This window comes from Lathyrus oleraceus, chromosome 7 (genome assembly GCF_024323335.1).
Source record: "Lathyrus oleraceus cultivar Zhongwan6 chromosome 7, CAAS_Psat_ZW6_1.0, whole genome shotgun sequence".
NCBI classification, from domain to species: Eukaryota; Viridiplantae; Streptophyta; class Magnoliopsida; order Fabales; family Fabaceae; genus Lathyrus; species Lathyrus oleraceus.
Window position 1 is genome coordinate 347652292 of NC_066585.1, and position 72089 is coordinate 347724380.

Here is a 72089-nt window from a genome sequence, read left to right on the forward strand (position 1 = left end):
AGCCACACTTTTTCAATCAATAAAATGCATATTCAGTCAAATAATTGTGTTTTTGTTTTCATTACCGCTTTGATTGAAAAAACATCCGTTTATTTTGATAAAGAATCTTTGCATTTCGAAACATGGAGATCCCTTCCAATGCATGTTTATAAGATTGAAAGCTTGAAATCTTATTCAGAAGGTTGAGTGGCCCAAGTGTTGAAATCTTGGCATACCTGGGGCATGTTTTTATCTAACGATCTCTTTTGCAGGTGCTGTTAGATTATTTTCACTCACTTGCAGGTTATGATGTGAAGCTTTGACAAAGGATCCCCGCGGATTCCGATCAGGGACAAGAGATTGAAGAATGGTGAAAAGACGGCGAAAGACGTACGACAATCCTTGAGGACTAATCAAGAAGACTCTTCAAAGTCTGAGATTGGAAAGTCTGTATGAATCCCAAGAGTTCAATCTCCGTCGGGTACGGAGGAGGTGAGAATACAAGGTGATGAATCAGAAAAGTCCAGACGAGTCTGGGAGCTCTCAAAAGTGGAAAGCTGACATTGGATTTGGATGTTGGATACCAGGGTTCGACGAGTCGACGGGTGTTCTGCGCCAGAATTTCCTGGTTTCCCCAAGCAGAGTTGGGATTGTTACTTCCCCGGCATGTTCAAGGTCCGAGTCTTCCCAAGCAGGGTCGGGATGGTTATCTCCCCAGCAGGTTTGAGATCGGTGTTCCTCAGCAGCCAGGCCTGAAGGATGCTATTTCCCAGCGGAGGTGTCTGTGGGTAGTTGTTTCCCCTAGCATGGCGGAGCTTGTTAATTCCCCAGTAAGTCAAAGACCGTTGTTTCCCCCACAGAGTGCGTTGATGGTTTTTTTCCCAGCGAAGTCCCCAAGTGGGTCGGGTGCAGAGGAGGTTATCCCTGGTAAGGGTGGTCTATTTCCCAGCAACAGTGTTATTCCGTAGCAAGGTGGAGATTGGAGTGTTGTCGAGTTCCTCAGCAGGGTGCCTCGAGCTCCCCAGAAGAGTCCCTTGAGGGGGATACTTTTTATGCATGCATCATTTAAGAGATCATACCATATTGCATAATAAATTGCGTAGCATTTCCATGGTTATGGAGCATTACGCTAAAAAATCATCATGCATCATCCTTGCAAGCATAAGCTAGTCTCAAGTCGTGGTTACTGTTTGAGAAGTGGTTTCGCTAGTTGGAAAATCAGTATCAGCATTGCAAGCATCAGTTACTCAAGTCGTGGTTACCGCTTGAGATCTGGTTTCGCCGGATGGTGAAGATGTTACTCTGAGGAGTTTAGCATCATGACGTCGGAGTAACAATGTTCCCCAGTAGTGCGATATTGGAGTAAATTTTTCTATCGGACGGAGATGGAAATAAAATCAAAGAACGTTACGCGATCAGCGCGAAAATACATTTCAGTTGGAGAAAGGGAAATGTTGCGGCATTTTCTGGAGAACGGGGTTCAAACGAAAATTGGAGTTGAAGATTATATTCGGGATGAGGTCCTCAGGATTGTCTTCTGATCATGTGTCACCTAAGACTTTGGCTGAGGCCGACAGAGGTCGTTATGGGTGTCTTCTGAGGAAGGGATGCACATGTTACCTTCCTTTCGTGAAGGTGTACCCTCTGATATGTCGCCATCGGAGTGGTGTTTTGGTGTTATTTCCGACGTTGCCAGCGAAATTATCACAAGAAAGCAGAGAACGGGGTTCAAATGGAGAGAAGGAGATGCTGGGCATTTTCTGGAGAGCGGGGTTCAAATGGAGAAAGGAAGACACGAGGTGTTTTCTGGAGAACGGGGTTCACAATGGCGATCGCGAGTTATCGTCAGGCGACTGGGGTCCAAATGGAGAAAGGAAGACACGGGGTGTTTTATGGAGAACGGGGTTCACAATGGTGATCACAAGTTATCGTCAGGCGACTGGGGTTCAATTGGAGAGCGGGGTTCATTGTTTGGCAAACAAGACTACTATGAAGATGTCGGGGTTCAACTGCGGTGATCCGGGATCATTCGCGCGAAAGAAAATTATTTGTTCGGGGTTCAAGAAAAGCAAAAAAGAGGAAATTAATTAGAAAGTTTCGGGGTTCAAGAAAAAGTAAAAGAAATGATAATAATAATCCCCAGCGGATGCGGTGTTCAGGCCATGGTTATTCCTGTGTCACCATTTATTTTGGTATCGAGGTCAATGATTCTTTTCGGTATTCAGGCCGACTTTCTCCGTACCAGACGGGTTCTTCTTTTCAAGATTTCCTCTTTGCCGATTCTGACAGGCATTGTTAATTATTTTCCCATCAGAGTGCAAATTGTTCGTCTGTTCTTGGTATTCAATCACTCTTCACCCTGATCATCTGAAAGCCGAGGCTATTCATATCGACAGGTTCACAGTGGATTGAATAGGGGCAGCTGTAACACCTTAAAATTTGCCCTCCTCTCTTGGGACTAGCTTAGCATATTGCATTTTCATTTTTTAGGACATTAGGCATTACATCTTTGCATATCATGTGGAAGCAATAAGCAAGTCATCCTCCTAGGTCTTTCTCAGAAGATGGAGAGGGTAAGAGATGCAAGCCTGAGGGTCTTATTGAATTGATCACCAATCATCTGAGGTGTGTGCTTCAATTAGGATTTCTTGGTTTCTCAAGGAGATTGGGTATTATCTTGGTTGAAATGGTACATCATCATCATCATGGTTGCATCATTATCCTCAAGGTTCATTATTCCTGATCAGATTCCTTGAGATTAGGGTTTTGACCTCTGGTCAACCCTAATCAGTTGCATTATACCAATCAGGGTTTTTCAAGGAGATGAGGTCTTTATTGAGATGGAGATCATCATGTGATTTTATTGAGCTTGTATAAGCTAGGGTTTCATTTTGGAGCCATTTCATCAGGAGATTGAGGCTCAAAGTCATCTGTGCATGGCCAAGTCATCTATCAACTGCAAAAGTCAACTGCAAGGTCAACTGTTGGATTTGGAGATGGGAAGAGGTTAGAAATACTTCATTCATGTTCAAACAAGTCTCATTTGACATTTCAAACATCAACATTGAAGAAAATTAAGTCAGGTCAAAACTTTCCGAAAATAGAAAGTGACCTATAATTTGAATTTGCCAAAAATGGAAAGGTTTTCAACTCAAGATTACATCACTAATAAAGCTTAAAATGAAATTTTGTTGAACATGAAAGTTGTAGATCTTTCTCTCCCATTTCCAAAAAGTCCAAGATCATCAATTTCTCATGTGTGGTTAAGGAGATATGGTTCAATCTTGACAAAGTGAACATGGAACTTCAAATGGGCATAACTTCTCAACCAAAACTCCAATTCAAGTGGCTCTTTTTGCATTATTCTCCTTTTAACCTCTAGTTTCCAAAACATACATTGCATTACATCATATGTCATTACATAATCATTTGCCAATTCTTGCATTTTTGGAGGGAAAAATTGGAGTTTAAAATTTGTGCATCATTTGAACATGTGACCATCACCATTAGCTCCAAAACAGCATTTTAAGTGAAATCCAATCCAAATTCGTGCACTATTCACCATGCATTTCATGCATAGGGTGAAAAACTCATTTTTGCCAAAACACCTCATAATTCACTAATTCCATTAGCATTTGGTTTAAAGATTAATTAAACATGATTAACATTGCATATATAAGCCTAATCTCTAACTGTTTTTCACAATTCCTAATTTTAGATCTAGAATCACAAAAGTTCATCAAAATTTTCTCTCACTTTTTTCTTTCAAATTCTTCAAACACACTCCATTTTTCTTGATCAATTCATCATCTGGTAGCATTTGTGAGCAAGTTTGAAGGAGGATCCAAAGGAAATCGTGCAGCATTGAAGCATATGAAGCTTGGAAGCAACAATGGCAAATTGAAATTCTGATGGAATCAAGCACAATTAAGCTTCAATCCTCTTCCCAAACACTTGTACAAGCATCATAGAAGGACTGTTTGAGCATCGCAAGGCAAGAAACACACGGATTCCAATTTTGCACATCAAGAGGTCACAAATTCGATCTCTTTATTTCTTGAAATTGTTATGCTATTATTGTAGATCTTTGTGAGCTGATTAAATTGAGCTTTGAATCACTAAAATCCATGCATAATTGAGTGAGATTCGATTGTTTAAAGTTTGATGATGAATTTTGATTTGCTCGATTTGATCTTGTCTTGATGTTATATGCTTAACCAATAGTTGATTCGTGACCTACAATGTTTATGCTACATGTACATATGCTTGTTTTCAAAATCTGGAAAATTTGTTCTTCATGTTCTTGAGTGGTCACTGTTCATGGCGTGCGTGTTGGAGAAGACTGCGTTTCATGCAGCTTGGCGCACCTGGAAATTTTGAATCCTCACCCTGTTCGATCCCGGCTACATCAATATTTCAAATGCAATGCCATTTTTTCCACTTCCCTCCATTATTTCCAATGCATGGCTTCATGTTGATTTTTATTTTTTCTTCAACTTCACAAATTCACAACAAATTAAATAATCATCCAAAAAATTGTGAAATTTTTTGCATGATGATCCTGATTCTCTCTAGTTTTTTATCATCATTTTTCCATAAATTGTGCATGGCTGGATTGAATTTGGTGCTAGGGTTTGTGTATACATGTACATTTTGTACATTGCCTTACCATATCGTTTGTGAAATGCTCAATTTTAATCCAATGCTTATGAAATTTTACATGTTGAAAGTTTACATTGCCTTACCATATCATTTGGTGTCACACATGTGCTTGTTTGTGCTTGCCTTGACTTATGCAATTTGATTACCATGCCTAATGTTGTCCAAATGCTCTAATTTTTTGTGTGATGATCATGTTTTATGTTCTATTTACCCATGAATTTTGCCAAGATTATTTGAAGCATTTTTGAATTATTGTGCATTTGTTCATTCTGATGTCACAATGTGGTCACAATTTGCATACCTTGCCATATTTGGTTGATGAAATGGATTTGGTAATTGATATTGATATGAGACTTTTTGGATTGTGTTCTTGATTGAATGAAGTTGATTCATGTTAAATTTCATGTTCTGTTTTGAATTTTTTTCTCCATCTTTGACCCTAGGCCTTGACCTAGTGGTTGGTTGCTTATGTTTAAGCTTTGATTTCAGGTGGAGCATTCAAGTTCCTTAGTTGTTGGTGCTCTATCACTTGAGCCTTTGATGTTTACTTTTGACTACTAACCTTGTGTGTTTTGTAGGGTTGTTAACTCATTTGAGTTTGACTTGTTGGCTTGTGCCTTTGCTCATTGGGTTTGACTGTTTGATATTCATGTTGTCTGTTTGTCTGTACAGTTGAACTGATTTGTGTGATGTTTCCACAGGTACATAAGTTGCTTAAGTTCAATTTGAACTTGCTTTTGCTTGGTTGCTTAACCAGTGAGGTATAACTCTTTGACTTCATGTAGTCTGGAAGACCTGTCCTGTTATGTGGGCAGGCACCTGTCTGAAGCCCTCCTTAAGAGGCAATGCTTGTGTTTGTTTATCTTTGTGCCAAGCAGGAAAAGACCTCTTATGAGGCAATTGGCAGATAAAAGAGATGTGTAGTCCATCTCCTGTTATTCAGTGTGTCATTCACTTTGCTCACACACCTTGTGTTGATGCATTGTGGATATTAACCCAAGATCTTTGTTGTGTCAGTCATATGTGGAGAAGAGTTCCAACTTTCTGAACTCCCACTTTCATTTGTTTGGAGCTCTCCCAGGCCAGGGATAAGAGCTGTGAGGTCTTACCCTCACTTCCCATTTCATCTGCTTCACCCTAACTCTCAATGTTAGGGTTAAGAGCTAGCTACACCCGATTCCAGTTGGCTTGTGTCTCATAGCCTAACCTTGTATGAGCCCAATTGTGTGCATATAGTGTGTGTGCTTGCTTTTTGTGCTTGTATAATATTGCCTGTGCTGTTTAGGATAGCTTGCTGCCCGTGCAAGTTAGATAGAAACCTAAACCAGGACCATTGTGGATTACATGATAACTATTAGGCTCGAGTCAGTCTCCCTTTTAGTTTGTCATTTCCTAGTCTCTGGTTAGGAGAAAGTTTCTCTCCTGTTTAGGGGAACTACGTTGCCCTGATCCTCATACCAGATGAGGTACGTAGGCAGGAGATCGTACGAGATCTCTCCGGGCACCCTTTTTCTTTTTTGTGTGTGTTTGCTTGACAGTTATTAGGCTCGAGTTCCCGACTCCCTATTAACTTGTTTGTTTGTTATCCTTCTCGTGTGTGTTAGGAGATGGATGTAAGACCAGCGATTGGCAGTCCGTATCCTATTGGTGTTTGTTTGTGTGGAGTCTGACTGTCATACCCCAAAATTTGCCCATTAATATTTCAAGACATTTTTTCAGGGCACTCCGACTCATTTTTATGACACTGATCTTAAAGGAACGAAGACCCAGCTCACGAATGACCCAAACTGGCCTGTTCGCTACACGCCCGCCTAGTGATAACATGAAATTATATCATATTTTAGGACTTAATTCAATTAAATTGTATCATTATTTGTTTCAGTTCACTTTATGTTGTTAGATATTACGCGGTATTTTCTTCCTATTTGTCTCAGGTGGCTTATTTGGAAGCACAAGTAAAAATGGAGGAAAAGAGGTGCAAAAAGGAGAGAAAACGAACCAAATAGCAAAGCCCAGCCCAAAGTACAAGAACACAGGTGTTGCACCTGTGACGAGCGTCACAGAGGCTGTGACGAGCGTCACGCCTTGCACACCCCTGTGACGGACGTCACACATGGTGTGACGAACGTCACACCATCCCCCTACTTTTTGGGCGCAAGTAACGCCTCAGAGACTTGAAGAGACGTTGAGGAGTGTTGGGCCCCATATCCACGCCATGCAATTAGCCACGTTGAAGACCTTTTGGCAGCAGGCCGTTACTTAATGACACCAATATAAATAGCCACTTTGAAAACCTAAAGGGGGGGGAAGCTTTTCCATATTTTTTCCTTTGCCGTTTTCGCTTTTGCATATTTTCTTTTCCATCAGCTTAGGCATTGTTTTTCCTACGAGTTCTACACTATTTCCCTTGCAATTTCCTATTTCCTTTTTAGCATTTAGTTAATTCTTTTCGCACAATAGTTTCTACAACGGAAACTATTGTGTACCTTTTTACCGGATCTAACCTTACGTTAGGATCTAGTTTATTTCTTTCGTTTTAATTTGTTGTTTAGTTGAAGAATCCAAGAGCAAATCCTACCGGCTTGTGGTGGAGTGTTCAGGACTACTGTTTAACTTATTCCGAGTAACCCTAAAGGAAACCCTGAAGGAAAAGCCGGTGGCACCGCTCAATTCGATCCGATCGGCTAATTCAAGGTTGCAATTCAATTGCAAACAGGTTTGCGTTACTATCGCCGCTTTATGTTCCGAATTCACATGTGATACCATAATTGAATTCATAAATATATTTGAGGTTTTGCATGTGGACTTAAGTATGCCTGGATACCTTGAATTGTTGTAATGGATGCCGTTGTTTTTTCGCTCTGTTTTGATCTTTGCCCATCTGACCTGTTTTATCATAACCATGCTCTGTTTACCTGATACTATTACTGCTTTGGCGCAACTCTTGATTGCATCCTGATTAGTATTCTAACCCGTTTGCTGAATTTTGTAAAGGCTCACATATCCCAGGAAAAGAGTGCTGTTTAGGCCTTCCACTTTATTTGTGGGATACCCTTATGAAGATCCACCCTAAATTGCTTAATTAATTTTAATGTATTAATTTTAATGTATTGATTTTAATGTGGAGATTCATCCTAATCACCTAATTGACTTTAAAATATGGCCTTTAAATATGTGATCTTGGACCTCTCTTGTGCCTTACGATATTACGGTATTACGGTCATGTCCCGCGAATGCAGGGATACACTTAGCAATGGCCCCTTCGATTAAATCATCATGTCCCTTTAAAATAAATCATAGTCCCTCGGATGTTGCCTTCGAATATATGATTTTGCCCCTCGATGACCCTTCGGTGTAGCCTACGGTTAAATGATGATCGTCCCTTCGAATGCTAAGGTATCCTTACAACTGTTGCCTTCAATGACCTATCGATGACCCTACGATGACCCTTTTACATCCAAAGGATAAAACTACTTACTTCTCAATAGTAAGGACAGTTTTACCCTCATAAGGATAGGAAACGTTCATAATGACCTTAGGAAGGTATAACTCTCAATTGCTGGATCATAACCTAAAACATTTTCCACCCCTCACACTTTGCAAGTCCTAGAAAATCACCACTTGGTATACATTCATACTAGAATCATTACCAAGTTATATTTTTCTAAACTGTTTTTCAAAATCAAACGAGATAAATACTTTGTATACATTCATACGAGAATCATTACAAAGTTAAACTCTCTTTTCGAAACATTTTTAAACAATTCACCAACACTTTTCAGACAAAAATATAAGTGATCCAGCAATTAAGAGCCCATGGATAACCATGGATACAAAGGGTGCTAACACCTTCCCTTTGTATAATGTACCTCCCGAACCCAAAATCTATTGAGGTCTTTCCTGTTCTTTTCCACCTTTCCTTATTGGATAAAAGAAAAGTCGGTGGCGACTCTTGCTAACCGCGACATTGCGATTAAAAACACAAAAAGTCAGTTCATCGTATGACAGAACTGGCGACTCTGCTGGGGACGCTTTAAAAAGAGAGGTTACCTTAAAAAACAAGATCACTTATTTAAAATTGTCTGATTTACTTTTAAGGGATTGCTTGGGTATTCTTGAGTGAAAGATCCTACACCCGGATCTAGTGTACCTTAGGTAAGTAGCAATAGATCATCGCGACTATCCGGCGTATACTGGAATGGTTAAAATGATGGCTACGGTTAATGTGACACTTTGGATGTCCTGATGTTCCTCATGTTCACTTGAGGAAAAATTTGGCTTCCGCGTGGTGTCATTAAAGCATTAACCAGACCTTTAGAACCCTAATTGACTCATCCTGGCCATTAGAAAGTAGTGAGATAACTGACTTCGGTTCCGACTGGGGTTGGTTGAGACTCGATACTACACTCCTTGAGATTGGACTTTAGGGAAGCTTCGGTCAACCACTTGGTGTTGCACTGAAGTGGACTTGAGGGAAGGTCAATGATTGGAGATCCTTTTAGAACCCGGTTACTATTCTAGGACAGGTTGAACCAACTAAACTTCAGTGGGGAGGGTACTTACCTATGGAACTCATGCAAGCCTTAAAACCTAGGAATGATGGTTGTGTGACTTGCTTGTGCTTGTTATTTATTTAACCTCATAACATCATAACATCATAACATCATGACATCATAACATTGTACTAACCATTTCAAGGACTTAGGGATTTAACTTTGCTCTGTTTTGTAAAGCTATGGCTCCCAGGAAGACCATCCGGATTAATCTTGTAGCAATCTCTCCTCAACTCAAGAACTTAGTGTCAGAACTTTCCGATCATGCGCAGTTCATCAAGAGACATGGTTCTCTTCTCAATTTAGTTACCACTGGTTTCAAAGAAGATATGATGAGAGTTTTATTCCAGTTCTTCGACCCTAAACATCATTGCTTCACATTCCCAGATTATCAGTTGGTACCTACACTGGAAGAATTCTCCATTCTGCTTGGGATACCCATCCTTGATCAAATACCTTTCAGTGGTTTAGAAAAGGTTCCGAAGTCTGAAGAAGTTGCCGCAACTTTACACATGACGAAGTCCGACATTGAAGCTAATTGGGTAACAAGGAGTGGAGTCAAGGGTTTACTTGCCAAATTCCTGACAAATAAGGCCCAAGAATTCTTAAAAGTTATGAATGTCCGTGCTTTCGAAGACATCCTGGCATCGCTAATCTATGGCTTTGTGTTATTCCCTAATCCAGACCAATTCATAGACATGAATGCTATTAAGATATTTCTCACTCATAACCCGGTGCCTACCTTGCTGGGAGACATTTTGCATTCCCTCCACACTCGTACCATGAAGAAGCAAGGGACTCTCATGTGCTGCATACCTTTGTTGTCTAGGTGGTTTATTTCGCACCTTCCTCAATCAGTCTTGAAGAACGAGCAGAATTTGAAATGGTCTCAAAGGATAATGTCGCTCTCCCACCCAGACATCTGTTGGTGTCCTCAGTTCAAGGAAAATGTTACCATCATGGACCGTTGTGGCGAGTTCCCTAATGTACCACTCCTAGGAATAAGAGGAGGTATTACTTATAATCCTGCTTTAGCTCTGCGACAGTTTGGTTGTGCTCGAAGAGATGGTCCACATGAAATGATCATCGAAGGCATCATGTTCGACTATGACAACGATTCCCAAGGCCTCCGTCAAAGATTTGTACGAGCTTGGGGCATGGTGAAGAGAGGTACGTTAGGACAGAAAAATTCTATTCCTATGGAACCTTATCTCAGATGGGTACGCGCCAGAGCTCGTGAACTTGTCATGCCATATCTTGTAATCGGACCTCAGATTGCCGAACCTGAAGCTGAAGGAGGTGCTCCTCAGATCATTCCTTATCCAGATATGCCTACCAATGTTGAGGAACTAAAGAGATCCTGGATCCAGTTGAGAGAAGAAAGGGATACTTTCGAGACTCAGTTCGTCGCAGAAAGGAAGAAAGTGTTAGAACTTACCAGTCAGCTTAATGAGGAACGAAGACTCAATGCGTATCTTCGCCCAAAAAGAAGCCGCCCCTGGGAGGCTTGAGCTTTCATTGTATTTTATTATTATTCCTTTTGTAATGAACATTGGTCAAAGAAATTAGCAATAAACATTTCTCTCTTGTTGGTGATTTACGCAAAGTTAAATTCCAAAAGTCCTTGAAAACATTTCATGCATTGCATAACATAACATAACACTGCATAACAGGTATTCTACAAGTTCAATGTTCTCACGGTCTTCATTACAAACAGAAAAATGGATCTCGAACAAACTGTCAAAGATCTCCAGACTCAGAATGCTCAATTCAAGGAGATGATGCTAAGCTTATCCAAGGGGCAGGAGGAACTGAAGGCTCTTTTGCTCGAAAAGAAGAAAGACAAGAAAGCTGTGAGTTTCATTAACCCGGGGAGAAGGCGTAAAGGACAGGCCGCAGGAGTCAAGTTTGGAATCCCGAATGGTCCAGAAGAGGGGGCCGAGAATGATTCAGAGGAAGAGAATGCTGATTTCTCCAACCCTGAGGATGACGATGAAGATTATGAAAATGAACAGTACTCTCCAAGAGACGATAAGTACAAGTTGTTGGAAGAACGTATGCTAGCTATGGAGGGTCAGAAGGCGCCCGGCCTGGATTTCGAAAGTTTGGGTCTGGTCTCCGATGTGACCATTCCTCGCAAATTCAAAATCCCCACTTTCACTAAGTACGATGGTGCGTCTTGTCCTCAGATGCATCTGAGAGCTTATGTGAGAAAGATTCAGCCGCATACCACTGACAGGAAGCTATGGATCCATTTCTTCCAAGAGAGCTTATCTGGCACACAGATGGAATGGTATTATCAGCTCGAGAGCTCTGACATCCGCACCTGGACTGATTTAGCAACAACTTTCTATAAACAGTACCAGTATAACTCTGAACTAGCACCTACCCGGCTACAGTTGCAGAATATGACTATGGGATCTAAAGAAAGCTTTAAAGAATATGCTCAAAAGTGGAGAGATTTGGCTGGCAGAGTCAAACCCCCTATGACTGACAGAGAATTGGTGGACATGTTCATGGGTACACTGACTGGCCCATTCTACAGCCATCTATTGGGAAGTTCCTCATCGGGTTTCACTGAACTTATATTAACAGGTGAACGTGTTGAAAGCGGCATCCGAAGTGGAAAGATACAGGCAGCTACCTCTGCAAGCACCAAAAGGTCCTATCAGGGGAGGAACGAATCAAATGTTGTGTATGGTCAAAAGGGTCGTAACAAGAAAAACCGCGACCATGACATCGGGGCAGTTACGATTGCAGCACCACCATCTCAAAACTTCCAACCCAAACAAGACAGGCCAAGAAGGCAGTTTACCAGGATCAATATGACCTTGGCACAGGCACTGCAGGGAATGCTAAAGGCAAATTTGATCACCCTCAGAGATCCTCCTACGAATCCCAACACTACTTCTTCTCGTTATAACCCTAATGCCAGGTGTGCATATCACTCCGATAGCCCCGGGCATGATACAAACGATTGCTGGTCATTGAAGAATAAGATTCAGGATATGATCGAAGCTGGAGAAATTGAGTTTGAGCCTCCGGAGACTCCTAATGTCATCACTGCTCCTATGCCTAACCATGACAAGACTGTTAATGCTATGGATGACGATTCTCACATTTCCAATGTGGCGGACTTAACATCTCCTCTCCCGATCATAAAGAGGAATTTATTGCAAGCTGGTTTATTTCCAGGTTGTGCTGAAGATTTCAATCTCTGCATATTCCGGCCCGAGGATTGTTTGAAATTGAAGAATGGTATTCAACGGCTGATGGATGATCGTACAGTTCTCTTCGAAAGGATACCTAAGGCGGAAAATCCCATTGAAGAAATATCTGTGATTGCTAGGTCCAAAATGCCAGTGAAGATTACCGCTACCAGGGCGCCTGTGAAGATTACTGCTGAGCCCAGGGTTGCTCCCCTCATCATCACTGCACCTGGCCCGATCCCGTATTCCTCAAGCAAAGCTATTCCGTGGAATTATGGCGGTGATGTTTACGTCCATGGCGTGAAGCAAGTGGATAATGCTGCTAATACTAGTGGCATTGTTGGGACTAGTAAAATTACTCGAAGCGGAAGGATATTCTCTCCAGAAATCTCACCTCCTGTCCTTGAAACTCGAGGAAAGGAACCAGTCAATCCTTCTCAGTCAGAGACACCGGTCGAAGTTACTCCCGAAGATGTTGCCAAACAGGAAATGGAAGAAGTGTTGAAAATCATCCGCAAGAGTGATTTCGATGTGGTAGAACAGTTGGGGCATACCCCGTCTAAGATCTCGATGTTATCCTTGCTGTTATCTTCTGAATCTCATGCCAATGCATTGATAAAATTCTTGAAGACTGCTCATGTGCCTCAGGAAACATTTGTCGATCAGTTCGAAAATTATGTTGCTCACTTGGCTGTTGACAATGGCCTAGGCTTTTCCGATGCTGACCTGACACCAGCAGGAAAGAATCACAATAAAGCCCTGCATATCTCCATTGAGTGTAGAGGAATCACTTTGTCTCATGTGTTGATCGATAATGGCTCTTCCTTGAATATGCTGCCAACATCTGTGCTGGATAAGCTGGACTGTAAAAGCATCGAACTGAAACCTAGTGACATTGTGGTACGTGCTTACGACGGTGCGAAGAGTGTTGTCCATGGCGAAGTAGTCCTTCCTATCAAGATAGGACCTCAAGTCTTCAACACTACCTTCAATGTAATGAACATTCGTCCTGCCTATTCCTGCTTACTGGGACGTCCTTGGATTCATGGGGCAGGCGCTGTAGCCTCGTCTCTCCATCAAAAGTTGAGGTATCCCACAGAGGGCAAAATTGTCACCGTGTGTGGAGAAGAAGAGTACATTGTCAGTAGTGTGCATACCTTCAGATACGTCGAGATGGATGGTGAATTCATTGAGACTCCTTATCAGTCATTTGAAGTAGTTCCTCCGACCAATCCTGTCCTTAAGCCAACTTCCTGTGTACCCAAGGTTATTCGTGCTCCTCCTGCTATGATTTCTCTGAAGGACGCTCAAGCCGTGGTTGAAGATGGTGGTCGTACTGGCTGGGGTCAATTGATCGACGTACCGTACAAGTCTGACAAATTTGGCCTGGGGTTCAGCTCTGACAAGAGTCAAATTAATGTTGTAGAAGATGTTGACAGCGATTGCGACCTGCATAGCTGGATTTTCCCAACAATTGGTGACGGACTCAATAATTGGAAGGCTGAAGACACTATCCCGATTTCCTTTAGTCAGGAGTAATTGTTATTGTCTATTTTAGTGTTGCAAATTTTTGTTTTTTTTACAATTGAACTTCTCCAAGCATTGTGTCTATGCCCGGGGCACAATAGCTAATTTGTTAAGGGTTTTGTCATCTTCATAAGCATATTCATATTCAATAAATCAATGGACTTTTTGCATTCAAATATTGCGCTCTTTATCTTTTCTGTCATCTTCCAAACGAGCTATGTTTTCTTACACACACTCACGTAACGAATTGCAGATCCATACCCACTCTGGATCCTGTTGACAATAGTTCTACTACTGTTCATTATGACTTTGAAAATCCGATCTACCAAGCCGAGGATGGAAGTGAGGAAGATTGTGAAGTACCTGGAGAACTTGCCAGACTGTTACTGCAGGAAGAAAGGACTATACAGCCACACGAGGAGTCAGTTGAGACTGTAAATCTGGGTACTGAGGTAAACAAGAAAGAAGTAAAAATAGGAGCAGGCTTGGAAAACAGTGTCAAGAGAAGGTTGATTCAGATGTTGCATGACTATGTAGAGATTTTTGCTTGGTCTTATGAAGACATGCCAGGACTGGATACCGATATAGTAGTGCATCGACTGCCAACGAGGGAAGATTGTCGTCCTGTTAAGCAAAAGGTTCGTCGCATGCGTCCTGAAATGTCTGAGAAAATCAAAGCCGAGGTGATGAAACAATTTGATGCAGGTTTTCTGGCTGTCACTTCTTATCCTCAATGGGTTGCTAATGTGGTACCAGTGCCAAAGAAGGATGGTAAGGTGCGAATGTGTGTAGATTACCGAGACCTGAATAAAGCGAGTCCCAAGGATGACTTTCCACTCCCGCACATTGATGTTCTGGTAGATAACACCGCTTAACACAAGGTGTTCTCATTCATGGATGGATTCTCAGGTTACAACCAGATTAAGATGGCGCCTGAGGACATGGAGAAAACTACGTTTGTGACGCAATGGGGCACGTTCTGTTATAAGGTAATGCCATTTGGTTTAAAGAATGCAGGGGCAACGTACCAGCGTGCTATGGTGGTTTTGTTCCATGATATGATCCATCATGAAATAGAAGTGTATGTGGATGACATGATAGCCAGATCTCATACTGAGGGAGAGCATCTCGATCATTTATACAAACTGTTCGAGAGGTTGAAGAAATACAAGTTGAGGTTGAACCCGAACAAATGCACCTTTGGAGTAAGATCCGGCAAACTCTTGGGCTTTGTTGTCAGTGGTAAAGGGATTGAGGTTGACCCGGCCAAGGTGAGAGTTATTCAAGAAATGCCAGTTCCCAGTACGGATAAAGAAGTCAGAGGTTTCTTGGGACGCTTGAATTACATTGCCCGATTTATCTCCCATTTGACCGCCACCTGCAAACCCCTCTTCAAGCTACTGAGGAAAAATCAAGAGATGATATGGAATGAGGAATGTCAAGAAGCTTTTGACAAAATCAAGAAGTATCTCCAGGAACCTCCGATCCTGATGCCACCGGTTGAAGGAAGACCTCTAATCATGTATTTGACCGTGTTAGAAAATTCAATGGGGTGTGTGTTGGGGCAACATGACGAGTCTGGTCGAAAAGAGCATGCCATATACTACCTTAGCAAAAAGTTTACCGACTGTGAAACAAGATACTCACTGCTCGAGAGAACTTGCTGTGCTTTGGCCTGGGCTGCTCGCCGACTAAGACAGTATATGTTGAATCACACCACTTTATTGATTTCTAAGATGGATCCTATCAAATACATATTTGAGAAACCCGCTCTCTCCGGAAGAATAGCAAGATGGCAGATGATTCTAACAGAGTACGACATCCAGTATACTACCCAGAAAGCAATCAAAGGAAGCGTGCTAGCCGATCATTTGGCTCATCAAGCAGTGGATGATTACCAATCTATGAATTTTGAGTTCCCAGATGAGGATGTCATGCTTGTTACTGATTATGAAGAACCTGGACCGGATGAAGGACCCGAACTAGGATCCCGATGGACTATGGTTTTCGATGGGTCTTCTAACGCATTGGGCAATGGTGTTGGTGTGGTAATCATTTCTCCCGAGGGTTACCATACGCCTTTCACTGCTAGACTATGTTTTCATTGTACCAATAATATGGCTGAGTATGAAGCCTGTATTTTGGGACTCAAGGCTGCTATAGACCGGCGGGTCAAGTTTTTGAGTGTGTACGGAGACTCAGCATTAGTAATCAGTCAGATCAAAGGAGAATGGGACACTAAACATCCGAATCTCATCCCTTATCGAGAGAAGGTGTTGTCACTAATCCCATACTTTGGAGAGATTACATTCGAGCATATCCCACGAGAAGAGAATCAGTTGGCAGACGCATTAGCTACCATGTCATCTATGTTCAGAGTCAGATGGGACAATGAAGCTCCCAGGATCACCATTGAGCGACTAGATGAACCGGCATACTGTTATGAACTTAACACTGAGGGAGTACGGGAAAAACCTTGGTTCCACGAAGTAAAAAGATATTTAGAAGCTCAGGAATACCCTGAAGGGGCATCCATCAATGACAAAAAATTCCTGAGGAAGTTCTCCGCTAAATTCTTTTTGAGCAATGGATTATTATACAAACGTAATCATGATTCGACTTTGCTTCGCTGTGTGGATAAAAAGGAAGCAGAGAAGATTATGGAAGACATGCACGACGGTATTTTTGGGACTCATTCTAGTGGACATACGATGGCCAAGAAGATTCTGAGATCAGGGTATTATTGGTCTACCATGGAAGCTGATTGCCACCATCACTCCAGAACCTGTCACAAGTGTCAGATCTATGCGGACAAAGTACATGCACCTCCTGCTCCATTGAACGTGTTGACCGCACCTTGGCCCTTTGCAATGTGGGGCATTGACATGATTGGAGAGATTAAACCTACTGCTTCTAACGGGCATCGTTTCATCCTTGTTGCTATTGATTACTTTACAAAGTGGGTAGAGGCCGCCTCATTCGCTTCTGTCACCAAGAATGTGGTGGCACGATTCATCAAGAATAATCTCATTTGTCGATATGGCATACCTGAAAGAATTATCACAGACAATGGTACTAATTTGAACAACAAGATGATTACTGAACTCTGCACGCAGTTCCACGTAAAGCACCATAACTCTTCTCCGTACCGACCAAAGATGAATGGCGCTGTAGAAGCTGCTAATAAGAATATCAAGAAGATCATACAAAAGATGACGGTGACGTACAAAGACTGGCATGAGATGTTACCGTTTGCTCTTCACGGCTATCGCACTTCAGTACGCACTTCGACAGGAGCAACTCCTTTCTCTTTAGTCTACGGAATGGAAGCCGTTTTACCAGTGGAAGTTCAGATTCCCTCTCTACGAATCATGAAAGAGGCGGGCTTAGATGAAGATGAATGGATTCAGACTCGACTCGACCAGATGAACTTGATCGATGAGAAGAGACTTGCGGCTGTGTGTCATGGACAGATATATAAGAAGCGCATGACCCAGGCATTTAACAAAAGAGTCAAGAGACAGGTGTATCAAATCGGCGACTTGGTGGTCAAGCGTATCATTCTACCCCAAGGTGATCCCAGAGGCAAGTGGACTCCCACATACGAAGGGCCATTTGTGGTTAAGAAAGTATTCTCTGGTGGAGCCATGATACTTACTACGATGGATGGCGAAGACTTCCCGCATCCCGTGAACGCAGACATAGTCAAAAAATACTACGCATAAAAGAGACCTGCTAGGTCGACATACCTAGGCAAAAGTAAAGGCATCCCGGCAAACCAAAAAGGTTCGGGCAAAAATTAGGGATAAACATAAAAAATGTGCACCCGGCAAGTCGAAAACCTGAAAAGGCGGCTTGGGCAAAAAAAGGGGTATCCTGGTGGATTGAAAACCTGAAAAGGCGATCCAGGCAAAAATTAGGGATTAAAGCGTATGACTATGTTCCGTTCTCAGACAGCTTCATCCAAGTTCAAAGGACTGAACAAGCTAATCACTTCCATCCGACAGCGGGAGATGAGATGCTTGAAGACATAATGACAGTAATGGAGCTAATATCAATAGGACTTTTTCTGCATAGCTTTCTCTCTGTTTTCTTGACAATTTCCTCTTACTAGGATTTCTGTCTCCTTGTACACAAATTGCCTGTTTATAGGCCCTCTTTCAAAATCAATATAATTTCATTTCCAAAAAGATGCTTTTGCTTTACTTTCTCTGTTTTGTTTGCGTAAACGTCCATTGATTTAATTCGAATTAATATATGCATTTGGATATGATCGATGTTTACCAAAAATGCATGCATAAAATAGAAATAGCGATTACTACTAGGCTTCAGGATCAAGGAGAAGGTCTAATCATGCTTTCCAATGAATCCGTTGCTAATCCTATCCCCCAGCAAAGCCAGTCATTCCCAGAAGAGAGTGGCATTACTAGACAAATGGGTCATCTCTTCCACCCCCAGCCAGGCTTCTGCTGAACATTTCTACCATCAGACAGAAATCAAGTATCCCTAGCTAGGAAAGGGTCATCAATACAAATATCTCCGACCCGAAGACTGAGATTTATTTCCCCAGTAGAGTCCCCTGGAAGAACGTTTCAGACACATGGTGCCTTCATTACATTATTTCACATCACATACCTGCATACAATTTTCATTCTGCATCATATACATTACATCATTTCATAACATATACATGTGTACAATGCTCTCATTTATTCCAGACGCATAATTCACTCATTACATCATTTCACAGCATACGCATGCATACATCATTTGCAGTTATTTTCGAAAGCATAAAACATCTCATGCATCATGACATGGCATGAAGCTAACTTTATTTTTCAGGTTAATTATCTTCCTGATACAGTCAAAATAGAGAGCCATTCAGACGGACATCTTCATCGATTACGTTCAGATTCAAATACATCTTTCAGATACACTCCATGTCAATATTCATTCTGACATCCTCCTAACGATGGCATCTATAAGCCCATCCCAGACATTTATTGCAAATACAACATATACAAATACTATCAGATATAGCCTAGCGTACGGTTCATTCTGATTCAGCTCAACATATGACTCTTTCAACTCAGATATGATCTAGCGTACGATCCATTTTGATCTTCAACCACTCAAATACAGTCTAATGTACGACCAAGTTAGACCTTCAAGTCCTCTGATTCTGCTCAAATACAGTCTAATGTACGACCAAGTTAGACCTTCATCTCCTCAGATGCTACCTAGTGTACGGTACATTTCTGAAGTATAGTCTAGCGTACGACTACCCCCCTTTTATCATCGGATTCAGCCTAACGGACGGCTCATTCTGCTCAGATACGGTTTAATGTACGACCCAGTTAGACCTTCATCTCCTCAGATGCTACCTAGCGTACGGTACATTCTGAAGTGTAGTCTGGCGTATGACTACCCCCTTCATTATCAGGTACAGCCTAACGAACGGCTCAGTCTACAACTCAGATACGATCTAGCATACGATCCATTCTGATCCTTCACCCCCAGTAACGATACAGCCTAACGGACGGCTCGTTCCGCAACTCAGATACGATCTAGCGTACGATCCATTCTGATCCTTTATCCCCAGCGGTGTATGACCCATTCTAAATCCCCAGGGAAGTCGACGGCCTAATGAATGACCCACTATACGGTCTAGCGTATGACCCAGTGACACCCGTGACTTCAGATATCTTCTAACGTACGACACACTCTAAAGCTCTCCTCATCAAACTTCCTAGATGACATCTTTAAGCCCATATCCATCAAGACTAACTAATTGACAAGTGCAAATTTTTGGGGCGTTCTAAGTGTTCAATAATCTTCCACCTCCAGACCACGAATGGCGTACATGCCATTCTGACTCTCTCGGTTCAAGAATATTGAACAGGGGCAGCTGTCATACCCCAAAATTTGCCCATTAATATTTCAAGACATTTTTTCAGGGCACTCCGACTCATTTTTATGACACTGAGTCTTAAAGGAACGAAGGCCCAGCTCACGAATGACCCAAACTGGCCTGTTCGCTACACGCCCGCCTAGTGATAACATGAAATTATATCATATTTTAGGACTTAATTCAATTAAATTGTATCATTATTTGTTTCAGTTCACTTTATGTTGTTAGATATTACGCGGTATTTTCTTCCTATTTGTCTCAGGTGGCTTATTTGGAAGCACAAGTAAAAATGGAGGAAAAGAGGTGCAAAAAGGAGAGAAAACGAACCAAATAGCAAAGCCCAGCCCAAAGTACAAGAACACAGGTGTTGCACCTGTGACGAGCGTCACAGAGGCTGTGACGAGCGTCACGCCTTGCACACCCCTGTGACGGACGTCACACATGGTGTGACGAACGTCACACCATCCCCCTACTTTTTGGGCGCAAGTAACGCCTCAGAGACTTGAAGAGACGTTGAGGAGTGTTGGGCCCTATATCCACGCCATGCAATTAGCCACGTTGAAGACCTTTTGGCAGCAGGCAGTTACTTAATGACACCAATATAAATAGCCACTTTGAAAACCTAAAGGGGGGGAAGCTTTTCCACATTTTTTCCTTTGCCGTTTTCGCTTTTGCATATTTTCTTTTCCATCAGCTTAGGCATTGTTTTTCCTACGAGTTCTACACTATTTCCCTTGCAATTTCCTATTTCCTTTTTCGCACAATAGTTTCTACACTATTGTGTCTTTTGGCAGTTGGTTTCCTGTGTGTGTTTGTTGGTTCAGAGTCTGATATAAGTCCAGTAATTGGCATTCGGTTTCCATGTTTGCCTGTTTGTGTGGAGTCTGACATAAGTCCAGCGATTGGCTGTCGGTTTCCTGTGTGGGTTTTGTTTCGGCGTGCGTGAGATGAACTACGATAGCTCTGATTCTCATTCCAGATGAGATACGTAGGCATAGGATGCGATATCCTAGCGAGCCCGTTCCCCCTCTTTCCACCTGTGTCTTATTTCCAGTGTGTGTGTGCATTCTTTTGAGCAGTGCTTTGCAACCTTTCTTCTATTCTTTTGAGCATGGATCCCGTCGAGTACGACGGATGCGTAGGGGTGCTAATACCTTCCCTTCGCATAACCGACTCCCGATCCTTGCAATCTCCGGTCGTAAGACCATGTCCTTTCCAGGTTTACTTCGAGCGTTTCCTTTCCCTCTTTGGGATAAATAACGCACAGTGGTGGCTCTGGTTGTTTTGTTTTTTCCCGCCGGTTGTTTTTCGCGGATGCGACACACCCGTCTATGACATCAAGTAGATAACATGTATCATTTATAGCTGACGCTTGTAAGAATTGTGTCAAGATGAATTCAACCTTTTCTTCTCCAACTTCGAATGTTAGCTTACCTTTTTTCACGTCTATTATGGCTCTGGCGGTAGCTAAGAATGGTCTTCCTAATATAATAGATGTACTGGCATCTTCTTTGATGTCCATGATTATGAAGTCTGTAGGAATGTAGAATTGTCCTACACGTACTGGAACATTATCTAGTATACCAACAGGATATTTGATTGAGCAATCAGCTAGTTGAACAAACATCTTGGTCGGTCTTAGTTCTCCCATGTTGAGCCTTTTATAGATTGCTAAAGGCATTACACTAATGTTGGCTCCTAAGTCGCATAGAGCTTTGTCTATGACAAACTTTCCAATGACATTCGGTATGGAGAAACTACATGGGTCTTTTAGTTTGGGAGGCATGTTATTTTGGATTATTGCGCTACACTCAGCAGTAAGTGTAACTGTTTCGTTATCCTCGATCTTTTTCTTATTGGATAGGATCTCTTTAAGAAATTGGCATATGAGGGCATTTGTGTGATGGCTTCTTTAAAGGGCATTGTAATATTCAGTTGCTTCAGAAGTTCAACAAATTTCCTAAATTGCCCTGCAGTTTTAGAAATTGCGAGTCTTCGAGGATACGGAATGGGTGGTTTATAAGGTGTTGGAGGCACATAAGATTTTTCTTTCTCTTCGGCCTATTGGGTATTATGTTCCTTCTCCTTCGGTTCACTTACCTTTTCAGTTGTTATTTTGTCTGGTTTTTGGTACATGGCAGGATTTTGGAGTCTTCGATCTACGGGTCCGTCTAGTTCTTTTCCACTCCTTAATATAACGACATTTGCACTTCCTTTTGGATTAGGTCGTGGTTGTCCAGGAAATGTGCCAGCGGGAGCAGAAGTAGATGCTTGTTATTGAGCCACTTGTGAAATATGTGTTTCAAGCATTTTGTTTTTGGTGGATAAGGCGTCTACTTTGCTCGCTAATTGTTTAAATTACTCACTATTATGTATGTTTTGGTTCAAGAAGTCTTTGTTTGTTTGAGCTTGGGTAGCTATGAAGCTTTCCATCATTAGTTCAAGGTTGGACTTCCTAGGCATGTTATGAGCATTATTAGCTGGCTTTTGGTATCCAGGCGGAACAGCGGGTGCTTAGCCAGGTGCATACAGGGCGTTGTTATTCTTATACGAAAAGTTAGGATGGTTTTTCCAACCTGGGTTGTAGGTATTCGTATAAGGATTTCCTTGTGCATAATTTACTTGATCAGTGGGGACTCCTGCCAATATCTGATATTCTGGTGCAGTGTGTCCAGGAGTTCCACATAACTCCCAGTTTGGGGTCACGACAGCCACAATGGTTGCGGGTGGTATGGTCAAGTTGTCTAACTTTTGAACAAGGGCATCTACCTTTGCATGGACTTGGTCAAGACTACTGATTTCGTACATTCCACTATTTGTTTGGGACTTTTCTACTGGAGTTCTTTCACCTCCCCATTGGCAATGGTTTTGGGCCATGTTTTCAATGAGTTGATAGGCTTCGTTGTATGGACTGTCCATAAGTGCACCGCCCGCGGCAGCGTCTACTATCAGTCTTTGTTATACAGAAGCCCATTGTAAAATGTGTGAATGATCACCCAGTCTTCAAGACTGTGATATGGACATATCCTCATCATGTCTTTGTATCTCTCCCACGCGTCGTAGAGAGATTCTACATCTTTTTGTCGAAATCCGTTGATTTGAGCTCTCAGCATAGCAGTTTTGCTTGGCGGAAAATATCGGGATAAGAAAACGTTCTTCAGTTCTTCCCATGTAGTAACTGAGTTGGATGGCAAGGATTGCAACCAAGCCCAAGCTCTGTCTCTTAGAGAGAAAGGAAAAAGACATAGTCTTATCGCATCTTGAGATACACCATTCGCCTTCACAGTGTCTGCGTACTACACAAACTTGGTCAAATGTTCATTAGGGTCGTCCGTGAGATTTCCAGCAAATTGATGTTGTTGGAGAGCTGATAGTAATGAGGGTTTTAACTCGAAATCGTTTCGATTGATAGCAGGGGCAACAATGCTGCTGTGAGGCTCTTGTTGGGACGGGGTAGCGTAGAACTTAAGAGGACAATTCTGTGGTTCCACTATAGCCATGGTTGGTTTTTCAACTGGTTTAGTAGCAGGAAAGAAGTCGGGAATATCGTACCTTCATTGGTACTCTAGTATTCGGCGTCTTAAATATAAGAAATGTTCTAATTCTGCGATTGGTGGTGCTATGTTTTCGCCTTGTGAGCGAGTACTTGGCATACAATCATGGAAATAAGGGAAAGGAAATTAGTTTTTACCTTAGTCTATACTGTGCAACGAAAGATCACACTATTTGACTAAATCAGGTCCCCGGCAACGACGCCAAAACTTGATACGTCTCGTGAATGTATATAAAATATAGTCTATGGGCTACTTGACTGCAAGTGCACAGTCGAGTCGTTTTAGTTTTAAAAGATATCGAACCCACAGGGACCGATGGCCAAACTAAAGTTATCGACGTTACTATGTTTAGCTAAGGAGATGATTCTTTAGAGGTTTGGTTGAACAAAAATTAAATCTAACGGAAGTTATGTTTTTAAGAAAATATTAATAGAGGGATATCAGTATGCAACGCATTAATCATCAGGGATTCGATAAGTCATCGACGTATATTTAAGTACCAAATATCTTTCAGTAGAAAATACTTATTTAAAAGGCTTTATCTCACACTCTCGTGATTGTTGACTCGGAATATACTTTTAAGTCAAAATGTACGCTCTCCCTGTCCCATTTGAAGTTAAAAATACTTTTTGAAAATAAATAAGTTCTAATTGCTTTTAAAGTGCTCTCGTTATTTTTAAAATCAATGCCTAGTTTTTACTATCCAGTTCGATCCTCACGCTCTCGCGATTGTCGGCTTCCACCTTAGTTAATTTCCCACTCTCATTGCAAAACCGTATTAAATAGCTTCTCACTCTCGTGACAAAGTTAATTAAATTTAAATTAAAAACCACAGCCAGAAAGATTGTTTGAGAAAAGAAGTTTTACACCGATTATTATTAAATCCCGTCTAATTAAATTGTTTACATACCGATGCCGATAGTTTAGCCGGACATGTTAAATAACGCAAACACAGACGAGCATAAACAGATTAACAATACAACAAACATAATTATAATAATAATAAAGCAATAACAATAATAATTGAATAAAAAATTGGAAATTGGATTAATCGAATATGCCGAATCTTGATGTACTTGAGCAGTCCTCCATAGGTCGGTAGGATTCTGCTTCTTCGTAATAATATCTTAAGCTAAATTAAATAAATTGCAGTAGTTCCCCAATGTAGGAAACTACTACTTTGGCTAAATGAAAAACGGAAAGGGAAAGGAAAAATCAAAGCTCTGAACGGAACGGTAAACAAATTGCAGTAAAAGAAAACAATGTTGCTGAAGAAAAATAATAGAAAACATTATTGCAGTGGAAAATAAATGCAGAGAAAAATCTTGAAAGCTGGCTTCAGGGAGAAAAATCAAGCGTGCCCGTAGGTTTCCAACTTCCATCCTTTTATATTCTGTATTTGGTCTTGGCGGTTGAGAGAAATAAGCGTGACTTGGTTGAGTGAGAAATTCACGGGAAAGTGGGCTGAGGAACGAGAAAAATGGGCGTGTGGATCACTTCTGTTGACAAATTCAATACACTGCTTTTGGCCTTGTGACGGTCGTGGTGGGCATGTGACGGTCGTGACACCCAGGGTGTGACGGTCGTGACAGGGTTTATGATGGTCGTCACATGCACAGGATTTGTAAGGGCAAACTGTCATACAACATACGATCATAGGTTTCGATGATGACAAATGACCACCATGGATGAATCGGCATTGTCGATTCCACCTCTACAAAACAAATGCAACATATCACCTATCATATCTTTTTCTATGCTCATCTAAACTGTTATATTTCATACAACATATGTGGATAAAATGTGGTCATGACAAAATGCATGAAAACCACAAAAACATGAATTTTTGCAGATTTACAGGGTTTGAGTCGACCATAGGGTCGGCGCATAACATAGTGCATTTCCCATGGGTCAGCGCATAACATAGTGGATTTCCCACGGGTCAGCGCACAAAATGCTTTAGTCGACCGCAGGGGTCAGCGCATGAACCACGGGTCAGCGCACGCCGACCTATGGTCGACGCATACTGTTGTGCTTTTCAGCCTGTCCAAAACTGCAGGCTATGCGTCGACGCATAGACCTGCTATGGTCGACCGGTCGTGCGCAAATTCAGTTTTTTTAAGTATTTCCCACTCTGTTTGAAAAGCTGTTAAGTGGGTTGGTTGGTTTGTTACTATAAATAGAAGTTTAGTTACTTGTATCAACTAACATTTTGATAATTTGATTCAAGTGTTCAATGAACAAGAAAAAGTGAAATAGGTGTCCAAGATTCTTCATCTTCATCTTCAACATCTCACAACACATCAACTACACACAACCATTTTTGAAGTGCTTTCTGATTGGTTAAAGGTGATAACGTTCGAAGCCGAGATTGGGGAATCCGGTTCGGGTTGAAGCTTGCGACAGGTTTTTTCTTGAATAAAACCTTTAGGGTTTTGTCCTCCAAGACTGGTTTGTTGTTTGGGGGGTTTTTGGACGAATTCTTCATCAATTTTCAGCTGAGCGAAGGTGATTGAGAAGAGGAAGTCTTCATCAATCTAGTAGCGGATTCAGTGATATTGAAGGGAAGATTTCGGGTTCGATTTGTTGTAGTTGAGATCAGCCGGGCCGAGGGTTTGAAGAACTGAGGGTTATTCAACAAAGGGGCTGGAATCAGAGCTCTATCAACAACAATCGAAGGACTTGATTCACCTTGAATCAAGGAACAAGGAGTGGAAGAAACATTCAACGTCTTGAGAATTCTGTTGTATATTTGCTTTGCAATCCTTGTATAAACGGTTAAACTCAACAGGTGATATCTATTAAAGCAATCTCAATTCTAGTTTTAGAATTGAGGGCAGACGTACCCCGAAGCGAGGACGGCGGGGGAATTGCCTCATCAAATCTTTGTCTTCTCTATTTTTCAACATATCTATTTTAGCTTAAAAATTAAGTGATTTTTGTATAAGCACTTTTATCAAACCTTGATATTAATTGAGCAAGAAGTTAAAACTCCGTTTTTGAATCCAAAGTACAATAAGATACTGTACTAGACTAATTGGAATCACTTACTCAACATAAATATCACTTGGAGTGTTTTTACACACCAAGTGTTTGATAATTTGCCTAAACCAAAATTATCTTAGTTATGTATCTAGTTTGGTTTGCTCTTTGAATCATTGGAACTAGGAATCCTAGCAAGTGAAATAAATCATTTAAGGAGTGACTAGTGTAGTGATTCTTATTTCACATTATCACTAATCCATAGGCTAGACGCATATCCGGTTTTCCAATAACCGTTCGTTTTAGACTATATTTTCCTCGGCCGCTTCCGCACTTAAAACAAATTTTCAAAACCAATTTTTAATTGGTAGCACCGACTCAATTTTTAATTTGGATCTATTTAACCCCCCCCCCCCCCCTTCTAGATCCGTGCCATAGTCTAACAAGTGGTATCAGGAGCTCCGGTTCACTCCGTGCTTCAAAATATAACTTTGATAGAAAATGGCTAACGAACCTAAAAGGGCTTATAATAGAGCTCCCGTTTTCAATGGTGAAAATTATAGTTATTGGAAAGACTGTATGCGGGTGCACATAAATTCCATAGATAGAAAAATATGGAACGTTATTCTCAATGGTCCAATTGAAATAACCATGACCAATGAGAATGATGAATTAGTGCCAAAGCCCGAAGCTCAATGGACCGATGATGATGAAAAGAAATACAATTATGATTGGAAAGCCAAAAATATCCTAATCTCCTCATTAGGTGTAGATGAATACTATCGTGTATCCCATTGTCCTACTGTTAAGGCCATGTGGGATTCACTACAAATTGCCCATGAGGGGACGAACGAGGTTAAGTTGGCAAGAATCAACACACTAACACAAGAGTTTGATCTCTTTTTCATGGAGCAAGGGGAAACCATTGCTGACATGCAAAAGAGATTTACTCATCTTATCAATCGATTACATTCATTAGGTAGGCCGGTTTCCAATGATATTGCTACTAATAAGATCTTGAGATGTCTTAACAGGGAATGGCAGCCGAAAGTGACCGCCATCAAAGAAGCAAATGATCTCACCGTATTAGACTTGACAATATTATTTGGCAAACTACAAGAGCACGAACAAGTACTCTTGAGCCTAGAACAACACGAAAAGAAAGAAAAGAAGGACAAAACAAAGGTGAGTGAAAAGAAATCAATAGCTCTTAAGACATCCTCCTCGAAGTCTCAAGCAAAAGAGCAAAGTGATTATTCCTCGAGCGACGAAGAAGAAGAGGACAAGAGCGAAGATATGGGGTTGTTCGTTAAACGTTACAATCGTTACATGAGAAAGAACGACATCCAACATTCCGAGAAGAACTTGGTAAACTTCCGGAAGCAATCGAGGTACTCTAAAGATGATGACTCAAAAGGTAAAAAGACTAGACGGTCGTGCTACACTTGTAGGAAGCCCGATCATTACAAACCGGACTGTCCGATGAACAAGAAGACAAAGGAAAAGGAATCATACAAATCACAGAAGAAATCATCAAAGCCAAGGAAAGCATACATAGCTTGGGAAAGCGATAGCGACTCCTCCGATGATGAAAGTTCTAGTGATGAAGATTAAGCTGTAAACATATGCCTCTCTGCTCATCAAAAGAACAAAAAGAAACAGGTACGACATGCTAAATATGAAAAATCTTCTACTATGTCTCATCATGAATTACAACCTGCATTTGATACTTTACACTGTGAAGCTAAAGAGGCCTTTAAAAGGCTTTCCTCAAATAACCAAATTTTTGCCCATTTGGAACAAAAAATTCGAGAATCCGAAAGGAAACTTGAGGCACTCAAAGCTTCTATAGTAGAAAGCACAAAAGCAGGTTGTGAGGACCTTATAAATAGGATAATAAACTTTAGGTGTGATACTTGTGATATTTGGCAAGGTGAAGTAAGAAACCTAAAGGCCAAACTTGACAAGGCTCTTGAGCCCAAGATTACCTTTGCAATCGATAAATCCAACATTCGAAAAAGTATGGTTAATCCATATCAAAAATATAAATATGTTATAAAGGATGAAGATAGCAAAGGCAATCAAAATGTTAATTTCTCTTGTCTTTATTGTTGCAAGAAAGGCCACTCCATTGCTAAATGCAGGTTTAGGAGATTCTTAGTTCCTAAAGGCATTTATCAATGGCTGCCTAAATGCAACCATTTCATTACTCACCATTCAGGACCCAATAAGCCATTGGGTACCTTATCGTGTTAATTGCATTTTCATAGGTACAATGCCTCGAGACCACCGAGAGAAGATGGGTTCTCGACAGTGGATGCTCAAGGCACATGTCAGGAGACATATCACTCTTCATTGACTTCGTGGCTAAGAAGAAAGGATATGTAACCTATGGTGACAACAACCGTGGAGCAATACTAGGTAAAGGTAGTGTAGGTAACCCTTCTTCCACTACTATTTCTGATGTATTGCTTGTCGAAGGTCTTAAACACAATCTACTTAGCATCAGTCAATTATGTGACAAAGGATACAATGTATCTTTTTCAAAAGATTGTTGCAAAATTGTACATAATGATGATAAGAAGAGTATGTTTAATGGCCTGCGAGTGAATAAGGTCTATATGTTAGACTTGAACTAAGTGTCGTTAACAAGTGACAAATGCCTTGTAACAATGAGTGAAGATTCATGGTTATGGCATAGGCGTTTAGCATACGTTAACTTTGACTTACTAAATAAAGTAGTCTCAAAAGATCTAGTCCTAGGTCTCCCCAAAATAAAGTTCACCAAGGATCACCTTTGTGATGCTTGTCAAAAAGGGAAGCAAACGAGGATCTCATTTAAATCCAAAAATATCGTTTCAACAACGAGACCTCTCGAACTTCTTCATATGGACTTATTTGGACCGTCTAGGATTAAAAGTCTAGGAGGAAATTATTACGGTTTCGTAATAGTGGACGATTTTTCTAGAGTTTGTTGGACTATCTTTTTAGTAAGCAAGAGCGATACGTTCGCCGCCTTTGAAAGGTTTGCTAAGCTTTCCCAAAATAAATTAAATACAAACATTGTTTCACTTAGAAGCGACCATAGGGGTGAGTTCGAAAACCATTTATTTGAAGAATATTGCGGTAACCATGGTATCGATCATAACTTCTCCGCTCCACGTACTCCTCAATAAAATGGGGTTGTGGAGCGTAAAAATCGAATTTCGGAAGAATTGGGAAGAACAATGATTAACGAAAGTGGTTTACCGAAATATTTTTGGGCCGACGCCATTAGTATGGCGTGTTTTGTTTTGAATAGGGTGCTCATTCGCCCCATTCTAAATAAAACACCATATGAGCTTTTAAAAGGGCGAAAGCCAAATGTTTCTCACTTACATGTTTTCGGTTGCAAATGTTTTGTATTAAATAATAGAAAGGAAAACTTGGGCAAATTCGATTCCAAGGCCGACGAAGGTATCTTCCTCGGATACTCTCAATCGAGTAAAGCATATAGAATATATAATAAACGATTACTTGCTGTGGAAGAGTCTGTACATGTCACTTTTGACGAATCCTATCCGAGAAACGTCGGAAAGGGTAGTGTTGTTCATGGTGCAGGTACATCTACGGAAGACATACTCAAGGGTGGCGAGTCGGGGATTGACCAACCCGACAAAGTCAAAGTTGAGGAGGATAAAGATGTACACCATGAGGAAACCGAGGTAGCTCATCCGCCTTCAAACGATGATCTCCCTCAAGCTTGGAAGTCTCCCAAAGACCATCCAATTGACAACATTCTCTGAGATATCTCAAAGGGTGTTACAACTCGATCGAAGCTAAGTAATTTCTGTTATCACTTCGCTTTCGTTTCACAAATGGAACCTAAAAACCCTAAAGAAGCCCTACTCGATGAACACTGGTTTTTGTCAATGCAGGAGGAACTAAATCAGTTCACTAGAAATGAGGTTTGGGACCTTGTCCCTCCTCCGCGAGATCATCGAGTAATCGGCACCCGATGGGTGTTTAGGAACAAGTTGGACGAAAACGAGGTAATAACCCGTAACAAGGCGTGTTTAGTCGCGCAAGGGTATAACCAAGAGGAAGGCATCGACTATGAGGAAACTTATGCGCCGGTTACCCGACTCGAGGCTATACGCCTTCTCCTTGCCTTCGCTTGTGCGAAAGACTTTAAACTATTCCAAATGGATGTTAAGAGTGCGTTCCTTAACGGTTACATAAATGAAGAGGTCTACGTCGCACAACCTCCGGGTTTTGAATCTCATGAGTATCCCAATCATGTTTACAAACTAAAAAGGGCGTTATATGGTCTCAAACAAGCTCCTAGAGCTTGGTATGAGCGACTAAGTAAATTTTTACTTGATCAAGTTTACTCAAGAGGAAAGGTTGACACAACTCTCTTCATTAAACGTCAAGGAAAGCACTTGATATTAGTATAAATTTATGTTGACGATATTATATTTGGGTCTACTAACATGAATCTCGTGAGAGAGTTTTCGGATCTTATGCAGGGTGAATTCGAGATGAGTATAATGGGGGAGCTCACGTACTTTCTCGGTTTGGAAATTAAACAACTCAAAGAAGGAACATTCGTGAGTCAAACAAAGTACTGTTTGGACCTTATCAAGAGATTTGACATGGCAAAAGCCAAGGCCATTGACACCCCCATGCCAACATGTACAAACTTGAATAAATATGAAAACGGTAAGGACGTAGAGGTAAAAAGGTATAGAGGTATGATTGGATCACTTCTCTATCTTACTGCTTCTCGTCCCGACATTATGTTTAGCGTGTGTATGTAAGCAAGATATCAATCATGTCCCAAGGAATCCCATCTAGAACTTGTCAAACAAATACTTCGATACCTATCCGGTACTCCGAAGTATGGACTATGGTATTCCAAAGGTAATGATTGCTCATTGGTAGGTTTCTCCGATTCCGATTTTGCCGGTTGCAAATCGGATAGGAAAAACACCAGTGGTACTTGTCACTTATTTTCAAATTCCTTGGTCAGTTGGCATAGCAAGAAACAAGTTTCAGTTGCTTTGTCAACCGCCGAAGCGGAATACGTTGCCGCGGGTAGTTGTTATGCTCAAATCCTATGGATTAAGCAACAATTATTGGACTTTAACCTCAAACTCGAACGTATTCCCATTTTCTATGACAATACAAGTGCCATTAATCTTACCAAAAATCCTGTGTTGCATTCTCGCACCAAACATATCGAAATTCGACACCACTTTCTTCGGGATCATGTAGAGAAAGGTGATGTTGTATTTGAACATGTTAATACTGAAAATCAACTAGCGGACATTTTCACAAAGCCGCTAGCTACTGAGCCTTTCTTTCATATTCGCCGAAAACTTGGTATTCTCGACATTTCTGAACGGGCATTATAAATTGCTTGCTTTATCTTATTTCATTTAACACTATAATCTTGTACTTCTAACAAGTTAATGTTGTTACAAGCACAATTATATAGTTCATCAAGTTATTCCGGCATCGAGGTGATGTTGTTCCTTTACCCTTCTCTCTCTCCCAAACTTCATGGCTAAATAGTTGTATTACGTGATAATATTGTATATATATGACTTGTTTCTTATACCATATCTGTTTGGATGTTTATTGTTGTGTGGCATTCTATTTATGCATCAAACATGTGAGCATATGTGCATAACAGTGAAAAACTGCAAAATTTGCCTGTATGAGTCAACCGTAACAGGGCAATGGTCGACGCACACCTCAAAAATTTTCTCTTTTTCAAAATTCAAACAGTATGCGTCGACGCATGCAGAGGGTATGGTCGACGCATCACACGAAAACTCAGTTTTTCTCTGCAGAAAATGTTCAAACTTCCCATGCATTTACATTTCAAATTCTTATTAAGTGTGCATTCAACCCACTATATTGTGAGTTGCATCTACCTAGTGCCTATTGTCTCTTGGCCTCTCCGCTCCCCAAAAACCCTAAATCCTCATCTATAAAAAGGGCAAACCTCCTTCTTGCAAATCACTCTCAAAATCTTACACCAACCTTCAATCTCTACTTTCACAAAAAGCTTCAAAATCATTACCCATGGCTTCCTCATCCCGCAGACCTACCGGTAAGAGATCAAGGGAATCATCATTTGCCTCCTTACCCATCACCGCTGTATCATTAGTTCCACCGGCTCTTGTCGACACCTTCAACAAAGACATTGGTAAAAGAGGAGTTGTGAGGCAACATGCCTTCTACAAACTCACAGCAGAACGCATGCATCTCGTAGAAATCATGTCTCTGCTACAGTATCACGGCATTGTTAAATTCCTGGAATGCAATGCCAAATATAGCGAAGACATGGTCCGTGTGTTCTACACTTGCCTTCATGACAAATTTCGTGGGCAAAAGTTTCACTCCAAGATCGGCACAAGAAAGGTATCGTTTAAGTCTAATGTTTGGAATAAATATTTTGATATGACATTGGCTGCTGATGAAAATCCTCTTGCTGAGGTGACTGATTCTCACACAATAGAAGGATATGAGTTTAAGAGCGCTTTGAACGCTATGCTGAAACGACCCTACCTAGACCACAATGTGAACAGTGATGCGTTCCCACGAACTGTCACTGCCGGTAAGCTGAAAACAGGTGAGCGCATTCTCCAGTGGATTGTGTCACGCATCCTACGACCTAAGAAGGATGGCCTTTCTCGAGTTGAACAAGCTGAGGTTCATCTCATATACATTCTGAAAAATCAGCGTAAAATCAACTGGCCCTACTACATTGCTAGTAGGATGTTCAGTTTACGAGACTCCGGACAAGGAACGACTCTTGCCTATGGATCTTTTATTCAAGAGGTTCTTACTGCAGCCGACGTTGATTATCCGTCCTTTCCGTATACCTCTATTTCCTCAGATAAAGAATTCAGCCCAAAAACTTTGTCTATGATGGGATATTTTTGGTGTGATGAGCGGATAATATACAAATTTGTTCGCAGAGGGTATATTCCTATGACTGTTGAAGAAGATGATGAAAGTGATGAAAGTGAAGAAGAAGACCAAGAGGAAAACGAAGAAGAAGGAGCAGGACAAACATTTGAGCAGCATAATAGTCCTCTACAAGCAGACACTCACGACTACACAAACACCGCTTGGGTTCAGAATACTTATTCAGTTGAAGAAGATACCCCCAATCATGGTGGCTGGGGTGAATGGCAACATATGGGCTGGTCAACACAACGCCAATTCTATTAGCCGTATCAATATGGTGCTGAAGAATCTCCACCGTCTCCTCCGCAGCAAGAAAACTCTTCTGAACTTTTAGATATGATGCGAAAGATGCAGCTGGCTCAAAAATCATTCATACAAACTCAGGATGAGCGCTATGCTCATATATGCAGCTAGCTTCAAGCACAAAATGAGAGGATCGATAACATCTCTACCAGCACGAATGAACGGTATACAGCATTCACCGAAACATTTGAACGACAGGAGCGGTCCGTTGATGTGGGTCTCAAGTATCTAAGTAGTGTTGCTGACCAAATGACTTCTTTGGCAGATCCTGACCTAAACCCGAATATTGGTTACCATCGAGGACGAGGCCATTAGGGCATAAAACTGCATGTGCATCTGTATTTTTGTTGTTTGACTAAACTTATTATCTGTTATGCTTGTTTGTTAATTTAGTTTAATGTTATTTCCTTTTCAATTGGTTCAGTAATAATATTTGGTGTGATATTGTTATATGATTCGCTATCTCCTGTTGAATATCATGTTATGTTGAATAATCGTTCTTTTTATCTTTTTGATGTTGTCAAAGGGGGAGAAGAGCATGTACCAAACCAAAGCCAAGCCAAGATATTCACAACAACTAACAGTTTGTTTTGCAGCCAACCTTAGATTACAAAAGAAAGGGGGAGTGTGTGTAAATATTGCATGTTGTTTCTCTTTGGTTTCACACAGGTTGTCATCATCAAAAAGGGGGAGTATGTAAGGGAAAACTGTCATACAACATACGATCATAGGTTTCGATGATTACAAATGACCACCATGGATGAATCGGGATTGTCGATTCCACCTCTACAAAACAAATGCAACATATCACCTACCATATCCTTTTCTATGCTCATCTAAACTGTTATATTTCATACAATATATGTGGATAAAATGTGGTCATAACAAAATGCATGAAAACCACAAAAACATGAATTTTTGCAGATTTACAGGGTTTGAGTCGACCACAGGGTCGGCGCATAACATAGTGCATTTCCCACGGGTCAGCGTACAAAATGCTTGAGTCGACCGCAGGGGTCAGCGCATGAACCACGGGTCAGCGCACGCCGACCTATGGTTGACGCATACTGTTGTGCTTTTCAGCCTGTCCAAAGCTGCAGGCTATGCGTCGACGCATAGACCTGCTATGGTCGACCGTTCGTGCGCAAATTCAGTTTTTTTAAGTATTTCCCACTCTATTTGAAAAGCTGTTAAGTGGGTTGGTTGGTTTGTTACTATAAATATAAGTTTAGTTACTTGTATCAACTAACATTTTGATAATTTGATTCAAGTGTTCAAAGAACAAGAAAAAGTGAAATAGGTGTCCAAGATTCTTCATCTTCATCTTCAACATCTCACAACACATCAACTACACACAACCATTTTTGAAGTGCTTTGTGATTGGTTAAAGGTGATAACATTCGAAGCCGAGATTGGGGAATCCGGTTCAGGTTGAAGCTTACGACAGGTTTTTTCTTGAATAAAACCTTTAGGGTTTTGTCCTCCAGGACTGGTTTGTTGTTTGGGGGTTTCTGGACGAATTCTTCATCAATTTTCAGCTGAGCGAAGGTGATTGAGAAGAGGAAGTCTTCATCAATCTAGTAGCGGAATCAGTGATATTGAAGGGAAGATTTCGGGTTCAATTTGTTGTAGTTGAGATCAGCCGGGCCGAGGGTTTGAAGAACTGAGGGTTATTCAACAAAGGGGCTGGAATCGGAGGTCTATCAACAACAATCGAAGGACTTGATTCACCTTGAATCAAGGAACAAGGAGTGGAAGCAACATTTAATGTCTTGAGAATTCTGTTGTATATTTTCTTTGCAATCCTTGTATAAACGGTTAAACTCAACAGGTGATATCTATTAAAGCAATCTCAATTCTAGTTTTAGAATTGAGGGCAGACGTACCCCGAAGCGAGGACCGCGGGGGAACTGCCTCATCAAATCTTTGTCTTCTCTATTTTTCAGCATATCTGTTTTAGCTTAAAAATTAAGTGATTTTTGTATAAGCACTTTTATCAAACCTTGATATTAATTGAGTAAGAAGTTAAAACTCTGTTTTTGAAACCAAAGTACAATAAGATACTGTACTAGACTAATTGGAATCACTTACTCAACATAAATATCACTTGGAGTGTTTTTACACACCAAGTGTTTGATAATTTGCCTAAACCAAAATTATCTTAGTTGTGTATCTAGTTTGGTTTGCTCTTTGAATGATTGGAACTAGGAATCCTAGCAAGTGAAATAAATCATTGAAGGAGTGACTAGTGTAGTGATTCTTATTTCACATTATCACTAATCCATAGGCTAGACGCATATCCGGTTTTCCAATAACCGTTCATTTTAGACTATATTTTCCTCGGCCGCTTCCGCACTTAAAACAAATTTTCAAAACCAATTTTTAATTGGTAGCGCCGACTCAATTTTTAATTGGGATCTATTCAACCCCCCCCCCCCCATCTAGATCCGTGCCATAGTCTAACAGGATTTGTATTTTCTGCTTTTCTACTGTTTTCTCTTCTGTTTCTTTTTCCTTTCCTTCCTTTTCTATACTTTGCTCATTTAAACATGAGAATTGAAATACCTGCAAAAATAACTCGAACACTTGTGAAATAATCAGAATATAAATGAAAGTGTTGCGACTTTTGAGTGTAAATCAAGGCAAATATATGATGTATTTTTGCGTTATCAATAGATCGGTATCGTCGTTGGTTATACGGTTAGCGGGTCCTGTCCCTTATGCATCCGATAAAGTTGTGCCATATCAATACAATGTCAATATGATTGAAGATGGTCAAGAGGTTCCTCTACCAGTCACATACTCAGTGGTGAATATCTCAGATATAGAAAAGGTGACCCGTAGTGGTCGTGTGTTCAGTCCAATTTTCCCTAAAGCAGTAGACGATGTTTCAGTAAGTAAGAAGACAAAGATTCCAGTAGCGAATCCGGTTAGTACTCCAATGTGTCAGTCTGGTGAATCCAGCAAGTTGAAGAATAACGATGATGATGAGGTGTAAAGGTTAATTAAGAGAAGTGAATTCATTGTTGTAGAGCAGTTGCTCAAAACTCCATCAAAGATCTCCATGGTATCACTGCTGATGAATTCCGAAGCATATAGAGAGGCATTACAGAAAGTGTTGGAACAGGCCTATGTTGAACATGATGTTACTGTCTATTAGTTTGGCCATATTGTTGCCAACATTATTTCTTGTAACAATTTGAGTTTCTGTGATGAAGAACTTCTTGAGGAAGGCATGAATCATAATTTGGCAATGCATATTATAATGAATTGCAAGGAGGACGCTTTTGTCCAATGTGTTGGTTGACACTGGTTCGTCGTTGAATGTGTTACCAAAATCAACTTTGTCAAAACTCTCTTATCATGGCACCCCAATGAGGTAAAACGGTGTAGTTATAAAAGCATTTAAAACGGTTCTCGGAAAACTGTCATTGGAGAAGTGGACCTTCCAGTGAAGATATGTCCGAGTGATTTCTAGATTACTTTCCAGGTAATGGATATCCATCTGACCTATAACTGCTTGTTGGGAAGGCCATGGATTCACGAAGTTGGAGCAGTGACATCTACTCTTCACCAGAAGGTGAAATTTGTGAAGAACGACCAACTCGTCATTGTTGGTGGAGAGAAAGCGTTGTTGGTGAGCCATTTGTCATCTTTCACGTATGTTTCTGTTGAGGAGGAGGTTGGAACGCAATTCCAAGCCTTATCTATTGGTGATGAATTGAAGAATATTGGGGCACCCATGTCTTCTTTGAAACATGCGCAAGAGGCTATTCAAGCTGGTAGCATTGACAAGTGGGGTCGCGTTGTGGAGGTCACCGAAAACAAGAACAGAGCCGGACTAGGATTTCAACCAGGGCCATTCAACGCCAAAGTCAAAGTTATGCAACCAATTTTTCGCACTAGAGGGTTCATCCGTGGGAACGATCAACACTCAACTACCATTATTGAAGACAATGGTAATGAAGACGAAGCTTGCGCCAATTTTGTGACGCATGGCTAGACTTGCAACAATTTGATCGCTGTTGATGTTCCTGTTGTCATTCATCGTTCTAAGTAATTCATTTTTATTATTTTAAAGAAAAATCCGTCTCTTATGCCTAAGTGAGAAGTTAACATTGTTGGGCATTTTTATTATTATCATCAATAAAATACAATTTTATTCATCCACATCTACGATGTTTCATTTTTACTTTTTGCTTTTTCTAAAAATGGTAATCACAAAAAACATAAATAAATAATAATATTCCATCTGCATAATATTTGTCTGCACTCCACTTCTCTAAAATCAGAATATCAAATCATTATGCAGGTTGGTTCTCAAACCCATTGAATATAATGATCTTACTCCCTCTCTAAAGTTTGATTTCCTTGTGTTTGAAGCTATGGAAGAGACTGATGGTGAAGAAGTATCTGATGAGTTATCCATTTTACTTGAGCATAAGGAAAAAACCATTCAGTCATTGGGAGAGCATATTGAATTAGTCAACTTAGGTTCCAAGGATGATGTGAAGGAAGTGAAGATTGGGTCTCAACTGTGTCCAGAAGTTAAGAATGGGTTGATTGATATTCTTTGATAGTATTCTGATATGTTCGCTTGGTCCTATCAAGACATGCTTGGGTTGGATTATGAGATTGTGGAGCATAGATTGTCATTGAAGCTAGAATGCCCGCCAGTCAAGAAAAAGTTGAGGAGGACTCATCCTAATATGGCAATAAAGATTAAAGAGGAAGTGCATAAGCAGATTGATGTTTGTTTTCTTGTAACCTCCGAGTATCCGCAATGGGTGGCCAACATTGTGCATGTTCCGAAGAAAGATGGAAAAGTCCGCATGTGTGTTGATTATAGAGATTTGAATAAAGCCAGTCCGAAAGATGATTTTCCTCTGCCACACATTGATATGTTGGTAGACAATATAGATAAATTCAAAGTCTTTTCGTTTTTAGATATAATCAGATCAAGATGGCACCTGAAGATATGGAGAAGACCATATTCATTACACCCAGGGGAACATTCTGTTATAGAGTGATGGCTAAAGAGATTGAAGTTTATGTTGATGATATGATTGCCAAATCAAGTGATGAAGGAGAACATGTTGAGCATTTGTTGATGTTAGTCCAGCATATGAGGAAATATCAACTCCGCTTGAATCCCAATAAATGTAAGTTTGGTGTATGTTCTGGTAAGTTGTTGGGCTTTATTGTCAGTGAGAAGGGTATTGAAGTTGATCATGCTAATGTCAAAGCAATATAAGAAATGCCTGCGCTCAAAACTGAGAAGCAAGTCAAAGGTTTTCTTGGCCGCTTGAACTATATCTCGAGATTTGTATCGCATATGACTGCCACATATGCGCCTATATTCAAGCTTCTTCGGAAATATTAGTCTTGTGATTGGACCGAAGATTTCCTGAATGCTTTTGATAGTATCAAAGAATATTTGCTTGAGCCTCCGATTTTGTCTCTGCCTGTTGAAGGAAGACCATTGATCATGTATTTGACTGTGCTTGAAGAGAGTATGGGATGTCTTCTTGGTCATCAAGATGAATCTGGAAAGAAAGAATATGAAATTTACTACCTCAGTAAGAAGTTCACCGACTATGAGACTCGGTATTCTATGCTTGAGAAGACATGTTATGCCTTGGCTTGGGTTGCTAAGCGTCTGTGCCAATATATGTTGAATCATACTACTTGGTTAATATCCAAAATGGATCCAATCAAGTACATCTTTGAGAAGCCTTATTTAACTGGGAGGATTTCTCGTTGGAAGATGTTGTTATCTGAGTAATATAATAAATACCGATCTCAAAAAGAAATTAAAGGTAGTGTCTTGGCTGACCACTTGACTCATCAACCTATTGAAGAGTATCAGTCAGTGCAGTAAGATTTTCCTGATGAAGAGATTTTGTACTTGAAGATGAAAGATTGTGACGAACCATTGCTTGAAGAAGGGCCAGAACCTGGTTCCCATTGGGGCATGGTATTTGATGGAGCTGTTAATTCGTATGGTAATGGCATTGGGGCAGTGATTATTACTCCTAAAGGAACTCATTTTCCGTTTACCACTAGATTGACTTTCAAGTGTATAAACAATATGGTTGAGTATGAAGCTTGCATTATGGGGCTTAAAGAGGCCATTGATCTCAAAATTAAATATCTTGACGTCTATGGAGATTCAACTTTGGTTGTTGTAACACCCCAAAATTTTCCCTCCTCATTCATGCATTCATTTAGCATTTCATATTGCATTTCATCATGTCAATCAGAATTAGATCCGAAAAAAAAAAAAAACGAAAAAAAAAAAAAATGAAAAAAAATTTTTTTTTACAAAAAATAAATAAATAAATAAAAATAATAATAAAAAAATAAATAAAATATAATAAAATTTTTTGGACTTGGGTCTCTCTCATTTGAGCCCACAAAACCATGAAATTCAGTCTATAAATACCAAGGCTTCACTTGAGAAAAAGGAAGAGAAGCAAAATACTCTGAGGTTTCCTTGGAACAAAACCCTGGACAAAACCTGAAGAGAAACCTGACAGAGAATTCAGAGCAGCCTCCAAACCCTGAAGGGCCTCACGGGTGCAACTCAATTTCAATCAAGCTCTCCAATCAGGTTTGCCCTATTCCCATTATTTTACGCCTTCAATTTGAATGTTTTAAATGTGTGATGTATTATGAATGGGTGAAACCTATGCCTTGAATGTTTAATCACATGATTTCTGAAATGTATGCCACAGGGTTTGAGGTTTACTGAAACCATACTGTTATTCATGAAAAAAATGCTTATCGTGTTTCACTAACCCTTTTGTTGAGTTTTTGTAAGGGTTCACAGACTCTTGCAGAGATGGTTTGCGTGGTTTTCCCACTTTATTTGTGGGATACCCCCTGGAGGTTCATTCCGATTACCTGTACTGACTCACTTTTCTTTGATGGCATTAGCTTGGGAGGTCCCTGGGTTTCTTACTCCTTTAATTGCTATTACTTCGGATCTTCATCCGTGTGGTACTTTTACCTCTTTTCCGCATTTTATCGCTTTCTTAGCTGGAAGACCTCAATAGGAGGCATTTGTTTTCTTTTGTTTATTTACTTCTGAGCCCCTTGTTGGCACATTTACTTTATACATGTTTGTTTTGTATGTGTTCGTATCCCTGCAGGTAGCGCGGTTCCTTCATCAAGGACTGCCTTTTTGCCCTTGAGCATCCCAAACCCTAAGACCCAAAGCAACACGTTAACTCCTTCTACTATAGGCGAGTAAGTCTTCAAAGGTCGAGCATCCGGTAGAATGCGTAGTGACGTCGTTCGTCCAAAACCCAATCCATAACCCCGTAGTTAGCCGAACTACGTTTTGCTCTGATTCTCAGGCCAGATGAGATACGTAGGCATAAGACGCGATGTCTTAGCGAGCACACATCCCCCCAACCCATAGGTAGCCGAGCTACGAAGACTCTGATTCTCATATTCAGATGAGATACGTATGCAGTGGATGCGACATCCGCGCGAGTCATTTTCATTTAACCTTTTTTTTTTGGCAAACAGCACAAGATAAACCCACACCCTTTAGACAAGAACTACAAAAGTGGATCCCGTAGAGTACTACGGATGCGTAGGGGTGCTAATACCTTCCCTTCGCATAACCGACTCCCGAACCCAAGATTTGGTTGCGAGACCCCGTCTTGTCCTTTCCTTTTTCAGGTTTACTTCAAGCGTTTCCTTTCCCTCCATTGGGATGAATAACGCACGGTGGCGACTCTTCTGTCATTTTCTTTCACCGGTTGTTTTTTCGCGTACTGTATTTTTCAGGTTGCGACAGCTGGCGACTCAACTGGGGACTAAGAAGTTGACCTCTTGCTGGTGCATCTTCCCTAAGCGAGTCCCTCCTAGCTTGTGTGATTTCTTGTTTATTGGGTGTTCATGCTTTTGTACATTTATTTGCTTACCTGCTTGCATACATCTGTTGTATCTATTGGATATGTTTGTTTCTTTGTTGGGATGGGATGTTCTATGAGAGATAAGCCCATTACCCAGGCTTGAGTGTACACACAGGTTTTAGAGTGGATGATCATGAGGCTTGCGTGGCATATTGCTACGTTAAGTCGTTCGTGAAGAACCATACCCAGACGAGGTTTCTTTTGGATATATTATGTCCTACGGATGTTCCGTAACGACATGGTGTTCCTTTAGAAATCGTCGACTCTGGTGACCATTTCCCGAGAACTCAGTCGAGGCCTCTCCTCCGAGACGTGATTATGTTAGCTCTGGTGGGCGCATTCTCGCTGATCAATCCGAGGACCCCGAGACTGGGAACTTGCTTTAGGATGTCCTGTTGAGGGGAGTCAGTGGAGGTCTTGTATCCCGTAATAATGCCAAACCTTCAGTGGTAAACGTATTATTCGCGACTGAAGGGCTGAAGCTGACGAACTTCTGTTCTTAGAACCTACCAGTGAGGGGTGGGCTAAATTCAGGAAACCTTAACCTCCAACCAACCCGGTTTTCTGGAGCAGAGTTTTGGTCTTTTATTATATTCCTCAGTGAATTTCTCTCCAGGAAGTGCAACCTGACAGATGTTCAAGCGGATCCATCAATTCTGATTGACATGCCTTTGCGTTGCATAACATCATCTGCATATTTGCATCCAACATCTCATGCTTATTCATTTGCAGGGTATTCCCTTTCAAAATGGGGGTGCCTTAAAACTGAACAAGCAGTGCATCGCATACCATGCATATTAACCCTTGTCTGTTTTGCAGGTGTCACCGCAGTGTCTAATGTTTGTTCCCTGTATCAGGCAGTTATTGGTCCCAAGCGAGTTCACAGATACGCGACAAAGAAAAACCGTCCACGACTAGTGATGGACCAAGTACAGAAAGAGCTGGCTGATATGCGTGAAAGGATGGATCAGTTCATGACATTGATGACTGGTGTGGCAGAAGGCCAGGAAAAGCTGAGGGAATTGGTTGGGCAACCGAGGCCTGATCCGGAGGTGGAGATACCAAATGCTGAGGGAAACCCTGGTAACCCTGGGAACGCTGATAACCCTGTGAATACTGGTAACGCGGGTAACACAAATGCTGATGGAAACCCGGGTAATGTTGGCAACACAGGGAATGTTGGAAATGGTATTGGCGGAAGGTACAATGTGAATCAATGAATTCGGATTAACGGGCACCCCGTTACTAAAGATTATCAGTGTGATCAATTTTCTTTGCACGACGAGGCCCTCGAGACCACTCGCCGTATGGATGAGCTTGCTGAGAAGCTCAAATCTTTGGAGTCTCAAAATTCCTTAGGCTTTGATGTCACAAATCTTGGTCTGGTTCAGGGAGTAAGGATTCCTCACAAGTTCAAACCCCCTACTTTTGAGAAATACAACGGGGCTTCTTGCCCACGCACTCATCTCCAATCTTATTTGGGAAGGTTGGGAGCTCACACGGAAGATGAAAAGCTGTGGATGTACTATTTTGAAGACAGTCTAACTGGAGCTTCTCGTGAATGGTATTCTCATTTGTCTCGTACTACCATCAAGAGCTGGAAAGACTTGGAAGAGGCTTTTATCAAGCAATATCAATACAACTTGGACATGGCTCCAAATCGGACCTTGTTGCAAGGTATGTCCCAGACTGCCAAGGAAACCTTTAGAGAGTATGCTCAGCATTGGAGACAGATTGCTGCGTCCGTCCAACCCCCTATGTCTGAAAGGGAGATGGCGGACATGTTCATGAACACTCTTCAAGGCAATTATATTGAGAGATTGGCTGCTTGCCCGTCAATCAGCTTTGCAGAGATAGTAATTGCTGGAGAAAGAATCGAGAGTCTGTTGAAGATGGGCCGAATTCAAGACAATAGTGTTTCTAACCCATCAGGTCCCAAGAGACCGTTTGCTGGTAACGGTCAGCGAAGAAAAGAAGGCGAGGCAAGCGTTGTGTATGCCGGCAGAGGCAGGAGTAAAGGACGCCCTAATTATTATCAAGATCAAGTGGCCGCAGTCACTATTCCAACACCTGTTCCTCAACCGCAATATCATCCGCAACAACAACCCAGGTACAACAATCAACAACAAGGAGGTAATCCGGGTCAGCAGAGACACTATCAACAACGTCCAAGGCAGACGGACCGGGTCATCGAGCCAATCCCAATGCCTTATTCAGTATTACTTCCCAAGCTGATTGACATGAATCTGGTTACGTTGAGAACTCTGGCCCCACCAATCGATCCCAATAATTTGCCTAGAGGTTATGATGTCAACGCCAGATGTGCTTTTCACTCCAACGCACCTGGCCATACTACAGATAATTGCAAGGCTCTCCAGTTAAAGGTACAAGATTTGAGAGATGCCCAGGCTATCAATTTTGCTCCGGGGCCTAATGTTATCCAGAACCCGGTGCCGGCTCACGGCGGGCAGAGGATTAATGCTGTTGATAGTGGGGAAACTTTGAATTTGGTTTCTGATGTGACTAAGGTGAAGACTTTGCTATCGGTGGTTAAAGACCGACTTCTGAAAGGACAGATTTTCCCGGGCTATGGGCAAGAATGCAGAAATTGTCAAGCTGCCGAAAATGGATGTGATAGTTTGAGAAGGGGTATTCAGCAGTTGATAGATGAAGGTTATCTTCAGTTCGATCAGGCCCGTCCGGTGAAGAATGATGTATCGACGGTGACGTTTTATTTCACTCCTAAAGAAATATATGTTCCCGAGAGACCCGCTCCGATGACAATATATTTCCCAGAAAGTTCAGCACCAGTTGCACCATCAACATTACGCGCGAATACTGAAGCCGAGGCAGCCGCCAAGGCTAAAGGGAAACAGGTATCCACCGAAGAGGTTACTACTGAGGAAGATCCTCCTAAGACCGCATTCGAGAAGGAAGTGGATGAGTTTATGTGGATTATCAAGAAAAGTGACTACAAGGTAGTCGACCAGCTAAATCAGACACCCTCAAAGATCTCCATTCTGTCACTATTGATGTGCTCTGAGGCGCACAGAGCAGCCTTGTTGAAAGTACTGAATATGGCCTATGTTCCACCGGAGATAACTGTTAACCAGCTGGAGTCGGTAGTTTCCATTGTAAACGCTAGCCGGGGGCTAGGTTTCTCCGATAATGACCTGACACCTGAGGGTAGGAATCACAACAAAGCCTTGCATATCACAATGGAGTGCAAAGGGGTGGTGCTTTCCCATGTTTTGGTTGATACAGGCTCTTCTCTGAATGTTCTTCCAAAGAAAGCCTTAATGAAGTTGGATTGCGATGACACCATTCTGAGGCCGAGTAACTTAGTTGTGAGGGCTTTTGATGGCTCTAAGCGAGCTGTCTTTGGCGAAGTTGAGTTGCCAGTTAAGATTGGACCGTAGGTGTTCAAGAGCACCTTTTGTGTGATGGATATCCAGCCTGCCTACAACTGTCTGCTAGGTCGGCCTTGGATTCATGCTGCCGGTGCTGTTACTTCTATCCTCCACCAGAAGCTCAAATATGAACTAGAAGGTCAGGTCGTCACTGTCAGTGGTGAAGAGGATATTTTTGTTAGCTACCTCTCTATATTTAAGTATGTAGAGATGGATGGCGAGATGCATGAGATGCTGTGTCAGGGCTTCGAAACTACAAACATCAATGAGGTCGCGCCCGAAGCTGTCTTTTCACCTGAGTTTGAGAAGGTCGGGACTTCTATCTCTTCATACAAGCAAGTTGTCGAAGTGGTTAAAGCTGGTAATGCCCAAGGCTGGGGCAAATTTGTGGAGCCAGTCATCAAATAAGACAAGTTTGGATTGGGGTATGCTCCGGGATCTCAGAAGAATGAAATCGGTACTCTCTCCAGTGGGGGTTTGGTTTCCCTCCACATCGTCAATGCTGCAGATGAAGACAAGGCTGACAGCGACTGTGACTTAGATAGCTGGATTCGCTCGTGTGTCCCGGGAGAAAAGCTCGACAATTGGTCGTCTGAAAAAACCGTCCGGGTTACTCTACTGAAAGAGTGATTTTTATTGTTTTCCTTTATTACATGCATAATAAAGTCTTACACTTTGCCCAAGGTGTAACGGCTCATTTGTAGGGCCATCCATTTAGTTACGTTTCGCAATTATTTTTATCATCAATAAAGGACGGTTTTTGCAAACAATTTTGTGTTCTCTTTATTTCAGTTTTTTTTAACTTTACTTTTACAAAAAAAATGGCAATGTTTCTTTTTTCGTTTTTTCTTTCTTTCCAAAAAAAAAATCTCTCATTCTAAGGTAAAGCATGATCCTCCATCATGCAGAGCCGACCACTCGGATCTCACTGCTAACGACACTGCTATGGCCAAGTATGACTTCGACAATCCTATCTATCAAGCCGAAGAAGGGGCTGAGGAAGATTGTGAATTGCCTGAAGGGTTAGCCAAATTGTTGAAACAGGAGGACCGAGCTATTACACCTTATCAGGAGGTGGTTGAGACCATCAACGTTGGTACCGAAGACGACAAGAAAGAGATCAAGATCGGGGCCAGTCTACAGGCCGAGAGGAAAGACCGTTGATCATGTACTTGACTGTGTTAGAAAGGTCAATGGGTTGTGTGCTCGGTCAGCATGACGAGTCAGGTCGAAAAGAGCATGCAATATACTACCTTAGCAAAAGTTTACCGACTGTGAACAAAGATACTCATTGCTCGAGAAAACTTGCCGCGCTTTGGCATGGGCTGCTCGCCGACTAAGACAGTATATGTTGACTCACACGACTCTATTGATATCAAAAATGGATCCATTCAAGTATATTTTTGAAAAGCCATCACTTACCGGAAAGGTTACTAGGTGACAAATGATGCTGACAGAGTATGACATCCAATACACTTCACAAAAAGCCATCAAGGGAAGTGTCTTGTCAGACTATCTTGCAGAGCAACCGATTGATGATTACCAACCTATGAGATTTGACTTTCCTGATGAGGACATCATGTTTCTCAAATCGAAAGATTGAGAGGAACCACTCCCGGAGGAGGGGCCTGACCCTGAATCCAAATGGGTTATGATGTTTGATGGGGCGGTCCACGTCAATGGTCACGGAGTTGGTGTAGTATTGATCACACCGGAAGAGGGTTCATATGCCATTTGGTGCGAGAATAACTTTTCCCTGCACCAACAATGAAGCCGAATATGAAGCTTGTATCCTAAGACTTGAGGAAGCCGTCAATATACAGATTAAAACCCTGGATGTATACGGGGATTCAGCTTTGGTCATCAATCAAACCAACGGGAAACGGTATACACCTCAGCCTCATCTGGCTCCTTAAAGAGACTACACGAGAAGATTGTTGACTTTCTTTTGAAGAAAACCAATTTGCTGATGCTTTGTTTACCTTGTCTTCGATGATTAAGGTGCTATGCTGGAACTACGTACCCAGAATTAACGTATCTCGGTCAGAGACGAATGAAGAAAGCATTTGGTCAGAAAGTGCGCCCTCGGGGGTATCAAGTCGGTGAATTGGGACTAAAAAGATTTCTTCCTCCCAACACAGATCACAGGGGCAAATGGACACCGAACTATGAGGGTCCGTACGTGGTTAAAAGTATTTTCTATGGCGGAGCTTTGATGCTAACAACCAAAAGGGCGGCTCAGGCAAAAATGGGTACCCCGGTGGATTGAAAACCCGAAAAGGGGGCGATCCAGGCCAAAGTTAGGGAATAAGCGAATGACTGTGATTTGAGTTCATCAGTGTTATATCACCGTTTCATTCAATCCGGCAATCTTCGAAGGTTAAAGATCGACTAATCATCTACTTCAGAAAGCAAGATGAGCAGAGCGTCTTGAGGACATACGAGCCATAGCAGAGTCGAAACTCGGTGGGACCCCGTATCCCCGTTGTCATTAGGATAGTTCTCTTTTTATAGCGATCACCTCTTTTCAGGGATCAGCTTCCTGATACCCTCGCCTATTCCTGACACAAATTTTCTCCCCATTAAGAGTCGAATAATTCAGTTAAAGAGCCTCTTTATTTTTCATTTATCAGTTTGTTTGCAAAAATGTCCGAATTTTTGATAAAACATATTGCATATGAACATAATGGTGGCTTTTGCAGATGATTTGCACAGGAAAACATTTAAAATTGCTTTGAATGTGCTTAATCCCGAACGGTGAATTCAAACCGAGTAATTCCCCTGAGGCATACGTGTATTTTTGGTTGCAGGTCACAGGAACCGGATGCCAAGTCATGAATCCTCATCCCCAAGTGGTTGACAAAGTCTCTCCTCAGCAGAGCATGTTCCCCAACAGAGTTGACAGTATCCAGACTGTCTATCCCTAGTAGAATTGACAGTATCCAGACTATATATCCCCAGCGGAGTTGACGGTGTCAGACTGTATCTTCCTAGCAACAGCGGAGTGGTTGCATACCCAACGGACAAGAGGGTGGTGTTCCCAGTGTTCATCTCATCCCCAACAGATTATTTCTAACAGATTTGTTCTAATCCCTAGCTTGAGGACGATTAGCAAGTTCATATCCCCAGCAAAGGTCGTTTCCTACGACATTTCCCCAGGAAGTGTTTTCCCCACAGACTCTCCTCACAGAGCCTCACCGAGAAAAGTTTCCATAGTTGATACTCCCCCCGCAAGGTCAACTTTTCAAGCAGCCAATTTATTTTTGGTGGCTCATTGGTCCCGGCAGACGGATCATTCCCCACAGGGCATTCAAGGATTGATACAGCGATTTGTTCCCTATCGGAGTTTGCTTCCCCAAGCAGATTTCTTTTTACACCATGCATAACATTTGCATTTGCATGCATATCATATCAAGCATACACATAAGCTATTAAACAGGTTCCTCCAAGCAGACTGAAGAATCACTTTACAACCAAGGTCATGAGATCCAGCCAGAGGATCAAGCGTGAGTGATCCAGCCTGAGGGTCATTTCGATGATTCAGCCTGAGAATCGTTTTCTAGTGATCCAGCCTGAGGGTCATTTTGAAGATTCAGCCTGAGAATCATGTTCCAGTGATCCAGCCTGAGGGTCATTTTGAAGATTCAGCCTGAGAATCGTTTTCCAGTGATCCGGCCTGAGGGTCATTTTGAAGATTCAGCCTGAGAATCGCGTTCCAGTGATCCAGCCTGAGGGTCATTTCAAAGATTCATCCTGAGAATCGTGTTCCAGTGATCCAGCCTGAGGGTCATTTCAAAGATTCAGCCTGAGAATCGTGTTCCAGTGATCCAGCCTGAGGGTCATTTCGAAGATTCAGCCTGAGAATCGTGTTCCAGTGATCCAGCCTGAGGGTCATTTCAAAGATTCAGCCTGAGAATCGTGTTCCAGTGAGCCAGCCTAAGGCTCAATTTGAAGATTCCCAAGTGAAGTCGCCTACAAGCTTTATTTCCCCAGTAAGCCCAAGTCTAATTGAGGAGTCGTTACAACATGTTCTAGCCCGAAGAATATGTACGAAGCCCAAAAGTGGAATATTCTCGAAGCTGCATATCTAATATGAAGGTTGGGTGTAGATTTCAAAAGAGGGTCAACCAGCGCATACATCAGATGCGGGATCCTAATGATGGGAATTTATCATCAAAATAATTCAGATCTAGCCAGAAGATCGAAGTAGATTCAGCCAGAGAATCAAAGAAAATAGATTCAGCCAGAGAATCGAAACAATTCAGATCTAGCCAGAAGATCGAAGTAGATTCAGCCAGAGAATCAAAGGAAATAGATTCAGCCAGAGAATCGAAACGAAGGAGATCTAGCCAGAAGATCAAAATCGTATCCAGCCCGAGGATCAAAATTAATATCCAACCAGAGGACTAAATTGAGTATAGGTTCAGCCAGAGGATCGAAACTCCAGATTAAGCCAGAGGATCGGTAGAAAAATAAACAGCACGGGGTATTTCCGCGTTTTTGTGGTGTTCTTGGAGCGCATATTTTCGGTCTGTCTTTGGTATTCAATCACAGCTCACCCCGTTTGTCTGATAAGCTGTTCGCTTTCATCCTACTCGGTTTAGCTGATGATTGAATAGGGGCAGCTGTAACACCCCAAAATTTGCCCTCCTCATTCATGCATTCATTTAGCATTTCATATTGCATTTCATCATATCAATCAGAATTAGATCCGAAAAAAAAAAAAAAAAAAAAAAAAAAAAAAAAAAAATTTACAAAAATTAAATAAATAATTAAAAATAATAATAAAAAAAAATATATATATAATAAAAAAATTTGGACTTGGGTCTCTCTCATTTGAGCCCACAAAACCATGAAATTCAGTCTATAAATACCAAGGCTTCACTTGAGAAAAAGGAAGAGAAGCAAAATACTCTAAGGTTTCCTTGGAACAAAACCCTGGACAAAACCTGAAGAGAAACCTGACAGAGAATTCAGAGCAGCCTCCAAACCCTGAAGGGCCTCACGGGTGCAACTCAATTTCAATCAAGCTCTCCAATCAGGTTTGCCCTATTCCTATTATTTTACGCCTTCAATTTGAATGTTTTAAATGTTGATGTATTATGAATGGGCGAAACCTATGCCTTGAATGTTTAATCACATGATTTCTGAAATGTATGCCACAGGGTTTGAGGTTTCTGAAACCATACTGTTATTCATGAAAAAAATGCTTATCGTGTTTCACTAACCCTTTTGTTGAGTTTTTGTGAGGGTTCACAGACTCTTGCAGAGATGGTTTGCGTGGTTTTCCCAGTTTATTTGTGGGATACCCCCTGGAGGTTCATTCCGATTACCTGTACTGACTCACTTTTCTTTGATGGCATTAGCTTGAGAGGTCCCTGGGTTTCTTACTCCTTTAATTGCTGTTACTTCGGATCTTCATCCGTGTGGTACTTTTACCTCTTTTCCGCATTTTATCGCTTTCTTAGCTGGAAGACCTCAATAGGAGGCATTTGTTTTCTTTTGTTTATTTACTTCTGAGCCCCTTGTTGGCACATTTACTTTATACATGTTTGTTTTGTATGTGTTCGTATCCCTGCAGGTAGCGCGGTTCCTTCATCAAGGACTGCCTTTTTGCCCTTGAGCATCCCAAACCCTAAAACCAAAAGCAACACGTTAACTCCTTCTACTACAGGCGAGTAAGTCTCCAAAGGTCGAGCATCCGGTAGATTGCGTAGTGACGTCGTTCGTCCAAAACCCAATCCATAACCCCGTAGTTAGCCGAACTACGTTTTGCTCTGATTCTCAGGCCAGATGAGTTACGTAGGCATAAGACGCGATGTCTTAGCGAGCACACATCCCCCCAACCCATAGGTAGCCGAGCTACGAAGACTCTGATTCTCATATTCAAATGAGATACGTATGCAGTGGATGCGACATCCGCGCGAGTCATTTTCATTTAACCTTTTTTTTTTTGGCAAACAGCACAAGATAAACCCACACCCTTTAGACAAGAACTACAAAAGTGGATCCCGTAGAGTACTACGGATGCGTAGGGGTGCTAATACCTTCCCTTCGCATAACCGACTCCCGAACCCAAGATTTGGTTGCGAGACCCCATCTTGTCCTTTCCTTTTTCAGGTTTATTTCAAGCGTTTCCTTTCCCTCCATTGGGATGAATAACGCACGGTGGCGACTCTTCTGTCATTTTCTTTCGCCGGTTGTTTTTTCGCGTACTGTATTTTTCAGGTTGCGACAGCTGTGAATCAAATCAAGGGTGAATGAGAGACGAATCAACCCGGTTTAATACCATATAGAGACTATACGAGAAGGATTTCATCTTTCTTTACAAAGGTTGAGTTTCATCATATCCCTCAAGATGAAAATCAGATGGCAGATGCTCTTGCAACATTGGCTTCAATGATTGTGGTAAAATTTTGGAATGAAGTTCCCAATTTGACTGAAATGCGTCTTGATAGGCCAACTCATGTATTTGCTATTGAAGAAGCCAAAGATGAAAAGCCTTGGTATTTTGATATGAAATGTTTCCTCCAAAGTTAGATTTACCCGTCTGGGGCATCTTTGAAAGATAAGAAGACTTTGAGAAGATTAGCTGGCAACTTCTACCTGAATGTTAATATGCTTTATAAGAGAAATTTCGATATGGTTTTGATCAGATGCATAGATAGACATGAAGTAGACCTGTTGATGGCTGAAGTCCATGAAGGTTCCTTTGGTACTCATTCCAATCAACATGCTATGGGAAAGAAGATGTTGAGAGCAGGTTACTATTGGCTGACAATGGAATCTGACTGTTGCAAGTTTGTGAAGAAATGTCACAAGTGTCAAATTTATGCAGATAAGATTCATGTTCCTCTGACAATGTTGAATGTCATTTCCTCTCCATGACATCATTTTATTCTGGTGGCTATTGATTACTTCATAAAGTGGGTTGAAGCGGCATCATACATGAATGTGACCAAGCAAGTTGTTGTAAGGTTTATCAAGAATCAGATTATATGCCATTATGGTGTGCCAAGCAAGATCATTACCGATAATGGATCTAACTTGAATAATAATATAATGGAAGCTCTTTGCAAAGACTTCAAGATTGCTCGTCATAATTCTTCTCGCTACAGACCAAAGATTAATGGGGTTGTTGAAGCTGCAAATAAGAACATTAAGAAGATCATTCAGAAGATGGTTGTGACATACAAAGATTGGCATGTGATGCTCCTATTTTCTTTGCATGGGTACCTTACATCCATCCACACTTCAATAGGGGCAACCCCTTTCTCTCTTTTTTATGGCATGGAAGTTGTGCTCCCCGTAGAGGTTGAGATCCCATCATTGCGTGTTTTGATGGAATCCAAGTTGGCAGAAGCTGAATGGTGCTAGACCAGATATGACCAGCTGAATTTGATTGAAGAGAAAAGATTGACTGCCATGTGTGATGGTCAGTTGTATCAGCAGAGAATGAAGAAAACATTTGATAAGAAGGTCAAACCTCGTGTGTTCAGAGAAGGTGACCTCGTGCTCAAAAAGATTCTATCTTTCAAAACTGATGTTAGGGGCAAATGGACTCCTAATTATGAAGGCCCATATGTTGTTAAAAGAGCCTTTTCAGGCGGTGCTTTCATTCTTACAACTATGGATAGTGAAGAGTTCACGCGTCCTATGAATGCCGATGTAGTCAAGAAATACTTCGCCTAAAAAGAAAAAGAACAACTCGCTAAGTTGAAAACTCGAAAGGGCAATCCAGGCAAAAATTGGAGACATAAAACAGAAAATTTATCCCAGTAGATTGAGTAATCCACCTTGGGGTAATCTAGGCAAAAATTAGGGATCATGGCAAGTAACTGCAACTGGCTAGTTTTGAGCAAGTCGTTTGGTTTTGATTCATCATTTTCAGCGGAAGACAAGTACAATGGATGTTGAAGTTGGTAGGGAGAGTAGTTATCATTGTATTCAATGTAGCCCTTTTCCATATAAATTACCATTTTCAAACATTGTAAAGATCTATGGAGTATCGTCATTTACGGACTACAATTTTCAAACTTTGTAATTCCTATTTTTTCCCCGGGAGTCTATCCTTAATATGTTTACCCTAACCGGTAACTGATATTCTTCCTCTTTCCCTAGGTGGTCTATCCTTGATATGTTCATCCTAACCAATGATGAATATTCTTCCTTTGAGTTTATCCTTGATATGTTCACTTTAACTAGTGACAAATACTCTCTCTTTGGTCTTCTGCCCAGTAACCAGTAGTTGTAAATCCTATTTGATTTCCCTCCCCAGTAGGTTATTCTTACCCAATAACCGATAACAAATACACCTCTTTTTCCCAACGAGTCATCCTTGATATGTTTACCCTAACCGGTAAAAGATGTCCCTCTATCAGAGTGTATTATCTTTATACCGAGTAACCGATAATAGATAATAAATCGCTTTTACTCCTGTGTTGAAGTCCATTCTTCCCCAGTTGATTTTGAGTGTGTATTTCCTCAATGGAATCGTCTTTTCTTATTTGGTTTGAGTGTTTCAGCTTTGTTTTGATCTACCCATTTTGCATGCATATTTCCTTGGGTCCCCAACCAAGTCTTTGCATTGATTTATTATCATGGGAATTCCTCCTGTGTCTCCAGCAGTTTTAAGTCGCAGCCTGGCATACACACAACTCTTATCCCTAGAGTCTTTGTCTCCCTAGTGAGTTTTCCCTTAAGGAATACGTTTTACTCCTGTGGGACTTCAGTTTCTTTCGGATTCTTTTCCTTTATGGCAATATATTCCCCACAAAGGTTACTTTTAACATTCATATCATATGCATCATGAGGTATCTTAGGGACCAAAATTTGTTTCCAGATGTTGCTATTTAAGTCCATTCTACTATGTTATGTAAGACCCTAATTTTTACCCTAAGATCCGTCATGCTATCTCATCATATGCATTAGCTTTGGGATCACACCTTGGCATCCTCCTTACCCATCATTCATTAGGTTTGCATTAGGAGAAATCACCAAGTATAATTTGATTGTATCATACTTTGTTTTTCATTATTCACTAACCAAAATACCAAAAATATGTCAATGTATAGTTTGTTTCTTTTGTAGGTAGTGTGTATACTCACCTATGCTCCATCAAGTTCATATCTAGGGTTTGAGACCCTCAATGCAAGACGATCAATCAAGATATGGTTCACATTGGTTATAGACATAATATATGGATCCCTATGGTCTTCACAAATCATTTTGATCAAGAATTCATCAAGAGTTTGAAGTTTGTTTTCCTTAGAAACCCTAATTCATTTGGGTATCTTGTGTGACTTCCTCAACAAGTTTCTTCACCATTTGATCAAATATTTCAAGGGATACTTCATATTACATTATCTTATGCATATATGATCCTCCATGAGTCCCAAAAGTTAAGAGAATGTCTAGCTAGCAAGATGGTTCATGGTGGTTGACCAGAGAAAGTCAACTGGTCAAAATTGGGGTTCCCTAGACCCTATCTCCTACAATGTTTGTCATATGAAAATGATTCCAAGAGAAAAGTTACTCCTTATGACAATACAAACAACTTTCATTATGAAGTCAAGGTGGAAGAAGTTAACATTTGACTTGGTACATAGAAAATTTTCATATATGTTTGATCTTCCAAACTTCCACCTCAAAATCCATCATGATCCAAGCTTCAAATCGAAAAGTGTTCAACATGAAATATGTTCCCCTTGATCTCACCTTCCAAAAAGTATATGATCATCTCATTTGTATCAATATTGAAGGACTTGCATATGGGTGCAATGTATGGTACCATTTGGAAGGATTTCATGATCAAACTCATTTCAACATTGCATGGCTCAGTGCAACACTTTCAACATGATCTATGCACGATTTTGGACCTTTTCAAATGATCATTTGGGCTTTGCACACTCCCATGCTAGCTAATTAAGGAACTTTCTAATTTTAGATATTCAATTGGAAGTGTGTGAAAATCATATGCATTGGCTATAAATACAAGTGCAATGTGATCAGAACTTCATCAACACCTTGCCCAAGCTTTCCTAGAGCAATCCAAACCCTCAATTCCATATAATTCTTGAAGGTTTCATTTTAAATCGAGCTTGAACTTCATCTTCTGTTTGGAAGTTCAAACTCCAAGAATTCATTGCCCTCTTCATCTTGATTGGTTTCTACAAGTAAGAGGAAGAGAAAGCAAGCAAAACCAGATCAAGATCAAGTGAATTTGAAGCAACTCGAAGGTGATTTTTCAGAAATTTTATCTCTTCGATTCTCTCTCAATTATTCACCATTATTTGTGATTTTTGGTTGGATTAAGCCCTACAAGTGTAGGCAACAAGATTGAGTTGCTTTGAGGTCAAAATCGAAGCAACTCAGTTCATGATCCTTAAAATTCAAATCCTTGTATCCTTTTAGATACTTGGAATTGGAGAAAATTGAGGCTAGATTCTAGCTCCTGAACATTTTTTCTTTGAATCCATGCCCTTGTTTTTTATTTTAGTGGTGGTTGTTGGTGGACCAGTCCGGTGAGGTCCACTTGAGAAGACAACCGGAGCCCTAGCTCCGGTGGTGTGGTCGCATGCTCATATCCATTAGATCTTCTCCCCATCTTTCAATCATGGACTTCGCTTCTGATTACCATGTGTAGTAGTAAATTCATAATCATAAAGCTATGGATAAGCTAGACATCAAATAACAAGAGTCGCCACCGCGCTTTTATTGTTTCCAAGGGAAAAGGGAAAAAGTACGAACAAAACCCAAAAATAAGAAGTTTTCAAATCAAAACTAATAAAATTCCAGAGATTACAGGTAAGGGGGCTGGTTAAACAGAGGGAAGGTGTTAGCACCCAAAGTGTCCTAGGTACTCCTAGGGAGCCCTTTCTTGTGTGCATATGTATTTTGGACAAAGTGATGTTTACAAACAAATAGAATGGGGGGATGAGAAAAGGATTCATTAATTATATTTTTGTTTTTGACAATACCTTCGTACATGGGTCTACATACCAACATAAAAATGAGGGATCAAAATCTCGTAGTTCGTGATACAAATTTCAAAGTGTGTGCATTGCTTTTAATCAAAAATTAAGTTTGAAAGGCACCTAGGCCTAAAGTGGTTCGAATGAGTTAGTTCTTTTTGGATTTTGAAAATTTTAAGTCAAGTATAGTTAAGTTTATTTACATGTTTGATTAAGAAAAAGAAGTTGGAAAATACAATGGCATAGGGCCAAAGTTTCTAGTTTGCAAAATGGTCTAAGTTTAGAAAATAACAAGTTCAAACAAATAAGTTTTTAAAAGCAGGGATAGATTTTGAAATTAAAGAGACGGGGAGGAGATGAAGGGACTAATCCTAAGCACAAATTTAAAAGTTAAGACTTGAAAAGATCTGACCGATGGGTAGCAATCCAATAGGCAATAATGCCATATAGAAACCCCAAATTCCCTTGGATATTAGAACAAGCAACAAACTATGGATACAATATTATATTGAAGAACAAGACATCAAATAAAGATAGCCCCATCCAAGCTTTAGCCATTCCATGATCTCCTTCAAATTTGTTCATGTAACAGATGAATTCCACAAGTATCATGTTCAAAATAACAACTTCACAATGATCATGTTGCAGATGAACTCAGAGGAATCTTTAATGATGTATCTGATGAAGTTTCAAATTGCAAGCACTTGGTTACATGATAATTGACATTGGCAAAGTCCTTTTGAATAGGGATATTGCCTAGATTCTAAGTCCAATTGTTCAAGATCAAACCAATAGCCCACACAATAGTCTTTTAGGGTTTTTGTTTTTATTATGTACATTAATTTCCAAAGACCACACAAACAAACAAAATATACACAAACAAGATATATCACACAATATGGTCGAAGTGGACAAAGTGAAAAGACATTAATATAAACAATTAGGATGGTATGAATATTGGCAAATGAATAGAGCTTAAAAGTTAAAGTGCATTAAAATAAAGGACTTGTAATTAAATGTTAGTGGTTAATTAATTAAAAGTTAGTATTGTTTTTGCTTTTTCTTTTTAAGTCATTCTTTGGAGAACACTCAACCCACTTATCACAAGCATGGATCCTTGAACCAAGACATCTTCCAAAGGGAGAAAAAAGGCCAAGTTTCCACACAATACCATGAAAGAAGGGAGACTTACAATCTCACTAATTAGAATGCTATGCCTTTTGTGTCAAAATTTAGCGTTATGTTAAGCAATCGTAATTGGACTAATGTAGAAGTCACAACTATTTAAGGCTGGGCAATAGAATTTTGGTGTTAATGCATGTTAGAGACATAGTATAATGGATTATGCTCATGAAACATACCACACTCTAAAAGAATATACAAAAGAGGTGGCCTAATCTCATCCATACTTATGTTGATTTTTCAATCAACTGGCCTTAGGATTTAGAGACATCATAGACCAAATGAAATGGATGCCTAAAAAAGGGGAATAAGATGAAGAGGCATAGGAATTGGTCAAAATTAAAATTGGTCAAAGGAGGACTTTTACCAAATTAAGATCAGTCATTCATTTTAGGAGATGGAATATCCATTCCATCAATCCCCTAAATCCAATGATCTTAACCTAGCAAAGTCAAATCAACCTTGACCAAGGTCCTACAACACAAGTCAAACTTATACAAATCATCAAGATAACTCAACACAATTATTTGGCATTTATTCAATTTAAAAATACTAAAAATAGTGCACTAAATTAAATATGGTTGTCAAATTCCTAAAATCTCATCAAAACACCAAATAAATGGCCATGAGAGTTATCATAGGTCAAACAAGGTCAAAGGACCTTGGAGAAATATTTTCATAATTTTTGGAGACTTAAAAGTATTTTTAAACAATTAAAAACATTCTCAAAATCAATTAAGTCATGAAAAATATTAATATGATCCAAAAAATAATTTTAATTCAAAATATGAAAGAGGAATTTATTTAATTTTTTTTTGTGAAACTCTCATATTTTTTGGATCAATATTAAAATTAATGTGAATTAATGAAAATCAAATGAAATAAAATAAAAATAAGAAAATCAAAAAAACGTGGACCACTTGATCTCCCTCATTAATTGAGGTGGTAGATCAAGTGGTCTAAAACGCGCGTTCCACCAAACACATGAGTCAGCGCGCCACACTAATGGTATTCAAAAGCAACGCTCAAGATTAAAACAATTTAAACAAGATCAATGGCTCAGAACTTGTACAACACACACCGACGCTGGACCTCCTGTCACCTTCTCAGGCGAGGTCCACCAGACTGGTTCACTCATCACCATCAAGAAAATGAAAAAAGAGGACATGATCTGAAAGAAAAAATGGTGTAGAGCACGAATCTGACCTCAATTTTAACTAATTCCAAATATATAGAAAGATATTAGGAGTTGAATTTTGAGGTGTGTCAACTGAGTTACTTCGATTTGACCTCAAAGTAACTCAACCTTCTTGCCTACATTGGTAGAACTTCAGAAAACCAAAGATCCAAGAGAATTAATGAGAATTGAGTGAGAATCGAAGAGAAGAAGTTTTCTTAAATTTACCTTCAATGTTGTGCAGAAATGGATCTTGCTTGCTTCATACTTGATCTGATCACACTTGAGAAGCTTGCAGAAGAGGTTTGGCAATGGTAGAAAGTTTTGGATCCTGGAGTTTTTGAATCTCCAAACAGTGAGATTCAAACTCAATTTTCAAGGTTAAAATTCTCAGGTTTTCCTTTGAATGGATAGGGTTTCAATTGGGGTGCAAAGCTGGCGCGCAACATGTCTTTGAAATGAGATCTAAGGGCCTGTATTTATAGCATTTGAGAGTGATATTTGCACACTTAAAATTTGCTAAATTTGGATATGGTGATGCACAATCTTGCATGGGCGTGTACAGGCCTATGGAGCAATCCAGTTTGATCCAATTACATCTATTCTGAAGTTCAAATGAAGCTTGGGTGGCAAGACAATGATATGTGGAGTTTTTGGCATTTGATTTTCTCCAATGGTGCAGCCCTGTTAAGACCATGCGCGACCCTAGCAAATCTCATCCAAAATGCATGAAATTGGGTTCTTTGGAAAGCTTAGATCAAGGGGAACAAGTTTGATTTTGAACAATTTTTCATTTGGAACTTGGATCATGGTTAATTTTGAGGTGGAAGTTTGGAAATTTCAACATGTTGAAATTTTTTATAAGTGTTAAGCCATATATCTCAATATTCCACCTTGCTTAACTTTTTATGTGAGCTTCAAATAAGAAAAGTGTCTTCATCAAAGTTGTATCTCTTTCAAAGACATTCAAAATGGTAGCCAATTTCATGTCATTTGTATTTATAATGATAGAGTTATGCATTTTTGAAGTTGAGGAAAATCACTTGTTCAATGGTATAGGGAAAAAATGACCTATAATGTATCCTCATATCACATGCTCATAAAAGTTGAATTAGCTCCAACTCCAAACATAAAAGTTGAATTATACATATCGCATTTGATCATGAAACTTGGAAATCTTTCATATCATAAAAATTGAGCAAGTTATGGCCTTGGGAAGTTGACTTTCAAATTAGGGTTTAGACAAAATGACCTATAATGTTTCAACATAGAAAATGATTTTCCAAGCAAAACTAGCTCTAGGTCTCAACATCAACGTTGTTTGGAATGTCATCTAGAGTAACGTTTCTCTTAGAATAATTTTCATATGATGCAAAATGTAGGATATAGGGTCTAGGGAGACCCAGTTTTGATAAGATGAATTCATCTGGCCAACCACCATCAACTAACTTGCTAACCTTCAATTCTATTAACTTTGTAGGCTTATGGTAGATCATATATGCATAAGATGATGAATTTTGAAGTGTCCCTTGAGAAATTTGATCAGTTGGTGAGATAGCTTGTTGGAGAAGTTACTCAAGATACCTAGTCAAACTAGGGTTTCCAAGGCAAATCACCTCCAAACTCTTGAAGAATATTTGATGAATATGACATGTAGAGATCATTGGGACTCATATATGATGCTTTGAGACATTGTTGATCAATATTTGATTGGTCTCTTAGCCATGAGGGATTTAAACCCTATATGTGAACTTGATAGATCAATGGTGATCATGCTCTACCTACAAAAGAGTTAGGCAAATACAAAGACATATTTTGGTAGTAAAATGATGATATAAAAGTATGATACAATCACATGGTGCTTGGTGATCTCTCCCAAAACAAACCCAATGAAAGAGGTATAAGGAGGATGCCAAGGCATGATCTCAATGCCAATGCATATGATGAAATTTCATGAGGGATCTTAGGGTCAAATTGGGGTCTTACAGATGCCCCTATTTAAGGACGTTCTAACTAAGGAGATGAAGGTTAAAATCATCGCATCGACTTAGTAAAATGGGCTTAAAGAACAACATAAAAGCAAATTTTGGTCCCTAAGAGACCTCATGATGCATATGGTATGAATGTATAATCAAATTCTCTGTGGGGAAATGTTGCCACAAAGGAGAAGAACTCAGAGAGACCGAATATCCCCAGGAGCATAATGCATTCCATAAGGAAAACTTGTTGGGGTAACAGAGACTCTGGGGTAGAAAGGGGTTATGCGTAGGCTAGGCTACGACTTAAAACTGTTAGAGGGACTAGAGGAATTCCATAAAAAATGGAAAGACTCAGCCGGGTAAACAAACGTCTACAGGGGAAACAAGTAGATCAGAATAAACCTGACATACTCGAATCATGCAGGAACAACGATTTCACTAAGGAAATGCGCACTCAACTCAACTGGGGGAAAAAATAAACTTCAACACAGGAGGAGCAGAAATCTACTATGCACTACCGATCTTTGGGTAAGGAGATAATAAAGATCTGACAGAGAGGACACCTGTCATCGGTTAGGATGAACATATCAAGGATGACTCACTAGGAATCGCCACCAAGAGGGAGTATTCATTACCGGTTACTGGGTAAGAATAAACCTTGCTGGGGAAAACTGCAGAAAATAGGATTTACAACTACCAGTTACTGGGCAGAAGACCAAGGACGAGATATCCGTCACCGGTTAGGGTGAACATATAAAGGATAGACTCAAAAGGAAAGAAAATCCGTCATCGGTTAGGATGAACATATCAAGGATAGACTTGCCTGCAGATGTTAAGGAGGATATCCGTCATCGGTTAGGATGAACATATCAAGGATAAACCAACTGAACAAAAAGTAGGAATTACATATTTCGAATACTGGATAGAATACCACAAAGAGAAAATCCGTCATCGGTTAGGATGAACATATCAAGGATAGACTTTGCAAAGGGAAAGAAAAGCAGGATTTACAACTACCGATTACTGGGTAGAAGACCGCAAAGAGAAGGAAACTCGTCGTCAGTTAGGATGAACATATCAAGGACTAGCTCTTTGGGGAATAAAATAGGGATTACAACTACCTTTTTATTGGGTAGAATACCAAAGATGAGAATATCCGTCATCGATTAGGATGAACATATCAAGGATAAACTCAAACAGGGGAAGAAAATATCCGTCATCAGTTCGGATGAACATATCAAGGATATACTTCCGGAAAAAATGAATCCACTAGGGACTCTAATGATAGGAAAAAAACAGGGGTACTTTTGTCGGGTATTGGGCAAGAAGTAACAAACTGCAAACTAAGAAGAATATTACAAGTTACTGGGTAATAAACCCTTAGGGGACCCAAAGCATCTATCTAGGCAAGAGCTAGAAAGAAACGATCAATCAAGACTCAACCCAATAAGGATATAACTCAAGGGGAGTGATTCCATCTAGATAATTAACTGGGGAGGAAACTAAAACAATACTCATCCACGAGGGAATAACTTAGTGGGGAAAGGTGAAAGGTTAAAATCTTTCTGCTTAAGGGGCCGACACTCTATAATTGTAGGATGACAGACGCCAAATTTGTATGGGATAAAGTACCTCCATAGCAGAGAATAAGGATCTCAAACAATGAATCAATAAATATGATGATACAATTATGAAATTATGAGTGTATATGTATATGTATATGTATATATGATGATTATGCTGACAAAACAATCGCAAAGGATACAAAGGTGTCGCAGATTTGAATCATCGGTACAATCCTTGGTCAAACCACAAGAGAGGGAGACAAATGCTGGAGGAAAGAGAGATCAACATCCCACAGACCCAAACCTAGCCGGGGAAGGAGGAGATCTGCTGAGGAAAGGAAATGTTATCGAGTCTGCAGGGAATTTTAGGTCAACACCGTATTGAATGGGAGACAACCGTACAGAGGATAAACGCGAATAGTCGCTCAGAAACCAGGAGGAAACTCTGACTAGGAGCGAGCCGAATGGCGATTGGTGCGGAAAGCAAAGTAGCCTACTGAGGAAACCATCCTCACTCTACCGGAGATTAAAACAAACATAAACCCTGCTGAGGAATACACAAGATCTGCTGGGGAATGTCCCCAGATCCGCTGGGGATTAAAACACTCCGCAGGGGAACTGAATCAACTAAACTCGGTTAGGGATAACTAAGGGTTAACTTCTCGTAGGAACCATTAATGATCCACACTTAGGAGTTGCTATTTTTCGAAATGCTGTTGATATTTATTTTTAATTGCTTTAAAACTCTTGCTTTTATATGTTTAAGAAAATGATTTTGATTAAAAAATTTAAATTCAAAAAATGATCATAATAAAATTTAAACTATTTAGCTGAAGTAAATAAGAGTGGAAACAATTGGATAAAAGCTTAACTTTATTTAATAGAATGGTAGTCTGTAAATGACAAGACTCCATAGATCTTACAAAGTTTGAAAATGGTAATTTACATGGAAAAAGGGTTACATTGAATAAAATTGATCACCAATCCTTCTACCAACTCTTGATATCCATGGTGCTTTTGCCCGCTAATGGGAATGATGAGTTGATGTCAACTCTTGTGCTCAATAAAACTTCTCCAAAATTGAAGATCAGCAGAATGCAGTTACTTGCCATAGTCCCTAACTTTTGCATAAGTTGCCTCAAGGTGGTGTATTCAACTTATCGGGAAAATTCTTTCTATTTTATGTCTCTAACTTTTTCCTGGATCGACCTTTCGGGTTTTCAATCCACCGAGACGCTCATTTTTGCCTAAGCCGCCCTTTCAGGTTTTCAACTTAGCGAACTGTTCTTTTTCTTTTTAGGCGAAGTATTTCTTGACTTCATCTGCATTTACAGAACGAGTGAGCTCTTCACCATCCATTGTTGTAAAAATCAATGCACCACCTGAAAAGGCTCTCTTAATAACATATGGGCCTTCATAATTAGGAGTCCATTTGCCCCTAGCATCTGGTTTAAACGATAAAATCTTCTTGAGCACAAGGTCACCTTCCCTGAATACACGAGGTCTGACCTTCTTACAAAAAGCTTTCTTCATCCTCTATTGATATAACTGACCATGACACATGGCAGTCAATCTCTTCTCTTTAATCAATATCAACTGATCAAACCTGGTTTGACACCATTCGGCCTCAGTCGTCTTGGCTTCCATGAGCACACGCAATGATGGAATCTCAACCTCTACGGGGAGCACTGTTTCCATACCACAAACAAGAGAGAAAGGGGTTGCCCCTGTTGAAGTGCAAATGGATGTACGATACTCATGCAAAGCAAATGGGAGCATCTCATGCCAATCCTTATATGTCACAACCATCTTTTGAATAATCTTCTTAATGTTCTTATTTGTAGCTTCAACAATCACATTCATCTTGGGTCTATAGGGAGAAGAACTATGATGTGAGATCTTGAAGTCTTTACAAAGATCTTCCACCATATTATTATTCAAGTTCGATCCATTATCAATAATGATCTTACTTGGCACACCATATCGGCATATGATCTGATTCTTGATAAACCTTACAACAACTTGCTTGGTTAAATTTGCATACGATGTCGCTTCAACCCTTTTTGTGAAGTAGTCAATAGCCACCAAAATGAAATGATGTCCATTCAAAGCTTTGGGCTCAATCATACCAATCATTACAATCCCCCACATGAAGAAGGGCCATGGGGAGGAAATGACGTTCAACAGTGTCGGAGGAACATGAATCTTATCCGTATAAATTTGACACTTGTGGCATTTCTTCACTAACTTGTAACAGTCGGATTCCATTGTCAGCCAATAGTAACCTGCTCGCAACATCTTCTTCGTCATTGCATGTCCATTGGAATGAGTACCAAAGGAACCTTCATGAACTTCAGTCATCAACAAGTCTACTTCGTGTCTATCCACGCATCTGAGCAGAACCATGTCGAAATTTCTTTTATACAACACATAACCGTTCAGGTAGAAGTTGCCGTATAATCTTCACAAAGTCTTCTTATCTTTCAAAGGTGCCCCAGATGGGTAAATTGACTTTGGAGGAAACATTTGATATCGTAATACCATGGCTTTTCATCTTTGACTTCTTCCACAACAAACACATGAGCTGGCCTATCAAGACACATCACGGTCAAATTGGGAACCTCATTCCAATACTTCACAATAATCATGGATGCCAACGTTGCAAGAGTATCTGCCATCCGGTTCTTATCTCGAGGGATATGATAAAGTTCAACCTTGTTAACGAAAGTTGAAATCCTCCTCGCATAGTCTCTATATGGTATCAAACCGGGTAGACTCGTCTTCCATTCACCTTTGATCTGATTCACAACTAAAGCTGAATCTCCAAAGACATCTAAATGCTTGATTCTGAGATCAATGGCCTCTTCAAGCCCCATAATGCAAGTTTCATATTCTGCCATGTTGTTTGTACACTTGAAAGTCAATCTAGCTGTAAAGGGAAAATGCGTGCCTTGAGAAGTAATAATCACTGCCCCAACGCCATTACCATATTGATTACCAACTCCATCAAATACCATGCCCCAACGGGAACCAGGTTCTGGCCCTTCTTCAAGCAATGGTTCATCACAATCCTTCATTTTCAAGTGCAAGATCTCTTCATCAGGAATACCGAGTCAATGAATAACAAATCTTCTCTAGCATAGAATACCGAGTCTCACAGTCGGTGAACTTTTTACTGAGGTAGTAGATTGCAAATTCTTTCTTTCCAGTCTCATCTTACTGACTAAGAACACAACCCATACTATCTTCAACCACAATCAAATACATTATCAATGGTCTTCCTTCAACAGGTGGAGACAAAATCAGAGGCTCAAGCAGATATTGTTTGATACTATCAAAGGCTTTCTGGCAGTCTTCGGTCCAATCACAAGACTGATCTTTCATAAGAAGCTTGAATATAGGCGCACATGTGGCAGTCATGTGTGAAATGAATCTAGAAATATAGTTCAATCGGCCGAGAAAATCTCTGACCTGCTTCTCAATTTTGGGTGCAAACATCTCTTGTATTGCTTTGACCTTGGTAGGATCAACCTCAATACCTTTCTCGCTAATAATAAAGCCCAACAACTTACTAGAACGAACACCAAAAGTACACTTATTAGGATTCAAGCAGAGTTTATACTTCCTCAAACGCTGGAATACCTTCAACAAATGCTCAACATGTTCCTCTTCATCAATAGATTTAGCAATCATGTCATTGACATAAACTTCAATCTTTTTGTGCATCATATCATGAAAAAGAGTAGTCATTGCTCTTTGGTAAGTTGCACCAGCATTCTTTAAACCGAAAGGCATTACTCTATAACATAATGTTCCCCAAGGTGTAATGAATGTGGTCTTCTCCATATCTTCGGGTGCCATCTTGATCTGATTATATCTGGAAAATCCATCCATACACCAAAAGACTTTGGATTTAGCAGTATTATCTACCAACATATCAATGTGTGGTAGAGGGAAATCATCTTTCAGACTGGATTTATTCAAATCTCTATAATCGACACACATGCGTACTTTTCCATCTTTCTTTGGAACAAGCACAATATTGGCCACCCATTGTGGATACTCAACGGTCATAAGGAAATCGACATCAATCTTCTTCTGTACTTCTTCTCAACTTCTGCTTGACTGGCGGGCATTCTGGCTTCAACAAAAATCTATGCTCCACAATCTCATAATCTAAACTAGGCATGTCTTGATAGGACCAACCAAACACATCTGAATACTCTCGGAGAAGATCAATCAACCCCTTCTTCGCATCTGGACACAGTCGAGACCCAATCTTGACTTCCTTCACATCATCCATGGAACCCAAGTTGGCTAACTCAATCTGCTCTTCAAACGGCTGAATGGCTTTTTCATCATGATTAAGAAGATGAGACAATTCATCACTCACTTCTTCATCACTTTCCTCCCTGGCCTCAAACACAGGGAATTCAAAATTTGGAGAAGGATCAATGTATTCAATGGGGTTAGAAACCAACCTGCATAATGATTTGATATTTCGATTTTAGAGAAGTGAATTTTGTGACCAAATATCATGCAGATGGACAATTATATTGTTTATTTATGTTTTTTGTGATTACCAATTTCAGAATAAAGCAAAAAGTAAAAACAAAACATCATAGATATGGATGAATAGAATTAATTTTATTGATGATCAAATTTGAAAATGCCCAACAATGTTCACTTCCCCCTTAGGCATAGGAAAAGGATTTTTAAAACATATAAAAGCAATTACTTAGATCGATGCAAAATAATAGGAATGTCAACAACAGTCCAATTGTTTCAAGCCTTTCCATGTGTCACAAAATTGGTGCAGTCTTCCTCTTCGTCATCCTCTAGCACAAGTTTCCCATTCGATAACAAGTTTCCCATTCTTCTCAAATTTGAGCTTCTTATGCAATATGGAGGTAACAACTCCTGCCTCATGGATCCATGGCCTTCCCAACAGACAACTGTAGGCCGAGTGGATATCCATTACTTGAAAAGTAATTTGGAAGTCACTCGGACCTATCTTCACTAGAAGGTCCACTTCACCTATCACTATTTTGTGTGAACCGTCAAAAGCTTTGACGATTACGCCATTATACCTCATAGTTGCTCCTTGGTATGACATCTTCGACAATGTTGACTTAGGCAACACATTCAATGAAGACCCAGTGTCAACAAGCACATTAGACAAAGCATCATCTTTGCAATTCATGGAGATATGCAGAGCCAAATTATGATTCCTACCCTCCTCAGGGAGTTCCTCATCACAAAAACTGAGGTTATTGCAAGAAGTGATGTTAGCTAATATATGATCAAACTGATCCACCGTAACATCATGTTCCACAAATGCTTGCTCTAGAACTCTTTCCAGTGCTTCCCTGTGCGCTTCTGAATTCATTAGCAGAGACATCACTGAAATCTTCAAGGGGGTTTCGAGCAGCTTCTCCACCATATTAAACTCACTCTTCTTTATTAGACGAAGTACCTCATCATCATCATTAGCCTTCAAATTGTTGGATTCACCAGACTGACACTTTGAAGCACTAATTGGATTTACAACAGGCACTTCCACTTTCTTATTGACAGCTGATTCTTCCTTATCCTTTGGGAACACCGGCCCAAACACTCGACCCCTATAGTTTACCTTAGTAACATTAGCAATACTCACTATAGATCTGGCCGTAGGCAATGGAACCTCCTGACCATCTTTCAACATTGTTGCATTGTACTGATACAGAACAACTTTATCAGATGAATACGGGACTGGGCCCGCAAACCGTATAAAAAACGATGATACCTACCTTTGACTGTTGCTGTTACTATTACTGTTGTCGTACTGAATGACTACTCTTTCCAAATTCTTGAAAACGGGCACTATGACATTCACATCGTCATCTACATGATGGGATTGAACAATTTGAATCATGCCTTCATCCATCAACCGCTGGATGTCCCTTTTCACAATCATACAACCCCTCGGGTTGACACTGGATATAGCACAACGGTCATGGTCATGCTCACAATCAATCACCATATAAATGTCCTTATGCATCGTCACTAAAGACCTTATGATGAAACGGACATCAAACACCTTGAACTCCCTAGGACAGCCATCTACCATGTTAACAGAAGAATTCCCATGAGCGGGTAGTGGATTTGCTTTCACATTCGGTGCACGGTCCTCGAAGTATACCATTCCACTCTTTATCAACTTCTGAACTTCGTACTTGAGCGGATAGCAGTTCTGAATGTCATGTCCAGGTGCCGCTTGATGAAAAGCACAACGGAGTTCAGGTTTGTACCACCATGGAAGTGGTTCTGGAATTTGTGGCAGGTTTCTCGGTTGGAGTAGGTTCTTGAGAACCAAAGACGGATACAACTCTGCATAAGTCATAGGAATTGGTTCAAAAGAGACCCTCTTCCTCTCGAAATTTTGTAGGTGATAATTGTTGGTATTGTTGTTGTTGTAGATGTTTGCTCGTTGTTGTGGTTGTTGTTGTTGCTGAATTGGTGTTCATTGACTGTTCGAAAATACTGGAATTACTGAGGATACTTGATGATGATGTTGACGGGATGGTTGACTCATTCTGATCTGAGGCCTCCTCTGCCTCCCATTGGTATTGCGTTGGCTTCGCTGTCTTTTTTCTTCCCAAAACTGCTTCCATATCTCTTACTTGATGATGCTTCCTCCTTTGACAATCGTCCCTCTCAGACACCTTCTTCAAGCCTCATCCCCATATTTACCATTTTGGTAAATGCACTAGGGGCACTGGCAATCATACATTCATAGTAAAATGAACTCAGGGTCTTCAAAAATATCTTTCTCATCTCTTTCTCCTCTAAAGGAGGGGTGATCTGAGCAGCTAATTCTTTCCATCTGTGCATATTCTTTGAATGTCTCCCAAATTGTTGAAAGTGTGGATACTTGCACTGTCCAACCCCATATACCATCTGACCGCAACACCAGTCACACTATCTTAGAAGTAGTGGATTAATAGCTGGTCATTATCTGTTTGGGTAGACATTTTGCGAGCATACATCACCAAATGACTGAGCGGACATGAGTTCCCTCTGTATTTTTCAAAGTCTTGCACTTTGAATTTCACTAGAACCTTCACATTTGGCACCAGACATAACTCATAAGCACTTTTCCCAAAAAGATCCTTTCCTCTTAATGTCTTCAATTCCTTACGTAGCTTAAGAAATTGATCCTTCATCTCATCCATTTTCTCATAAACATTCGGGCCCTCAGATGGCTCGGAATGATAAATGGTGTCTTCTACGCGAGGTAAGGTGTGCACAACGGGAGGTGGCATAGACATGACCGGGCTAGATGCCGACATGGAAGCAAAATTAGGCATAAAGCCTTCAGGCATGAAGTTCGGCGGCATTCCCCACGGGAATCCGGCAGGCATGGCGAGCGCAAAATAAGCGGTAGCAGTAGGCATGATAGAGGTAGCCATCTCTAAAATAATATCCCTTTGAGGAGGAGGAGTTGCGGGTGTTGGAGAAGACTGGCTTTGGGCAGCTAGCACTGACTCCATCATGGCAGTCAGGCGGGCGGTCTCGTCCTTCAGCTATCTATTCTCTTGCTCAAGATGTTCCATGATTCTCAGATGATTGGCGCGAGTGTTGTACCGATGAGTCAGCTTGGCTGAAGCACGGAGGAAACACAAATGAGACATCTGGCGAAAGAGAAACCTACTTATGCAAATGATGCATGAAATGCAATGCTTGATTGTTTATTTTCATTTTTCAAGGAACTTACTATATTATTTGAATATATATATATATATATATATATATATATATATATATATATATATATATATATATATATATATATATAACCATAATTGCAACAATTTGATATGACCAAAAATCTCTTTTATTTATAAAATTGGAAGCATTACACTGAGTACAATTTCAGAAACCAAATAAAAAATACAAGAGAAAAGGAGACTAGTCATCCTAAGGATCCCTAACAAAAACGTTAGAAGATCTGGCTGTAGGCGCGTACTTCCTTCGAATGCGTCGAATCTCGGTCTCAAAAGCAACCTTCATCTGAGTCTTCTCGAGGACAAGCTAATCAACAATCTTCTTCCAAGCAACGGAAGACTGAGGCATGCTAGAAGATGAAACCTCCGACTCTCTCTGCCTCTTTGTCACTCAGTCTTCAAGTAGCTCAATGAGTGCATCTTTGTCCTTAGGCTCTAACTGCAACTCCTCATGCTTCTTACTCAAAGCACGAAAACGCTCTTCCCACATATTCTTCTCTTGTTTCATCTTGGCGAGTGCGTCTTCCAACTCCTCTATATCTTGGTTAGGGAGAGTTAATGGCTCAACCACAACCATAGATATAGTTCTCTCATAAGGATAAGGCATCTTCAACTCCAAAGCTCTCTTCTTCACCCAAAGAGTGTAAGCTTCCAAAGCTACACAATTGCGCGGACCAAGCTCGGATCTTCCCTTCCTATGCACATTATACCAAGCATGCACAATCTTCTGCTTCAAATATTGGGAATCTTTACCCTCTTGATAGAAAAGACCTTCTAACAAAGTGTTATTAGGTTTGTCTCTCAAGGGGAAGCCAAGTTGACGACGAGCCAAAGCAGGGTTGTAGTTAATTCCTCCTTGTGTACCAATGAGAGGCACATTAGAGAATTCACCACAATAATCAATAATCTCCAAACTGCTCAAAGAAAGATCATACCAAACTATATCATCATTAGTGAGAGACATAAGTCTCTGAGACTACCGTAGACATTGTTTGTTCTCCACAAAAGCAGGTGTCTGAGGCAAGTGAGAAATAAACCACTTGTACAGAAGAGGAATGCAACAGACAATAGTTCCACCACCCTTAGAGTTCCTTAGATGCAAATAGAAGTACATATCACCCAATAAAGTAGGCACAGGATTCCCAATCAAGAAAAGTCTGATGGCGTTAACATCAACAAAACCGCCAATGTTAGGGAACAAAGCTAATCCATAAATGAGCAACACAAAGATAGCTTCAAAAGCATCCATACTACCGGCTTGAGTAAAAATAATAGCTTCTTTGATGAGGAAATCAGATGGCAACCCAAATAACCCTCATTTCTTCACCCAATGAGCCTCTATCTCAGACTTCTTCAAGTGAAGAGCTTCGACAATAAGATGAGATTTGGGAATCTATTCCAATCAACTAAAAGGTACCTTGCTAGAAACAGGTATTCCCAAGAGATGGGAATACTCCTCCAACGTAGGCATAATCTGATAATCAGGAAATGTGAATCAGTGGTAGAGAGGGTCGTAGAACTGCACTAACACACTCAGAAGTTCTTCAACCACATTAGCGGACAAGATAGACAGAAGCTTCCGATGACATTGTTTGAAGTCCAAGGGATCTAATACAACAGATGTTAGCTTCCTTAACTCTTTCAAGTCGGGACATCTGCAACTGTACTTCTTAGTGTTCCTTCGTCCATAATCCATGGTCTGAAAATATTTGCAAATAATGGCTCAGATCCTTGAATTTTTCGTATGATGAATGTTATGATCCGCATGAATGCATGAATGCAACAATAAAAAAAAAGGGATCACACACAAGGCAAGAAAATAAAGGTCAAGGGATGAATCATGTCTTTGTCAAGATCAATCATCCATTTTGGTGGATTATGGTTTACACCTTATCAACACCCAAGTTCCATTGATATTGACAAGACTTGATTGGATCAACCAAGAATCAAGGGTTTGTTGTAAGTCACGAGCATGGAGTCTGAGTAAGAACCATCCCAAAGGAGTGAACTAAGGATAAAACCTGTAGATCATATTCTAAAAAGTTCCCAGAGTCTTAATTCCATCTATCGAATATTACAGGTTAAGATGACTGACTCATCGACCCATAATATTCTCAAGAGAAACTCGTCTGAGTGTAGTATCACGTGACCTCAGATAGTTGTGACTTCTACATAAGTCCAATTACAATTGCTTAACATAGAGCTATATTTTGACCCTAAAGGCATAACATTCTAGTAAGTGGGATTGTAAGTCTCCCCTCTTCCATGGTATTGTGTGGAAACATGGCATTTTTTCCTTCCCATGGAAGATGACTTGGTTCAAGGATCCATGCTTGTGAATAGAGGGTTGAGTGTTCTCCAAAGAATGACTTAATCAATTAAAAAGCAAAACCAACTAACGTCTAATTAACTTTGATTAACACTAACCATTATTAACTTCGCTTTACTTTCAAGTCATTT

General features: G+C 40.5%; 1 non-coding gene across 1 annotated transcript; it reads left to right on the top strand.

Annotated features, from left to right (window-relative positions):
• Positions 1–22847: 22847 nt before the first annotated feature.
• On the top strand, positions 22848–22954 carry LOC127109318 (small nucleolar RNA R71). Its single transcript, XR_007796633.1, has one exon. It is a non-coding gene; the product is annotated as a small nucleolar RNA R71 (small nucleolar RNA).
• Positions 22955–72089: the final 49135 nt, after the last annotated feature.